Raw genomic sequence first — 51,144 nt, forward strand, 5'->3', positions numbered from 1 at the left:
ACGCAACTCGTTGCTGCATGTTTTTAAAGTCGTATCTATAAAGTTGGTTGGAAAATTTTTTTAATTAAAAAAAATGAAATTTAAATCAAATTATTAATTTGTTTAAACGAACGACTTATTGCATTTTCTCAAAGTATTCTTTACTAATTAAACATAAACGTTCATTGTGTAAACTGTTACGTAGACGTCCGAGTTCCTCTTTAATGTATATAATTGTAAATATAAATTCATTAACGTAAGTAAATAAATTATACAAAAAACGAATCGAACCAGCCAGGATTCGAATCTGGAATCTTCTGATCCGTAGTCAGACGCGTTATCCGTTGCGCCACTGGCCCGCTTTCTCCCCTTAATTATGACTGTTATACAATTACTCTCGATATATAAATTCTGTTAATGTATAGAACTAAAAGCATACAGTAGACCCCCCTATAACGCTTAGATACGTTCCACGCTAACCGAAAATTACGTTGTAGGAATGATTAAATACATGACCCAATCGCAGCCCGATAGGTGTGAACTTTACGGACTAAGGCTGTTCGAAAGGTTTTCTTCTATAAAATTAACCGATTCTAGACTAATTCCACTCAACATTTCCAAAATACGTATAATTTTTTGGGAATAATCTGTATAAACTATGCTATAAACAAAAAATTGTAGGATTACTTACACCGTTCGACTACGCCGTTGCTTAAAGCTGGTTTTCATCGCGGAACAGCACGCGAAACGACGGCCGCAATTTCTGATAACGAATTTTTGGCGGAAAAATAACTTGACCTTTGGAGACATCATTAATATAAATAATTTTTATGGACGTTGAATAAGAAGTGTTTCTTTCACAAGAAATGTATAAAATTAGTGCTGTATTAGACTTACGGTACCTAATTTACATACTGTGCAGACGATAATAAACTCAACTTACTAGCCTAAAATCTCCGTAGCGTGTTGCCAGGCGGCAGAAAGCATATATATAATTATAATAAAGTTACAATAAATTAAGTTAATATATAATTATATATACAGTACCTAATTTATATATAATTAATATATAATTATATGTACAGTACCTAATTTATATATAATTTATATATAATACTAAACAGACGATAGCAAACTCAATTTAGCCGCTCCGTAGCGTGGCGCAGGGTCGGAGGAAAGTAGTTCGGCTGCTCATCCACTATTGGTCCAGACTCTATCAATCTTGTCGCGAAACGACGTTATAGGAGGTACGTTATACGAAAGTTGCTACAATTTTTTCGCTACGTTATAGGAATTGTCGTTATAGGAACGTACGTTATAGGGGGGTCGACTGTATTCTTCGGTGACAGAGGACATAAGTCAGTAAGATTCGTCCTTAACGCGCCAGAAAATGTATTCGGAAGTGCCCACATTTGCACATTTAAAGCAATTTCCGTATCGATATCGCTTTAAACTCCCGGTAGCGAGTATTACGATCAATAGATGCATTACGTTAGAAAATTTCCTTTTTAGTAGCTACGCGATCACGGTTCTTACTTCAATATGGATAATATATTAATTTATATAGAAAGGAGAGTTACAAATCCGTCATTTTATCGTTTTCGATGCGAAAATACGACTAAAATTAATTTTGATTTATACGAAAACACGTGGAAAAGTAATACTTGTAATCGCAGCCATTACGGAACGAGAAAAACGTTAACTATATTCCAACGAATTGGTCGCCTTAAAATAACTATAAACATTTTTGTAATTATTAAATGAATTTCCTCTTACGACGCCATTTAATATTAATCTAAAATAAATTTGCTTTTTATATTAAATTACTTTATGTTTATCAATTAGATATAACGTGTCTCGCGTTACGTCACGCGACAGGAACGAAAACAATTATCAAAATCCATCCGCAAATAAAAAATTGGACATTTATTTTATATTTTGCATAATTTCATTAACATTTTTAGTTTTCGGTTAATGGCGCTTCCTCGATCTTGTCAAAAGCGACTGGAATTTTTTCCCCATCTTTAAATTTATTATAGCTAATTTATAGATGTCAAATACGAGAAGACGACGATCAAGCTATAATTTATTAAAGATTAGTTTCTTTCTAGTTTGCGAATTAATCATTTTCCTAATTTTTTCCCATCAGACGAGTTTAAGTAAGAACGGGATTTATGGCTGATCGTAATCTCTTGGATTATGCACGACACCTGCAGTACATGCAAGTAGATAGAAGAAAAGAGGATCCTCCATTAATAATTTTCAAAATCGCATTCGTTCATTTTCGGCAAATTTTCAAAATTCTCAAGGAATTAAATAAGATTCTAATGCAAAACATTGTTCGCTTGTTTGTCTACTTTCGTTTTTGAGAATTTTGCAAAAATGATTTTCCCATAGAAAAAAAAAACATTACATCTCTTACCGCAATCTGCCGAAGATCGCGTGCGTAACCAAAGAGGTTACGCACGCGATCTTCGGCAGATGGCGGTAAAAACGCCTTAAACGTTACAGTTTATGTTTTTATCATTAATTTCTTGTTTTAAAAAGGATTTAAAAAATCAAAAACTGGATTAATTAATCGCATTCGACCCGCGTAAATCCGTGCTGAAAGTTTAAACACGCGTCCACTTCGGTGCTTCGCATTCGTTTATGATATGTTAAATGCGAACAGGATCTATTGATACTGTTTATAATATAAACGGTAAAAATGTTCAGCTTTTTTCCTTCCTTTAACCTAAGTTTGTATAATATTAACTTTCTTTTCCTAAATCTACTTTCGCTCCATAAACCCGTATTGTTTGCCAACCGTGTTCATAAAGTTTAGCTGAAAATTATGCCTTATTATCGAACGAAATACGATAAAAACCGGATCGGAACGAAATACCGGATCGGAACGAAATACGATAAAAACCGAATCGGTTTTTATCGTATTTCGTTCCGATTGGCCACCGAAGTGGCCAATCGGTACCGTTCCCCGAACCCTGGTGGCGGAGTTTTTTGTTTTTTGTCCGCTTCCGTAACGCCCGACTTCGGGGAGAATCACCCTTAAAAAGACCTCCCGGATAGCATTATTCCGCATAGACAAATCGCTCGAGTGTTGCTTTGCCGTAAGTTAATAAACAAACGATAAAAACCGATAACTGTATAATCTACTCGCTAATTGTTTAAATTTCGTGTATAGTTTACAGAAATTTGATTTGTTTTGCCGTGAAATTTTAAAAGGTTTATTTAAAACTTCATTAATTGTGTGTGTGATGAAATAATTTATTCAACAAAAATAGAATTTTTATTTTACCGGCCGTTATAGGCCTATACAACGGAGGGAAAGTATGCCGATCGGTCAAAACTCACCCACCAAGAATTTTACATTATTGGATTCGGTGGAACTGGAAACATCGAGAAATGTAAAAATAGTTTAATATTATTTTCAAAAATTTTGCAAAAGTTACGTGCAGCTGTTACTGTGTGGAGGGCTCGATTTTGATCACTCGCTTCAAAGCTTAAGTCCTGCGTTTTGTCGAAAATGTCTGAAATTTTGCACAGAGGTTTGTGTATTACGGGTATTGATGAAAAATCGACAAGTCACTTGTATCTCCAATCGGTCGGACTTAATGAAGATTTTACTCATATTAGCATTTACAGTTTCTTTTCTTTTCTTCTTTTTTTTTTTTTATAAAAGTCCATCTCTACCTTCAAAATTAAGCTTTTTTCCATTTTATAATAATTAATAATGTATAGTTTAACCGGAAAAGCAACGCAAATCGTTGCTGGATGTTTTAATATTGTAAATTTAAAGAAAACAGAAGGAATTCTTTCTTCAGTTTTCTGAAGTAATTTCCTGTAATTCTTTAGATTACTTGAAGCCAACATTGGATTTCCGTCCTGTAGGCACTAAAATGCCTTCTTCTCAGTCCCATAAGTTTGTCCAGAGACACAATGGAGTAACCGACATATCCGTAACGAACCAAACTGAAAAATTCCTGAAATTTGTATCGGATTTCCCAAAGCGGTGGAGTAACCGCCTGTCATTCGGCTGACAAAGCAATATGTTTCGACAGATATAAAGTTAGTATTGCGAGACATCCATATTTGACAGCTGAAAGTCGGATGTATTTTATTTTATTTTAATCTTAACTAAAAGTAAACTAACTTATATTAAAAATAATTATATAAAAATGAATCATAACTCCTTATTAAATGAATATGACATATATTTTGCTTTTGTACACTTTTTATTTTCTCATGTAATATACAGTTTTCTATAATTTTATAACACGTTTATATTGCCAACAATTTAATTTTTAAGGTTTATCTATGTTATAATTATGTTCTATTTCTCTACAAGATAAGTTGATGATTCTTCTGAGGAAAAGAAGAAAAAAGCGAGTTTTTATAAGTACTTGTATTTTAATTAAAGAAAGTAAATAGTAAAAATTGAACAAATTCTGTTCTATAATCTCTAACAAGTGCACATAAAGTTAAATATTAATACATTATCTCGAAAGAACACTAAAGATATACTGTATGTCCAGAAAAAACACTAAAGATTTTTGCAGTACACACTAATGCTGTTTTTTCGGCACTTAAAATTCGGTCAAAATGACTTTAAAGATGGCCAAATTCTCTCCTAAATTTATTGGAACCGTATTTTCGCAGAGTATCCGGCTTTCTTTTCCCACTCTTACCTTTTCCGCTCTCTTCGCGTTGATTTCCTTTCATCTTTCTCAATAAATCTTTGCTGTTAAAATCGATCTCGCTATCAAAATAAACGTTATTAACGAATTGTAATAATTGATCCACTTTGCTCGGAAAAGCTTTCAGCGTATCTTGAGTCGAAACTGTCTTCTTTGTTGGTACAATAGGAGGAAGCGGTTGTACTTTAGATCTTCCAACACCCACCATCATTTTAACACGTTCGATGGCAAAACGAAGAAGCTCGGAATCTTTGTTTTCTTTAGCAATGTCCTGTTTGACATCTTCGAAACTTTGTATGATTATCGTTAAAAGAATATTGATAAGAACCATGGCCGCAGAGATGGAGAAAATGAAAAAGACAATAGGAACAAAGAAAGGAGAAGCGGCTGCCATTTCTGGATACTTAAACTTTTTAAGTAACATGCTTATACAGGACTCAAAAGACAATACGAAAGTAGAAAACTCCCACATGAATCTTCCTAAGAGAAGCCAGAACAAGAAGACGAATGCCCCGAAAACTACCATAAGACAAATGCCAAAGCTACGAAGCTCTTCTGCCACCTTTCTCAAGGTTAATGCTAAGATTCCCATTCTTTTGTTAAATCTCAACAGTTTCAAAAATTGTAAAGTTGCTAAAAACATAAGGAATGCAAGCATGTAGCTCAATAAACAATTATAAAGTACTGCTTCTTGTAATTTTACGTATCCAGTTCCTTCGGTTTCTCTAAAAATTTTGAGTATTTGTTGAGTTAGAATGAAACGATAAACGAATATTGCGATCCCTGCGTATGAAAATAACAATATGGCAAAATGACACATGTTCCAATATTCGTCAAAGTATTTCATCCGTTGCCTGTAAAAAGTCTTCAATTCTCTAATTGTAATATATAAAATGAAAACTAGGAATAGTATCTGTACGACTAAAAAGAACATTCCACTATTATTATGGTAAAAGAGTAACCTAATGGGATCAATATGATAATAAGGAGTGATTCCACCCCCAGGAAGAAACTCTGCTACAATAGTTACTGCTGCAAACAGATTTACTTGCGCATTATATACCGATATCTCGACAAAAATGGCACGGGTGTGTCTCCCTACCCAATTCTCTTTTTGTAACCGTTTAATGATGTTACGAACGTCGTCCTGCTTTTCGAATAGAGGAACCACATATCCTCCTCCACTGTAATAATCCATCATGCCCCAGAAGGGATACCCTTTCAATTGAGAAGCAGTTAAGTACTTGTATTCGGGTGGAGTTCCGGATTCGGCAGTAAAATTAGAATCCCAACCTGAACCATACAGGCCACCATCTTCAAAAACTATAGAACCGTAACCGGCACATTCTGGAGTAAATTCTTTCATTTGTTTCGCTACAGCGCAGCTATCTGTTTTAGAAAATAATATAAAGTTATTTATTCTCCAGTCCTGCGTCTGTAATTTATAAAATATAAAACAAGAAATTACTTGGTTTAATTCTTATTTGTCTCATTATTGCATAACTTATCTTCAAATTGTTTCTATCATCTAAAAATCCTCTTAGACCCAAAGGAGGCAAGCCATTATACCAATCTCCCGCAATAAGTTCTGGTATCAATGCTTCATTGGTCCAGTTCCAAAATCTCACTTCTGTATTCACCTAAGAATTTATTTTTAAAATCAAACACCCATACTTCTGGCAACTTAAAAAGATTCTGAAAAGATATTTACGTTATTGAAATCGTTCCATAAATCTCCCGGTTTAATGAAATCATTTATAAGATTCAACCGCATGTAATATCCGTTAGGATCTCTTTCTGCCATACACATGACTATGACTAACCACAGAAAAGCTCCATATCCACATATTTCCTTCATTAAACTGTGTAGCCTTAATTCTTTTTCTCTTTCCTGTCTTGCAGCCTCTATGGCTTTAGGGTCCAGCGGTCTGTACATATGACGCTCCGGACGAATTGGTACTGTGATGCATGTTTACTTAAGTATACAACTATAAGCCATTAATTGATCCTGTTTATAACAAGTTTATAATACCTGGCTTGTGTAACCATTCTTCATCCTTCTCAAGTTGGGGATCTTCTTCGTCTTCGTCCGCATCATCCTCATCGTAATCCAACTTTCGGCACACCATTGACAGGAACATTGCAATTAAAAATATCTGAAAGAATACTATTGATAAGAATTATGATAAATTAAATTCTAATACAAATAAAAGTTAATTTTTACTTTTATAGGCTGAGTAAGGAGAACTGAAGAAAAGAAGGAAATGACTAAGGCAGTTAACCATTTAGAAGTTTTCACGTTTCCAAATTGAATACCATAAGCCCAAAGAAAGAAAATTGACACGCCAATAGAAGCAAATACGAAAAACCAACCAAAAACCACACACCACCAGGGCAAGGTAAATTTTCGCTTTCTTTTAATCCTCTCTTTAATAGCAGATTCATCAAGCGGTTTACTGTTTCCTCTTCCCGCATTAGCTGACATTTCTCCACACTCTGTCTCCCACGCCTCTCCTGAAATTTAAATTTTACATAAAATATTGTAATGAGCGAGTATAGAAATAATTTTTCACTTACTTTGCTTCTTCAGGGCCTCTTCAATTCTGGAAGGTCTTAACCTTCTCGGACGTGACTTACGGAAAAAGAAAATCATCAAAAAGCTAGGAGGAAAAACAACGAAGTTGGATATAACTCCGACCATCACCTATAAATAATTACAGTACTTAATTAATAATATTGATAATTGTGTCGAGTTGAAATCCATAAATGATGACATAAATTACTTACTTGTTCCATTGTGAGTGAGAATGGTCCTAGTTTCAAGGCACCCGGACTGGGCTGATTGGACGTTCTCTGATACCACATGGCATTTGCTAACATAGATAAATATAGGACTGCCATGCAGCAAGAAACTCTTTGAACTCGCGTAAAGCGACTACGAGGCGGACGAAGAAAAATTGAAAACCATAGATGACTATCAGAGAGTTTCTGGCGCGATGTTGTAGCAAAAAGATGGGAAAATTCTGCTTTCTGTTCCTTTCCAGCAACAGGCAGCAGACGATCGATCTGAAAAAATGATATGCAAAAAACAAAAGAAAGTTCACAAAGTTTTTCCTTTCAATCCACAAATACAGATCCCGAAACGTACCAGGCCATCTCCCTCTTCCACTGCAAACCATTTATTGGCGATGAACTCGTACTTCTGACCTGTCTGAACATCTCTGAACACGATATATTGCAAGAACCACGAGGCCCATTTTCCTTTTCCGGAGTTATCGTGCCAAATTCTGAGATAAAATAGATCACCTAGAGATCTAGAATGAAATCAAACGTATATGTCGCAATTATTAGTATTATCTCGCTTATTTATTTATGCTACTTGTAGTGCATACCTTGACGTAGACATGACGAAAACGTTTACACTTCCTGATCGTAAAATCGGTCTCTTACCATCAGCTAAGGTTCGAACTTCTGTTTCGTCATCTTCGCCGGACACCATAAAATAGACCTGGATTAAACATATGGCGTTATAATTATTATATGTTCTGTAAGAATAATTCAAAGATTTAATTTTTGTTACAAGATTACATTGACAATACTTAAGCCATATAATATCTATAATAAAGAAACTAGTCGAAGTATTTGATGTTTTTATGAATATTGGGTAAACACAGTTTATGTAATTACTTTGTTGGATGCTGTACACGTTAATTTGCTTAATTTGTTAAAAAATACGAGAGTTTTTTGATGTTTTAGTTGTTATTCTACTTAGTTAAGTTTAACAAATAGACGTCCATCTGGATATACACTAATCTCTTACAGATTGAAAACTGTCAAAGAATAAAGATAGAAGAACTTCACGAAACTAAACTGAACTGCAATGTCTCCAAACAGTTCCTCTACGTGTAGATGAACTTTATATGGAATTTGTTAATTGTTAATGGGAAACTGATTAGGGGACGTGGTAAAGGGTCAAAATTTACATGCGAAAGAAGCTTATTAAAGAAAAATGTTCGATAATTACTTTAGATTTTGTTCCAGCGTTCACGTGATGTCCGGTAAACACTAGAATTTCATAGATATATTTGTCTTTGGGATCGTTATCGGGAAGTGGTGTGGCACCTAACTGGAAGTAAACAAAATTCGATTATAAGAATTATAAAATACTCAAAAATTGAACAATAAGGGAGGTACAAATTTTCTCAACTTTTCAGTTAGAATCGCGACTTTATGATGTAAAATGCATCGTAAGATCATCGTGTGACCGTACAATGCTCCATAAACTGAGAAGAGCGAACGTAAAAGAGCGGCCATTTTCGTTAGCCTCAAACCATCGAGGCTTTTCTGGTGTAGAGTAAGGAACTCGTCGGTCATGAGATAAACGCAAATTTTTACATTTAATGCCTATTTTTCAACCAACGTGGACACACACATAAATGTACAAGCCTTTCTTAGTTTAATTGTAACTTAGTAGTTTAAAAGAGCGTAAAAATTGATATATTCGAAGAGAAGATATTATCGAGTGATATAACACGGATGAATGTTCCTTATCATTATGTGCAATGCCGTAACTAGCTTTTCATGTCCCTTGTGCAAGATTTTACTTTTGACCCGTCTTTTCATTTGAAAAAATAGAAAAACGAAATTTTGATGCCGTGGAAGCCAAAATTTAAAATTTAAAAATAAAAATATAATATATATAATAAACAGCTTAACGCCCGATGATTATAAATAGATACAAACAACGATCTCCCGAATAATCGGAATGGAATTTGCCTAATTAAATGACTACTATATATAATACTAATACTGGTCAATTCTAACAGCCCATTTTAGGACCTACTGAGTCATTATTGAAAAACTTTGTACCGCCCTAAATGTTCAATGATAAAAATAGACAAGTTCGGTGCCCTAATTAAGGAACTCGCTGACAATGTAACGTGACGTTTTAAGCAATCATACCTTTCGCACATCTTTTTTGTCTTTCCATCTGGCCCAAATCATGAGGCACACGTAAATGATAAAAGTGACAATTAAAGTCATATATATAATATAATTATTGCTGAAATCTGCGTGAGCAAAGACGTAATCGAAGTCCACCATATTGGGAGCTACTAAAAAACTTCCAGCGAACGATGTCAGATGATCGCAACTGCAGTTAGTTTCCATTTCGCTGACAGCCTCGACCTAAAAATACATAAACAAACGAAAATGATGAAAAATAGATTAGAAAACATTGGAAAAGTTTCGAACTTACCTCGCAGCCATCGGTTCTCCATAATTCTGAATTTTCGTCAAAGTAGTAGCAAGCGGTGGAAAATAGACAATACGAATAATTGCAAGAGAATTTGTTGGTCATATTTTCTGCTGTTAAGTTATATGAATCTATATTATCGAAGAAGAAATCTGCGTCAGTGTTATTAGCGAGATGGCCTACTGCGATGTACAGCGTCGAGTTATCTTTGATGTCTTCATCAGTGGTTAGAGTCATCGAGAATATCCCTAAAAGCACGGTTTATAAAATAAAAAAATGATAAGCGGCACAATAACAGTGATCAAAAACATACCAGTTTCATCGACTTCTGGACGAAATATACTTTCGAAATCTTTAACTGTCGGTTTGTGGTCATATTTAGTGAAGACGACAAAAGGAGCATCGCAACTGGGCCTAAACTGAAAAATGATAGAAACTCCTACATCTGTAACGTTTATAAAATGGTAGGCCAAGAAATTGTGACTTTTGAAGTCAACTTTGACATTATTCCAACACGGTGTTGGATCGTCTCGCGGAATAGAAAATTTAAATTTTTTTTCGTAATTTTCTTGAGGTATTGCGGTTTTATTTTCGGCATCAACAATGTCGAGTTGAATTGTAGCTGATCCTTTATACAGTTTATCGGTGTTGTTACTGTAACAATTGAATGGTCGGTTCCATTTCACCATCTGTGATGAAAAATGGCAACTGTTAATGTAATACCCTTTCAAATAAGTACAAAAGTTCGAACAAACCTACCTGTACTGCTATTGTAGTATCCGAAGAGCAATCGTCGTCAGGCTTTCCACTCAGTTCGCAGACATCGGTTGAGTTAAACATAGCCTGGCGTTTCTTGATGACCATGTCATTCGTATTTTTGGAGATTCTGCAAAGGTGGGATTATCTAAAGCATTTTTAAAAAAATTATGAAAGCGACAATAAAAAGCGACGTACTTATAAATTGTGAGTTTAAAACCACTTTCCGTGCAGAGATTGAACGGTTTGTTCACGAATATAAGTTCTACAACTATCCTTTTGATTTTGACGATGACGTATTGAATTTTAATGATGATTTCTTTTGCCTGTAAGCAGAATTTTTAAAGTCTGTGCGACGGTTGGCTGGAGACCACGTTAGAGATGAAGTGGATTCTGTTCGTAAACGAATCTACGTGTGCCATTGGTAGTGCTTCCGCGCTATTATGGCACGCGTGGAGTCGTTTGAGAACAGAATAATTACATAAACTGGATCGGCGCAGTTGTCCGTAGCTCTCTGTTTCTTATTCTTCATTGCTTCCTTCTTGGTTTGTGGTTTGACTAAAAAAAACAATTGACCTGTAGTTAAGCGTTCATAACTTCCATAATTAAAAATTTTCTAAACTTACCAAAAGAAAGAAATGGGTTTTTCGTGTCTGGATTGTTTTCAAATTCCTCTTCCGCTTTTTCTCGATCTCCCTTGAAACAAAATCCCATCTGTTGTGTAGCTACTGACTGTAACATACAAAGCAACCATTTAACTTATATTACAGTTCAAAACTTGGATATTGCTATACTAATGAGTGCTTACCGCAAACAATATTTGAAAGACAAACCGTTGTGTATAAACTCAGGCCCACTTCAAATCTTCATTTTCTTTTGTTTTTTGCGTGCATGATTTATATTTCAGATTTACTCCTTTAAATTTGTAAATATGAAGTATATAACATGAAGATATCCCAAAATTTATAATGATAATGATGTTCAGAACACCCTTCTGATCCATATTATGGTGAATTTCAAGCCTTAATCTAGATTCGATTAACTCATTAACTAATAAATTTTTAATGTAATGGTGTGCAGTGATATTGGGAAGTAGACATACAGTAAAAAATGTGTGGTTTCTATGGTAACAAAAGGAAAAAATAAAGGAAAGATTGTGGCATATACGCAATATCTAGCCTAAGCTTATACATAAAGTCTCAAACTCACCTATTTGTGTCGTGAGACATTTTCGCTGGTGGACTATCCCACATAAGCACGAACGCCACCAAAATAAAAATAAAAAGCGTTGACGGACTCACACCTCACCCCTCTCTGTATAATGTCCACGCTGTGTCTCAAACCACGCGGAATACAGCGCGAGATTAATCCCGTAAGCAGCGTTATCGTTTCTGTAAAGATCGTAGGTCTGATTTGCGCTAACTTAAGGAAATTCTTAAGGCTATTTCTCCATCGCCATCGTTAAGGAAACACGGTGTACACTATCACCCTTTCTGTCAACAACTGTACGAGAATTATAATAATCTTGTGCTAAACGATAACAACCTATTGTTAAAAGAGGAGAAAGTCAACCGTGGAACAAGTAAACAGAATGAATCTCGCAAGTGTCGAACCAAATATGGTAATAGCAGCTCTATTTAACGACATCTTAACGTCATCAACGGTTCACCTATGACCCAACACCTGCAAAATCAACCTTCGTCTCCTGACGAATGGGTTTTCCCAGATCGGATAAAAAGGAATCTGGCACTCGAGTCAAGGCGGACATTCCCAGAGACATACAGAGTGGACATCTCCAGCCTCGCCACATTTCAGAGCGAACATCCCCATAGAAGAAGTCTCCTGTCCCACCAATTTCCGACATAGACCAAGGCTGAGCTTAGAACATCATATACTCCTCCAGAAGAAATCGAGAACATCTCTTTCTCAGAGATGTTTTGTTAGCCCTTATGTAAACTCTTTCTCTCCACGTGGATAGAACGGGAACCTCGCGAGTAGCTTAGTTGTATTTTGTAAAATCCTGTATATTCTAGCTTATAGTTATATTAAACTTTTGTTATTTACTAAACGGTCTACTCGTCTCTCTCGCGGACCCTATCGAGTTATTCATTGCGACCGTGAAAAGATTCTCCTATTTAGCCATCCGACGACAAAGTGAGCGGGTTTAACCGACTAAGCGGTCTAAAAAGAACCCCTACATTTCGATACAACTGTAGTAAGTACGTTTTTCTGAAATATCATTTTATACATTTTAAATAGTGTTAAAGTTGTTTTAAAAACTTGTTATTTAAATTACTTCATTTTCAGTAAGTTTACTGTCAATCTTTAGTGCAAGCTTCTTGCAGCTACCGGCTAAAACAGAAATGAACTCTACCTTTAACACTGTGGGGATATATGTATGAGTCTCAATATTTTTGAATTGTATTAAACAGCGCAGTAAATTTTTCACATACCAACAAACTGTGAGTTTAATAATTAATTCCAGTGTAATTTTTAAAATATCATTTATTTTCATATCCTAAATGCGAATTTATTAAAGCCAAATTGGGAACCGCGCTATCAAATTCATCACTTAGCCTATATAAGATTTAAATTGAGAGCACATTCATTTGAAATGAATTATTCTTACCGTAACTATTCTGTCCATAATGTTGCATATTTTCTCTAACAGGTTTCGGATATCCTCAGCACTGTTAATGGAAATTTCTTCCAATCTTTCTGCTGAATTCCTTAACACTACAAGAGCAGTTTCCTGGAAATAAACCAAATTTCCTTTATTACTTTCGATACAGAACAGGCAATTATTTAATAATTAGATTTTTAAATCAGTTATTTATGAATACATGCTCAGAAATTATTGCTTTAACTTACCGCACGTAAAGCTTACAACGACTGAAAAGTAATGAACTACAACGCCTTTATCTTGTTGTCCACTGATTTCGATAGACACAGTAGACAACATGAGAAAGGTGCTGCAGACCATTTTCGTGAAGTTTATATAGCATTTTAAGAAAAAAATCTATCAATTTCATATGTAATGAACACTAACCATTCCTTCTTTGTCCATCATGCCATTCATTGTGATACAGCTGATAGCTCCGGAAATCATTTCTAGATCTTCTACTGTTTCCATTGGTCTTAAATTCCTCAATCTGGCCATCATTTGATTGTTGTTCTAGTCAAAGAAGAAATTTAAATTTATAACGAGTTCTCTTACAAGATATCGTTTCCGAGGTAATATTCACCTTTGCTGTATTATCCATATCACTTTCCTTTTGTTCAATTATCATTTCTCTAACTTCTTCTTTAGCCTGAGGTGAAAAAAAACTAACATCCGCACCTTCCATGTCCAAAAATTCGTTCCATTTCGTATTAATGGCATCGTCACTCACATCTAAAAACGAAGGCAAGTTTTACTAAATTCTAATTTTATAAGTCCACATATAAAGAATATTCATAACGCCGAATACTTACTTCCCAAATTATCAACATTGTCTAACGAAGAGTTTGAACATTTTTTGATTTCCATTATTTCTGCAACTGCTATCTGTGATCCCAAACCTGCGTCACCTTCTCCCATCGCCTTATCAAACCATCTAAGTAGCTTCCATTCTTCATACTCTTCACAAGCGGGAAGTTCGACCTACATTGTTATAGAAGTATATATCTGCGATATCCCTCGACAGGCGCCATTTTCATCTACCTACCTTAGCGACAGCGACCAGGACCGTAACTTCTGCATCCCAATTATCCGTAACTATAACAAAAACCTCTAATTCTCCAGCAGGTAGAACTAAATCGAAAGATGTCTTTATCCCGTTACGCAGAGTTGTCGTATACATTCCTATTATATTTACTGTAAAGAAAATAAATTGTAACATAAAGGAATATAAATTACGGAGTAGATCAATACAGATTTACTAATTACCCATAGTCGTGTATGTAAAAACTTTGGTTTTCCCTTCAGGATCAGTCCATCCGGAGCATTTCATGAAGAAGTATTGTAGCAACGACGTTCCTTCAGTCGGAGTGAGGCTGCATGTTCCTCCTTCGGGAGGTTGGTTGATAATCAGATACATCTCTGTTTTTCCTACTCCTTCAGTCGATTTTGCTATAATACGGAATCGGAATTGTTTGCATTGTTGATGAGCTTGAAATAAAGTATGATTTATTCCTAATCGACCTCTATCACCTGAAAATTATGATTAAATTCGTAATTAAATAATTGTAGCAACAATAACTAGGATGAATTTCAGACTTACACACCTAAGCAATACTTTTTCAAATCGGCAATATGAGTTTCGTTTTCATCTTCTATATCTGTTGATTTTAAGCAGCTCGCCTCCCATTCAATAGACATGTCATCCATGCATCCCTCTATGCATTTATACCTCAACGTTAGCCATTTATCCTTGTTTATATAGACTTTGTCCAAGTATCGAATGCACATATGGTCCTTTTCACAACTGTAATGCGAAAATTAAAATTAGCTTTCTTAGTGTATTAACATGTAAGAAATTTTATCATTTTTACAATTTTGGGGGATTTTATTGAGATTTTTTCAAGGACTCTCAAGTTGCGCGCAAATTCAGAAACGTTCTTGATGGGGCTACCACCGGATTTCACACTTACATGTGGACGACTTTGAAGAACGATGTTTATACTTTCTTTCTTTCCGTTTAATTTCTTTTCATTACCCTTTAAACTTGAGATGAATAATACAATAAGGAAGACTGCGCGAAGGAAAGACGAATTTCATTTTGAGGCCGAGCAAATCACAAAGTATAACTCACAATCGCGTGGTTCCCCGAGTGGCGTGTATTCCTACCGCCGGAATAAACACATGATTGCGAGTCGTACTTCAATAAGATATAATAATTGATTTTCATAATTGATGTATTTTGATGATTTTCTAAACTTTACTTACAAAATGACCATAGTTGGTGGTGTGCCATCAACAACTTCGACAATAAGAAAGGTTGTACTTCTTCTATTTCCTAGCTGAGCCTGTAGTACAAATATATATGTTTCATTGGATTTACAAAACCAACTCGTAACGAAAACTACATCACCATCCATGTTAACAAAACCTAAGTTTAAGAAAATATAAGAGAAATGAAATAAAATTTTCGTCAAATCAAATTTCCTAGAAACAATTTTTACCTGGACCTTGACAAAAGCAGCCTCCTTTATCTTCTCCTCCTCTTTGACTTTCGTCTTTGAGGGGGCTAGAGGGATTAGCCTTTATTAAATTACCTTTCGGACCTCTTTGGAGAGTTTCACCTTTCCTTTTGCAAAACCAGCTGACTGTCAATCCCTACGAAAGATACAATGTTACGAGACGTTTACGAAAGACTAGCCGATGACGGTGATGTAACTTACTTCTTTGTTTTGTGGATCATCAGGATTGAAAGATAAAGATGCACCGCGTAATTGAATCGTCTGACCAAAACCTTTCCTTATAAATGATTCTTCAGTATCTAAAATTTTAGCTCTTAAGTTGCACTTTGTGATTTTAACGAACGTGAAGTCCTGCTCGGAGGCCAATTCTTTGTTGGTATCGTTCTCGTCTGAGAAAAATCACATTTATTCTGGCATAGTGTTGAGAAATTTAAAGATAACTATTACAAAACTTACCGAGTACAATACACTGGAAGATGAATTTATAGTATCCGTATTGTAATGATAATGGAGGAAGGTAAAGAGAAGATTTATTTGATTCAAATTTTGACATATCTATGGGATTAGTTTCAATTCCGTTCGGATCCGTGCTATTAATATACCATTTCTTCAGGGTTAAGTACGACATGTTAGACGTTAAGATTATGGTTGTTTCCAAACGAAATGCCTCGCATCTCTTATGCTAAAATATAAAAATCTTGGTAAATTTCGACGAATATTGACTGAGACTTTGGGCAAATTTTAAATTTTATTTACTATATACGGATTGGCGATGGTTGTATGATTATTCTCTATCCATACAATGGGACCATCACCCTGCTTTTTTATAATGACTAACGTTTCGTGAAAAACTGTCGATCTCGGATTGAATGCAACAGCCTTCACTGTCACAACTCGTACGTCTCGGTAAGTAAAATTAACCCTATCAGAAATTAAAATGGGTTACTACAAACATTAGAATTACTAGAAAATCTAGATTATTTCATACAAGATACAGTACATACTCTATGGGCATTTGTTTAATGGGTGGACATGTCGACGAGATAGCACCGTCATCGTATTCTTCTAGACAGCTGTTACGGTTGCCGAAACATTGAGGTAGGCTAATCCCGTCATTAGAATAAAAGATTAAGCAGGTTTTTTCATCAAACTTGTCTAAAGTAATGTTGAATTCTTTTGATGACCCATGCCCAGGTATGGAGCCATCGTGGGTAATTAGTACCCTGGTCAAGTTTTCGTAAGTGAAAATGGATATTGGATGGGAGTAATCTGTAGACATTTCGTACAAAAATACAGTGAAGTATGCGACATATTCCCCTAACTAAAAAGAAAAAAAATAGTTGTATATGTCCATGACACTAATTGCAAAGAAAATACGGATAAACAAATTAAAATTGCTTTTAACCATTTTAAAATTACGACGGATTGAAGGCTCAGTTATGTTTTCTACAGTTACATTATCATCAGGAGAAACAAATGTTATCTGATAAACTTCTCCCAAATCTGAAAGGATCAGTTTGAGAAATAAAATCAAATACGTATCAATTTACGTTATATCGAAAATATAATTCACCTGACATGTTTCCAAACGTTATGTTAAAGAGAAGCTCTTCGCCTAAAAGTGCATCCACGTAATCTGGATCTGTAAATTGCTGTTCCGTAGTGTTGACAGTAACGATGAATGTTTGGTCACCCGGATATAAAACTACCTAAATTTTGACATGGAATTATTATATTAATAAATTTTGAGAATATTGATACTAAGGATACTACTCGTAACTAACCTGTGTATTGAAAGACTTTTCTTCTATAGGATTAGTTATGTTAATAGTTGCAATGCGTTCTCTGACAAAGATTTCATAAGTATGACTAATTGTTGAGATGCAGTCCGTGATTTCCTCGGAAAGCATGACTTTCTCTTGAAGACCATCACCAAAATCTATTATGGCTTCCGCATTACTGGGCAATGGACCTTCATGAGTGAACTTCAAGCAAAATTCGACATTTCCTGAATAGGAAAACAATTAATATACAGTTTTGATATATCACAGCTAAAACAACTTATAATTTACCGGGAGGAAACGGTTGAGGAGAATTGTTTTCTAGTTGCCAAAAGTCAGTAATCGGATTAAAGCATCGAAGCTCCACGCCATCCACTTCACTCCCGTGTACGTTAGAGGCATTAACTGTTATGTTATAAATTCCTGAATCGTGGCATACTATTTCTTTGATATACTTTGTATCATCTAGAGAATTAATATGCTTTATGATGTAAATCAAGGAAAAATGTTCAATATTTATGTTACTTGCAAAATATCTTGTAAGATATCCCAACGATAAACATTTTTACAAAAATTTACATACCTTCAGGTTCAGATTCTTCAGTGGTTCCGTTTCCATAGTCATAAACAATGACGATGCCACTCCCTTTATGGAAGCGAATTGTCAAAGTCCACGATTCCAATACACTGATGGTGTGCTTTTCCACTTCTATGGTCATTTTTTCGATGGGCTGTTGGCATTCTACATTTCGAGTGTCGGAGCTTTCTGTCTTGGATTCTTGAGATATGGAGACGACGTTGACAGAAAATTTCCCTGTCTATAAAAATTGTAAGCATAGCAATAGGTGGATAAGTATATACATAATAGAAATCAAAAGAAAGCTAACCTGTTCGCACTGAAGAGCTATATCGAAGACAAATGGGCGTGCTACACAGACTTTTAAGAAAAGTCGTCCAACTTTATTGCTATCGCCATCAGTATCTTCCAGAAACAATTCCTTCTCCAAGTCTGTTGCATCTCTCTTCCCTATAAAAGCTGTACCACAAATGACTTTCACTCCACTACCGTGTGCTATTACCATCTGTTCTTCTTCTGTCAAGGTACGAAGATTGTAACCTTTCTTCGTTTCAAACGTGTATTTATGCACTTCTTCGCCTTCCGTATTACGTACAGAAGCGCAAGAGCCTTGATCTGTTGAACATCTGGCAGAACAACTACAAAATGGAGTAGAACATTGGAGGCACGAACCGCCACAAGTTGGTGTTGGGCAGTTTTCTCCATCTTGGCACGAAGGTTGGGTAATCTAAAAGTAGTAACAATTAACATTTAATTAAAGCAACAAATATTTAAGTAAAGATTTAATGGAATAAACAGACATTTTATAACTTTGGGTTTACGGTGATTTTTGAAGAACCGCGCTTTTCAACACGAGAATCAGATTTAAAAGCTTTAAAAGCCTTCAAATTTATTTATTATTCTGTATGCCAATTTATAATAATAACAACACGTTTCTCTCTGTGGCATCAAGTAATTGATTGAGTTTCGGTTGGGCAGTAGCTACACGGCTACCGGTATGTCGCCCCTACAGTCTAACTGATGGCACAGTGGCGCTCCCTAGTATTGTTAGTAATTTGTATATACGATGAGAAAGACTTATAATGCACTTAATTTTTTGTTTTTGAATATACATGAAACAATCACTAATTTTGTTGTTGCTGTTGCGTTTGATGTCCGGATTTGCCCAAAGGAGATTCCTGGTCGTTTGAAAAATGACGCATTCATCCAATTTATGGAGGGTGTTATCAGTTTTGAAAGGAAAATAGTGACATTTGTCTTGTCTGGCTAGGTTCTGTTTATGCAAGAAGTGGTTGGTAAGAAGAGATGTGGTGCGAGCTCTGTTGATAAGAATGATGGTATGTCTGTAAATGGACTCGGAGCTTTTTTCCCGTCATGGATAGGCTTCCCTTTACGGTAGGAGATCCATATTTGGTTCATTTTTTCTTTCGTGTCCTGTTTACTGATGGCGAGAAATCTTCTGGAAAAATGAAATTTGTTTTGTTGGTGATACAAGGTTTTCTCTTAGCAAGCTTGTCAGCTTTTTCGCTGATAGCGATGCCTACGTGCCCAGGAGTCCACCTGAAGATGAAAAATCTTCTAATCCTCGTGAATGGTCTCGCTTTCCAACGATACAACTTAGTCTCAGAGGTTATTCAAGTTAATTTCAACAAATGGATTCATCATCAGAAATATGAAGTACTAATTGCAACAGATGGTTCCAAAAATAATGAGTCTGTCACCGCGGCTTAACGAGTAACACCTCAACACATTTCAGCCTCCACCCCCAAAACGAGCATCTTCACGGCCGAGGAATACGCCACCCTTCAAGCAATTTCCTTTGCGGTAAAAGTTAACAAACAGATCATCATTTGTACGGACTCAAAGCCCAACTTGGAAAGCATGAATTTACCGAATAAATCCTCCCATTCCAACATTACCAATATTCTTGCAGCTATCCCCTCAAATCAAAATCTTTCCTCCAGCATCATATTCGTATGGCATCGAGTGTTCACACTTTGAACTCGGGCATCATCTAATGAGAACGATACAAATTAAGCGATATCTCATGGTTATTTTAAATCTTTTGTTATAATTTATTAGTATATTTTCAAGCCTTCGAAGAGATTAACCATTTTACACGAAGTTAGATTTATCACAGATTTTCAGTTTTTATTGTTTTTCTTGCAGCTTAAAATAATTTATTATATTTTATTTGAAATCTATATACTTTTTTTAGTGCTCTTCTCTGTAATAATAGCATTGATTATTTAAAGAGTATAGTTTCAAAAACGGTAACTCTGGATCTGAAACATAATGGTTGTGAATGTGTGTGATTTTGAAACTAATCTCTAATTTTCATACCCCTTTTCGGTTTTTGGCTAGTGTAGAAATTTCAAACAATCATCATTGAAAAAAGCAGAAAAATATATAAGATCAAGTTTTATCATACTTAGCTAAAGACTTTTTAAAAGATGGATTTAATCCGTTTTTGAAACTATACGCCTCATTTGATATTCTCTATACCAAATTTGTTTATGGAACATTTTATACCTAAAGATAATAGTTTTTAAAAAGAATATCATGAAAACAACGCAATAATTTATTATTTGTACGGTATTCTTATTAAATAATAAATTATTTATAACCTCTCTCATTAACTGTGTATTGTGATCTCTCTGTAAAAAACAATGCATAAAGAGATCTTATAAGAACGCGTTTGTTTCCACAAAAGTAAGTAATTTCTATGAAGTCAATATAGTTCCTAAAATTTTCTATGTGAAAACTAGTCGGATTTTCGTAAAGCCTACCATAGGTGATACATTCCAGAAGTAAAAAATTTAGATTTAACTCTTTTTCTCTCAGCAAGATCAAAGCGTTATCGCCCATTCTTTAGTCTGTTTTAATAACAGACCCAGGGAGGCCAGGGTGGCTCAGCACTCCCATCCATTGTTTCAAATGACAATCCCAAATAACGAAATTCTGATTTATTATGTATAGTTTTTAAATAAAAACACGTTGTATACAATTTTAAAGCTAAAATTTTAAGTATTTATTACTGTTTGTAGGTACATTATTTAATAACATTCTCTTTCTATATATATTATTTTATATGTCAAATAATTTCTGGAGATGGCTCTATGGACCTTCTTTCCCCGAGGTACGCCTTACCCCGGACCATGATATAACCGTCTCACAGTTTGCTATAGCCACCCCTGTTTTAGTTCGTCTAGCTAGCCCTCGTTTAATATACAACCCAAAAGTTGATTACGTTGTCGAGTAAATACATGAAGAATAAGCCTCAATTTAAGAGTTCTATAATTAAAATATGTTTGCCCAATTTTAACAGTCTTCTGGTGAGTACGGAAAAGTCGGCGAGCGTAATTCACAAAAGAGTTAACATATATTCTGCTTTGAATATTCCCATATTTTGATATTGTAAATTATCGATTGGCCACGGATTCCGTAATTTGTACGCTATTTTACATTTCGATTATAGTTTTATTTATTCATTGAGTAGCTTCTATAGTCTCCAAGCTTTTCTCGACTCAAACAAAGAACTAATTAACGAGATGTTTGGTAACTTGGCAGTAACCGAGTGGATATAACAACAGAACACTAGTAGTTGGTCGCGGATTTGTAATACTAATGCCTTAAATATAAGTTCAACATGACTTCTTTTCTCAAGTTTACTTAAATGTGAGACTTGATTACAGTATTCTTGAAAACTTTAATGCCATTTTCAATTACGTACTTATAAAAGTTTCTCAGATTTAATTTATATCGGAAGAAAGTTTGGAAAAACATTTAACTCAGAATTAATATAATTTAAGGACAAAATTCCAAAAAATCCTTTCTATATAGGCTAAATTCATAAATTATACTCACGATAACATCGAATGAACCTTCTTCGACACCGTAATATTCGAATGAATATATTTTTCCGTAAGGTAACTGCAAGGACGTAAGTATTTCTTTGTCGGGTCCTTCTCCAAGAATATCTGCATCCTCTATAACAGGAACTGCAATCCCCGAACAAACTATATCTGGAGCTGAAAAAAAAATCACAAATTGCAATACGTGGTGCTGCTCATTCTTTATTCGAATTTCAAAATTTCTTTTATGTTATTTTATTTGACAATATAATTTTCTGTGTATACGACTGGATAACGAGAAACATCTTAATTTATTACTAAGAACTTTAGATAACTTTTCTTGGAAGGCAATTTCCAAAGTTAAATGTTACTTTTCCGACCACACCCATTAATATGAATATGTTTAAATGATAAAAATAATAAACTCTGTTCATTGGTTACAACGCAAAGTATACAAATCCTTCAGGAAATTGATACATGATTACCTAGAAACATTGTTTTTAGCAATGGCGAGAATCTGCCATTTTAAACTTATGCAAATTAAAACTTCTCCAATCGATCAGGTTTCATTGAATCAATTATAATGGAATGATATACGAATTTACGGAAAAATAAATCTTTAGTAAAATAAAATGCAATTTCACAACTCTGCCGATTCTTAATTTCAAATTCTTCTTGAACCCACTCGTGATAAATTTCCAAAATCTTGCATTTATCCTAAAGATTCGCCAAAGATAATTTTTGAAATGCTCGAGAATTGATTAAAGATCGTTCAAGCTCAGACTTTCGAAGTTAGAAATCCATAAAACAGACTTAGAAGTCAAGAATAGACTTTGAATTCTTGACCTCGATGGTCAGCGATTTGGCAAAGACGGTCTTCGAGCCTGTATATCTTGAAATTTCATTTGGAATTTTGAAAATATTATGGATTGTTTAATCATCATTTCATACGAGTTATTATAATCTAAGCTCAACGTAGTAGTTTTTACACAAGTTAAGAAGAAAATCAATCATTTAATCGCGGGTGTGGCACAAGGATTACGTCAGAATGTTGAATTCCGTGGCATTCAAATTGTATCCTCTCTAAAAAATAGAAATTAGATCACCTGGTATTTTATATTCTTCAGCTTCTGCTTCACCAATTTCCACTCGAAGAATATTCAAGCTTCCTTTCCAAGTTGTAACCTGGCACGAACTTTCTAACTCGGGTACTGTTTTCTCGGGACACTCTAATTGTATATTGCTCTCTTTTTCTTCAACTTGTACACGAACAATCTCAGAAACTAGCTGTTTAGAAACTAAGATTTAGTTTAGTGCTGCTGTGATACCTTAAAGAGCAACTGGAATTTAGGATACCACAGGAAAGCAAGAATTTAAAAGTCAAGCAAGTAAAAAGGTCTTTGTTCATTCGTTCTAAAACGTAAAAATTTTGGATTTCCTGTCCGATCTTAGAATTGATCGCGAGTCACATGTTAATTAATATAATTGGCAGCGATTTGGCAAAGGTGATCTTTCTTATATAAATTACGGAGTGCCAAAAACGATCGATATGACAGAAATCAAAATAATTATCTTTCGCAATCATCTATAATTGTATCCGTCACCGCTTTCATTGGGTGAATCGATACGCAAAATCGATAAAACGTCACGACCCAACCGAGAAATCGCCAAAGTTACCAAAGAAAATCGCTCGAGATTGGCATTTATCGCGAAATCAGCCGTCACGGCAAATGCTTTTAGTCACGTTCACGGTAATTAAAAGAACGTAAGAACGGAAATCGGGCATAATTAAAATGAATTATTTTTGTGCCATTGAATAGTTATAGTTGCAGCACGATTTATATCGTCCGCGCCGTTTGAGAGTTTTAACGTTACTTCGCACAGTTTACATTCGATTTTCACGAAATTTTCTTTAAATAAATCGTAACTTACTGACTTATGTATGACATTGTCTGTAACAGCAGCTACAATGTCGTAAATTCCAGGTGTGAGATAAGTTTTGTCGACTGAGAACTCGTTAAAGGCTGAAGTTTTAGTGGTCGTCCCGTCACCAAAGTTAATGAATAATGGAAGTTCTTGTGACGATTCTATTTCTATTTTTACTTTAACTGGTTCATCTATGAAAGAAAACAAACCGAATTAAATAATTAAACATAAATTATCAGTTTTATTAAGAAATGTTTAGCTTTTATTTATTTTAATTCATAAAGTGACCTTGTTGCATTTTTTTATCTTATCGTGGAAAAGTACCGGTTTCAAGAACTATATGGGATCGATTCTCTCATTTTCCTCGATTTCAGAGTGATAAAATTTGAGAAATAAAATTGAAAACTGTAAAAAATGTGTTTAAAACTTTTTAAATCTAATTTTAACGAAAGGATTTTTGGATTTTAAAGTTTTATTTGATGAATTGAAAAAAAAAAAACTGAGGGATGGAACTTACGACTGTACATTTATTGTATAGACAGGAAAAATTAACTACTATTGCTTGAAAATAAGCTCAACAATATCTGTTGATGCCACAATTTTTCAAAATGAAAGAAAATTTAATCTACTAAAGTATTTAATCATAATACTCTTCTAGAAAAGACGGGAATTTAGAGTAAGAAAACGGAATTTTCGCACGTAAAGGAAGATATTAGGAAGAAAACCAAATACTATGAATATTTGCGCAAAAGAAAGTGAAAAACTGTTTTTGTCAATAAAGTTTACGTTATTTTCTCCTTGGAAATAGCCATAAAATGGAAGAGAAATCAAGCTCCATGTATAAAAATACATGAAAAACTCAGTACTTGTAAGCACAGTTGCAAGATTAACAACTACATACAAAATATTTAGAGGGAGAATTTATGCAATGCGAATTGGCAAAAAGTTTTAAAATACTTTAAATTAAAATTAATAACAAGAAAGTTTTCCTACGAGGAAAGATATTTTAGAAATGAGTATGAATCTTGTAAGTGTTTGCTTAAGGAAAATTAAAGAAAGATTTCTCAATACAATATCAACTTATGGGCATTTCGAAAGGAAAAGCAGATAAGGGGTGCCTAAATTAAGTTTTTTTATACAAAAAATATCGCGGTGTTTTATAATCAGAAGATAGGAAGAGTAAACTATACCTGTCAGTATTGTTCCTAGGGATGTTTATTTAAGAACGAGAGGGTGCCAAGCGCGACACTTCGACAAAGACACCGTACGAGGTGGAGGTCGGGGTAACAATTCCGACGGTGGCGAGGGGCGCGGTCTAAAACTACACCGAAACCCGTTACCTCGGCAACAGACGCAAAACATTACAAGAGTAACTATAGCGTGATTACTTGTATAGCTTTTATTCGATGATATTTTTAATGCAATTCTTTCCAACGTTCTCTTAATTGTGATGTCGTAGACCGTATACACGTTGGGGTCTTCGGAACCACAGATCTTATCCCCGTCTCCCGAACAGGGGAGGGAACACGAGTCAACTTCTACTCTCTCTATAAAAATATCGATCGGTTAGATCGGGATGTTAATGCATTGATTAAGAAGTTAAAGATCTACTTACTCTCTATCGAATTACCACACAAGCAGCGATTACCGTTTTGCAGGGCTGCGTATTTAAACTTTGAATCAATACACAAGTCCCTGCATTTGCTTACTGTTAATGTTTGAGGGTCGTAACACCCTGGTGACCATTGGAACGCTATCGATTCTGGCTCCACTTTCAGACATTTCGGCGCTCCTGTTAGTCAAAGTATTGTTTAAGTTACGCTGCTTGGTTGTATGTAACAAGTAACAATAACAAAAAGTATAGACAAACCTTCCTCTTCTTGAGCTTTGATCTGTAAAAAAATAAATTTTAATAAATTAAAATTACTTTTACTCTTTTTTTTAAGAAAGTGTTGAAATTTTTGGNATCATGAATACGATGCCTGACTGCAATTTTCAATTATATTTTTAATTTATTTAATTTAAAATATATGCTCTCCACCTCAAATTAGTAGTGACTTGTCCCTGTATACAATCAAGATAAGTACTGTATTTGGGGTCTTTAGTAAACCATGTGTTCAAGCAAATACCGGATTCGCGGAATAGTAGCATGCCGGATTATCAGGGTACCGAATTAACGATTTCTGTAATTTCTAACGCTAAAACCTACTAATTTTAAATGGACCAGTAGTAAAATATTTTTTATTCTTTATTTCTTTATCTTAGAAAAAACTTGGATCATTTTAAGACTAGAGATTTTATAAAATTCTTTCTTAAACACTAATAGGGCCTTTTTAAATTAACAAGCCCATTTCGTGTTCAGACAGTGCAGCGTTATCGCGTAGGCAAAAAAAGAGAAATTGCCTGGATCCCATCAATAGGGGGGAGCCCAAAATAATTTTTATAAGAAAATAATTCCCTCAAAAGTTATGAAGTCAATACTACGTGGGGTTCCCTAATTCAAATTCTTCTGTGCACCATGTGCCACTAGTTCAGACAGATCCAATATGGGGCTGCTGAGAGGACCAGACATATCCGGGACAGACTACTCCCGAAAAATTACTGGTTTTTATCCCAGATCCCTCAAAGTAATGATGCCTCAACCATCCTTGTCATCCAGACCCCTACACAAGGGACTAAATTCTCTAGTACCTAGTACATAAAGTTGTTAGATAATAATTTTATTTTTAAAAAATCAAAGCAATTAATGTTTTGGCACAATGTTTCAAATCTTTTGAGTAGATAAAACCACCGAACACGGGCTCACAAGATGGCCACGTGGATTTTCCGTGATTCCTTCACGCGTGTAACGTCTAAATAGGAAGGAGTTAATTGAAATATGATGAATTTTAATACGATTTCATTTTCCTTTTAATAAAAAAAATAATGTTTTTCACTTACCTACTCGTATACATTTAGGATATTCTCCTATCCAGTGGTGCCTCCGACAATACAGCTTAGAAGTATTGTTACTCTCCATGGTATAACCTTTATTACAATCATACAGAGCTACAAGGTACTTATTGTATGGATAAGTATCATTTGTCACTCTAATATATTCTTTAACGTGGGCATTTGGTACTTTTGGTGCCCAAATAAAATTTGCTGCTGTATTTAAACAACTTATATCATAGGCAACACCATTATTAATGTTTACATTCCGTGAATTAGGTGTAATTTTAGGAGTTAAGGCTGAAGAGAATTAAAAGGAAAGAAAAGAAAACACATGAGGAAAATTTTAATAAATTAAAATTACTTTTACTCTTTTTTTTAAGAAAGTGTTGAAATTTTTGGACCTTTGAAGTCCATTTAACGCTAAAACAATTCCAGATATCAGATCTAACTTATCACAAATTGTCTACATTTTCCCAAATTTCATCATAATATGCTGCAACTTGTTCGTTTGACTTGCAAATTTACACAGTGCAACATACACATTTACACATTACAATCCGTCATCGATTATCTAAAAACGTTTAAGTCCCCCTCTGTAGTTATTATCCGGTAGTAAGTATAATCATCGTTTATAAAATTACACCCACTTACTAAAAATGCTGGGTGCAGGTGCCAATCGATATAAGCTTCCAACTGCTCTACACTTTACTTTAGAGGTTAAATTTACAAGCACAACTTTTCTACAATGAACTAATTATGTTCCTTTTACTCATTATACTAATCTAATCGTTTCTTTGTATCTTTACCCTTATTTCACAAGTGTTATCGAGTGATAATAGCTTACACAGTCGATTCTGTAACATCGATACACATTTAAAGTCACGAAACAAACATTTATTATTATTACATTTAATTTATAGGCTATAAATTTTGGTGTGGTGTTACCACCTTTATTAGCCACTAAATCCCTTTGTTCTGTTAAGTTCACTTCTTCTAGCTACTAAATAACACTCTAAATCTTCCAGAATCTTATTTCTTTTGAAACCTTTTAGTTTCTTACACTTGAGTTTATATCGATGTTGATGTTTTGATGTTTTTCTTTTCAATCAAAGTATTGTACCTAAAAATGCCAAAATCTCTTCGAAAGGTTCAAATGACTGCATCTTAAAGCGTATTTTTAAGTTGGAACCACAACAAAATACGTCTTTGATCGAGAAAGGGTCCTAAAAAACGGGAAGTTAATTTCAAACCGGTGTCAGATTTCGTTCAATGACTGTTCCTATGATTTATGATGATCGAATGTGGTGCCTCGCCCTTTTCTGCAACACCCGCATTGCATGCAGTTGATACAATGAGTCAGCCTATAAGCTAACGTTTCCCGTAATTACAGCCACAAAAAGAAGAGAATTTTACAGGAAACAAGAAAAATAATATTCAACAAAAGCTAATGCTCTTAACTAATACATCTATTCTATAATCTAAATATTCTAAAAACAGCGGTTAATAACGTTTAAAATGTGAAAAAAATAGCTTAGGTGCCTGCTCGTTAAGTGATTAAAATGAATATATTAATACTCACAACGCCTCGAGGGAGTAAATAAGTGACACGTAACGAAATCCCTCGAGAGTTGGCTCCAAAATCCCCAAGATACAATTGATTTCAAGGGCACAAGCTTTGTAAATAGTTTCAAACCATTCCTTGGGGAATTTCGATTTTGTAAACGCCAACTTTTCTATTGAATTATGGACACTTTAGGGAATTATGTTTTTTATACTTTTTTTTTGAATATTTCAAGACGAATTTCCCTTTGTTAGTTTTAAAATTATCACAGCCTTTTGAAAGTATATAATTAATTTACAAAGAAATAACTGTAAAGTGATTATTCCATATTTTTATTTATTTTCATTAACATTATAAGAGAACTTACCAAGATGATGTTGATTAAGGTGATGACGAGATGATGTCGAAGCATGTTTCAATTAAAAGTGGAAAAGACATCTAAAAAGAATATATTCCAATAAATAGTTATTGGGGCATGGTTGCTAGGAGCTTTGTCGGGTGTTCATGGAGTAAACAAACTGAGTTATATCCAAAACAGAGCCAGACCCGAGGAGGGGTGGATCATCAGCATGCAATGCGTGGCTAATTTTGCCAACAACTAGCGTGCTACGCATATCAATTGCCTTATAGATCTAGTTGCTTATCTGAATTTCAAAGAAGCGTATACTTACTACGAAAAATGATAAACATCTTTATGTAGGAGGGGTACAACAGGGATGGTCTCCCTACTCATATGTTAATTCTATATTTAATGTGTTAATTGTGTAATGATTTCTAGTTAGAATTAAGAATTACGACTTAATTGTGAACCTGACGTTGTGTAGTGGGGTGATTGAACAACTCTATGCCCACTATAGCATAGCTTAAATTAATATTAGTACATGCTATAACAAAATTTACATTAATATTTACAGTAACTGGATTCAGTATCAGCAACTGAACGCCTACAACACGAGAACGTAGCTTGTTCGTTAGTATTACAAAGTATTCCTCAGCTCACCCCGACATTCAGAAGTATTCTGATTAAACATGAAATTAGAAACAGAAAGGCATAGCTAAGTTTTAATTACATATGTTAAGCAGGGAAGGTTTTATCTCAATTTAATTAATTAATATGTAGTGTTGATTTACGCTCCATTATAGCATTTATGTAGAAAGGATACGACAGATCAGTGTATAGAAGGAGAGTTCTCTTCTAAATTAGCTTAAAATACAAAGAATGGTAAATATAATCCCTCATATTTTAAGTTTAGACTAATATTGGTTCAACTTCTAGAGGTGCAATTTCAGTATTTAACGTTGAGAAAGAGATGGCTTGAAGGGAAGTGAAGGGGTGATTCAGCTTAAGTACAGTACAAAGAATAGGATGTAATGAACAATTTTAAAACTCTCAATATTTAAACTGTAAGATCTATTTATAGCTCATTTGAATATAATATTAAATCATTGAGACCATTACGCCGAAATTACTCTTAAAATCTCAACAATGCGGTAATTATTCAATCTTCTGTCTGAAAATTTATGATCAGGATATTAATAGCTATACTGTATTTGTGTCGTTGACAAACATTATCTAAATATACAGAATTACAGATAAAATTGTTTTCTTTTTACCCTTATCAACTTCGATTTATAAAAAGTAAAAGCAACATATTTAATGCCAAGTGGCGTGACTCCATTACAAGAGCGATATCGCCATCCGTCGCCATGATAAACGCCATTTAAATCGCGTGCCTCGGAAACACCCTTAATTATAATTAAGCAGCCTACTTCTGGTGATAAATATATAATCTACTTTCGAGTTTCGACTGAATTTATATAAATATTATCATAATTTCATGCATTTTAATGCTTTATTATGCCTTTAAAACTCCCGTTTATAGTGCAGGGCGTTCTGTTTCTGTTGTGAGTATCAGCAGACAGTTTTCTGTACTTGATAGCTGTTAAAAGAGTTTCTTTTCAGATTAGTATCAATATTATCCAAATTTAATGTTGATTGCTACCGATATCCACTTTATAGTTCCATATTATTGATACTAGAAGTCATAAGTTTACAAGTCTGTTCGAAGCTCAAAAATGTTTAATAACAATTATTTATAATCTTAAGTATCAATAACTTTAATAAACTGTTCGAAATTCTTTCAGTAACGTTCAATAACACGCTCAACGACTCCAGCTATCAATAATGCTTTCAATAGCTCTTGTAGGTGATCAATAATACATTCAATGAATGCACTAAGTTATCAATATTTTCTGTATTATCAATTTGTTCGTAACTTCAGTAAAGTATCAATAACTCTATTCTTAACATATATAAAATATCAATAGCCCTGTACATAACATAAATAAAACGTGAAAAATCTTGTTGGTAACTTAAACGTATCAGCAATATTCTATAACTACTTGTTCTTGATATCAGTGAGGCTGTCCATGAATTATGTAAGGCAGCTATGGGTGGGTGTTAAAAGAGTACCGTTACGTAATGCTTGGGTCTCAACTCTTGGGTAGCAGAACAATTCACTTTTGTTTCTGAAAGGTTGCATAGAGAACCTTAATGTTTATGTTACTGTTTTTGTACATGTATGTAATGAAATAATATAATTTTTGGACCCCGTGTGATGTATATTATTTCTTAGTACAATTAACGAGGTTCGTATATGTGTTACGTAATTTATGGACCATCCCACGAATCAAGTATCAAAAACTTTGTTCACAATATAAAGTTTCAGAAAATTTGTTCGTAACTTAAATACTGGTAAAGTATCAATAACCCTTGCTGGTAACATAAGTTTATCAATAACTCATCCCGGGTTAGGTTTACATCTTATTCTGATATTGACGTTATTAACTAAGTATCAGAAACTTTGTTCACATACTCAGTAAAAACTATAACACAATAACAAATCAATAACACGTCATAACTTGACAATGAAGCTAAACTTCAACAACGCAACGATCAATAACCTCACGTTGATCAATAACTTGGAACATGGATAGATTTTAGACAGTATCAAACAGATTTTTATATAGGAAAAAATTACGTTTTAAAACGATTGATATTTGTATTAATTATCATTATCGATCCGGTTTGAAAGGGTACATAGATACCAGCAATAACAAACGTTACCAAGAAACCAAAGTAGGGCGTGTGATGTAGTGGAATGTGATACACGTGTACCCTATAACAACATCCCCCGATCGATTCCCTATCGAGCATTAACAATCAAATATAAATTTAAATGAAAATTTGCTATTTTTGGAAAGTCGAGTGATTTGAACTCCTTCTAAAACACGTGCATTATCAAAACAGGGGACAGAATATTGACGGGAACGTTGGCTGCTAAATTAAATTTGAACCGAATTTTCATTTGTTTTTCTAAAAAATTTTACTTTTAGAAAAAGAAGTGTCTTTTTTTTATTTGAATAATTCATAACCCGTTAATCGAATTTTTCAAATTTATACATTTAAAATTTGATAATTGTATTTTTCGGATTTAAATAAAGGAGATAGATTAAATGGTAATTTTTTTTACATCAAAAATTCAGATTTTTAGAAGATAACGTGAAATTTTTACGAATAAGTAAAGGATTTAAAACATGGCAGCATAATTTGCATTGTTAAATTATGTTTTAACGGTTTGTATAATTAGTTTAAAGAGCTTAACAAGTGAATTTAACCGTAACTTTGAATGAAATAGTGCTGTATATTACACACCACAACGTAACAAAACATTTTGTATGACGAACTACACAATTATATCGTCACAAACAATTAATACTTCGTCAGATAGAATAGTTTTTTTCAGTGTTGCCGATCGATAACGTATACAAATTTTCTTGTAAATTCTGTATTCAAACCGATAAAAACTACAAAAGTAATTGGGTGAACGTTTGAAATTTAATAAACTTTTTCAAGCTGTTTGATTGGATAAAATACTATGAAAGCAAAGTGTTTATTGTTCATATCGATTGAGCCTTGTTGTATTTCGTCACGGGCCGCTGACTGTTTCGTCATAAAATATAGTTTTCTACCAAAAATTATCGTATCTATAAAAATACACAAAAATGCGCTAAAATTATTTTTAAAAATATCAAAATATTAACATTTTTTTGGAAATCGGCTTAAAACGTAAAAAATTATCGAAATCGATGCAGAAATTATCGAAAAGTTTTCAAAAGCTAAAAATGTTTATACAAAAAATTCACTTAAAACGTCTCTGAAAAGTATCTAACAACTTAAAAGCCATCAACAATTTACAAAATAAGATTTTAATAATTATGAAAATAATTTTCCCTGATAATATTTCAGTAAAGCTTAAAAAGCCCCCTTAACATTTAACACCCCCGAAAATCCTTGAAAACACATAACATGTAAAAATCTGTGAAATCCTGAAAAACCCTGATAACATCTAAAAAGCCCCAAGATACCCCGAAAGAACCGTAAAATGGTTTATTAGACGTTATTAGGAAAAATTATTTTTAATCATCAAAATTAGTTAAATCCCAGAACATCTTTCGACAAAATTATGAAGAACTTTTCTGAATCTAAATGCCGATGTTTTAATAGAATTTACTCGAGAAATTATTTCTAAAAAAGAAAAAAATTGAAAGCTTCCATGTTCCTTTATCTACAAAGAAGTTTCTTTTTAGAGTTTTTTGTTTCTCGAGAGTTTTCTATTAAAGAAAACGAGAGATTTACAGATAAATCAGACAGTTTTTAAGATTAAATTCAAATTTAGATTTATGGCGGAGCCGCGTAGTCCAATTTTTATAGCAGTTTGGCATTTAAATACGTTGTCGTCTGACACTTCGTGAGGGTTTGTGAGGCTCGCGTGACCTTACAATTCGTCTCGACTTCCTTCGCGTGGCACCGACTCACTTTCGCGTGACTGTCGAGCGTGATTGGCACTTTCCACTTGTTTAATTCGTCGAACTGAATAAAAAAAAAAAAAGTTGCTACTGGGCGCTGTCGATGAAAACGAATATCTTCGTTGAAATTTTAACCAATCAAAACTTTTCTTTCATGTAGTTTGCACAAGTATCACGTATCACAAGTAATTTTTTAAATCTTGAAGCTTACAGAGGGCGTTCAAAACTTTCCAAATCTGCAAGGCCATCACGAATAACCTAAATCTATAATTTTAAAAGCAACAGTTTGGTTCTTTCAAGTGCGCGATGCCAGGTTATGGGCCTACAGCAAATGATCGCCTAGACCACAATTTAAACCTTCACAATAGTTATCTACTGCTACTCCAAATAATCTAAATCCTGTAATACTATGACAACGAATAATGTTCTAAATCTTAAAAATTATGATTTAGTCCTTCTAAACCGTGTTTTCTGTTGTATAGATATATCGCAAATTATCAAATCTTGTAGTTTAGAAGTCCATTATTTAAGTCCACAAGCCACAATGTCAGTCTAATTTGAAGCGTAGAAGGCCTACTTTTGGAGGTAAAGCCGAATAATGTATACACATTTCTTCCAATTTTTAAACTTTCAAATAATTTCATCCGTCTATTCGGTACATTCATTACGTCGGCCGTTTTCTTACGAAGTCGACTTGTAGAGTAAGAGAGAGGAATAATATATATATACAGTATTATTAAGTGCCAACGAAAGAAAATGATATTGTGCACGAAAGCCATATGCATCAGAATTTTCTCGTTTTAACTCCAAAATGTCACGTCATTGAGTTAAAATCGTTTTTGCGCATTAAGCCAACACGAACACATTGCTAAAGGTGACGACAACGGATCGACTAGAAATCTAATTAACTAAATAAAAAAGTAACGAGTTTAAAAACATTTTAAATTTTTTCCTATAATTAAACAATTAATTAACAAACAATTGTGATGTAGTACGTACAGTACACGTAGTTTCATTATAATCTTTTGTGTTAATTAAATGTAGCATTCCATTACACTTGAAAACGGAAAACAACATTTGTGATGCATTCCAACTGTCGTATAGAATTATCACACGTCTCACGTTAAAAAAATAATTTGAAAAATATTAAATCAAAGGGAAGAAATGTAAATGTGGCACTTTGTTTAGCCAAACTGAATTTAATTTTATATTTGAATTTCGTCTAAAAGAAATCTAGCAGAATGGGACCAAAGAGAGCCCGAGATTTCGAGAAATGACAGATTGAAGAAGACACTGACTGAAAGTGCTGCAAGACAGAAATATCATAAACAAATATAAATCTAATAAAAAATAAAAATTTATTAAAATTCTGTGTCAATATTATGAAAATGCGAGTATTTATTTAGGCTACTACATAATAGGAAAAATCAATTCCAGCTCATATACTTGGCTAGGAACTGTTTCTTAAACTCTTCTACAGATTTTATAAGGAGAAATTTCGAAATTTGATAAACTATTTTTTTATAAATTTGCCATACTTTCAAATATTAACACAGTTGTTTTAGTAATTTAGGAATTGTCATGTATAAAAATTTAAAAAACACTTTCAATCGTTTTTAGTTAAAACATCGCACTGTACTTGTCTTCCCTAAGCGCTTAAATTGAAACTAACTACTACTTAAGCAAAGCATTAAAAAATTCAATATCTATAGCAAAAATCATTCTTTCGCAAAGATACCGGCGAAATAAAAGTTGAAAATACAGCGAGACAATTGTTGAAAGCGTTGCATTCTGGTTTATGCTCTGAATTAGAAAATAATTAGAGTCGTAAAAGAAAGCCAGAAGTTTAGATTATGTAATAACTTAAAAATGAAAAACTGCAGATAAATATAATGAGTACTGATTTCAAGAATACTGTATGGGCTAGTTGAGGCGGCGCCAAGAAGAGATTTTGTTTCTCCAAAAAATGTAAAATGTGTTGAAATTCTAGTTTATAATATTACAATTTACACTAGTCATTCGCAAATATTTAATTATTTTATAAAAGTATACTAATATTTCGGTAAAAGAAGAATTGTTTAGTATCACGTAGCATCTTCGTGTAAATTATTAAATAAAAAAAAATCCATAATTTCGTAAAGCTATACATATAAATAAAAATATTAGTCCACTCTATTATGGTAAATAGTTTTTAGTATTTTAAATTGAATATTTTTAATAATCGGAAAAATTCAGATCAATTAAACAATACGAACCAGGCAAAAATGACGGCCTATTTAAAAATAGTCCAAGTTTTAGGCTATAATTTGGCTATTAAGTTAAGCTGCGATACTGGACAAGTGGGCAGACTTTTCGAATATTTAGCGGGACTTGGTTTATTTGTAAATAGAATACGGGCTTAAAATTGAAAAAAATGGACAAGAGAAATGGAAAGAATTACTTAAAAAGGAATGGAAAAACACAATTAAAGATAGAAACGAGCTTGGAAGAAAAGCAAGATGGAGAGAAATCCAGTTTTTTGTTTAATTTGATCTCTTTTAGGGAAGAAAATGTCATTGATAGGTTTGTAAAGGTTATTTTATTTACGGGATTTTAATTTGGCTCGGTATGTGCACGTGTGTAATTGTTTGGGTTTATACAATGAGTTGTATGTGACTAAAACGTAACCAAATAACATACGTTGCCAACGATTTTGTGCTTGCGTATATTGACTTTATTAAAACCATGTTCGCATTCATCGACGTTAAGAATAATACGAGAAAAAGGACATTTACGAATGGTGTTAATGCATAGAGATTAAGTACAACTAATGTCAGGAAGAACTGATAAAGGCTGGTATCATATCTAGAAAAACGTCATCGTGACAATACGGTTAAAATTCCCTACACAATGTAAACAGTAAAAGAAATACTCGATAAAAAAAATACAGTATAATGTATTTATTACATATTATAAAACTCTAATAACAAGGAGCTAACAAAATTGCGAGTTTTATCTAAGATAGAAAATTATATTATTAAATCAGTTCATGAGTTATGTATTGAAAATAAGTAATTCTTTTAGAAACAAGCAGGAGTCACTTATGTAAGAAATCAGGAAAAAGGTTTAGTATATACAGAGTTAATAAGTTTCAAAGATGTGTAGCTTCTTATTAGAAGCTACACATCTATGAAAATTAGGTGGCTAGCTCCTTATAAAGGACTTTTAAGGAGTTATATAAGAAACAGAAATAGCGACTGAACTCTTATTGCATTAAATATAACCAAATCGATCGAGACGAACGAGAACTTTAGCCACACTTTTTGAAATATTATGTTTTGTTTGAAATGTAACAAGTTTCTCCTATTATGTTTCAATTGATTTGATTTCAGTTTTGGTATAAAGGCCAGTTTTAATTATTATTATTTTATTATTTTTAAATTTAATTATTAGTTTTAGTTTAATTAACTGGCTACGTAGTATTAACAAATATAAATATTATATTAACAAATTTTTGTTATTTAATTTTACTTAAGCTTAATTAAACATGAATTCTTGAATGCTATTTATATAATGTGAATGTCAGTTAACACGGTTTTTATTAATTTGATTTAAATTTGACTGTGATGTGTATCGAAAAACAGAAATAGTATCATTTCTATATGCACATTGAATTGTAATTTAAATAGCAACGTCGTCGTTGATTTGTATTGTGACGTGAGGCAATCTGGGCGGCGCTAACTACTGAATTGGTAGTTTTGTCGTTATTTGGTTGGGCCGTCAACTTTCTTTAACACGGGAAGTATAGGAAGTTGACCATTGGTGTCCGGCTCTACTGAGAAGCTTGTTTGGCAACCGGGGCCAAAATGAGTTCACAATTTAGTTCGTAAACCGAATTGTTTGAAAGGTGAGGTGTTTGAAACCAGAGTTTTGTACAGTACTATATTTGATTTTTCAGTCATAGAGTACAGACATTTGTAATTTATATCTGACAACCAAGAGTCTCTGCCACTTTTATAAGATAGTATTTGTAGATTAATGACATAGTCTTGCATTTTACAACAGTAGGCTAGATATGGTACTGATTGATTGATTGATGGATTGATGGACAGCTGATTAACATTACAGATAATTAAAACAGTTAATTGAAAGTAATATGATTGTAATCAGAAAACAAGTTAGTATCATTAATAGTTGTATAATTAGATAACTTAATGTATTTTTCTGCAATAATTGTAGTTTTGTTGCTGTTTGATTTTTGTATTTGTTTAATTAAATGTAAAATGTAATTTTGTTAATTAAATCTTATTAACATATTAACACAGTAATTATTTATTAGCGCAGAATAATTAAACTTATATCAATGAAAATATTTTAGTGATGTAAATATCAAATTGGCAGTTTTTAATTAAATACTCTATTTCAATATGTAAAAATGTCAAGATTCTAGCATTCTTATCATTTCATAATCTTACCATAAATTTACCTCTTGGAATGGATAGCTTTCTTTCATTAATTAATTATCTATTAGAATAATTGCAATGAATACTGTTGTTATATTTATAGTATTAAAATATACAGTTTATGAATTTGTTTCCATAGCAACTGTTATGTTAAAAGTAATTTTTTGTGGTAGGAAGCAAATTTAAATTTAAATTAATATACATATCACAGATTACAGTGAAATTAAACACTTGTTTCAGACATTATTGTTCCAGCATCTAGATTTTCTATTGTATAGATCAGCGATTTTCGATGTGTGTGCCACAGCGCCTAGGGAACCGCAGCACCTGCGAGGAAGCCACAAAATATTATAAAATTTTGATAATTTTACTTTCCCTTTCAATTCGATGTGATAAGATGCGACATCTAGCAGACCTGATGCAAATCATTAACTCAGTAATAAAGATGCACATAGAATCGCAAAATGTGAAAAGCATCATACTATCTCAGAAAACCTCATTCTACTGGCTGCTTCAGATATGGTGAACATTATGATTGATGGGTCTGCTGGATAGCAGCTTTCAAAAGTGCCTTTGTCCAATAACACTAACAGTTGAAGAATACAGCACATAGTGAAGGATCTCCAATGTTTAGTTTGGATTGCAGCTGGTGAGGACACAGATAATAATAATGATGCTCACTTGGTTTGCTATGTACAGTTTATAGATAATAATAACATTGTAGAAGACTTTCTCTTCTGTAAAAGTATTATTGCTGGTGCTAAGGCTCATGACTTGTTCTAGATCCTTCATATTTTTATTTCAGAAAATAATTTGAAGTGGACCAAATGCATTGGTATCTTTACTGATAGTGCTCATTCTATGTCTGGATGTTATGGAGGATTGCAAGGAATTTTTCGAAACAAAGATCCTGATGCACTATGGACCCTATTGTGTTATTCACAGGACAACACTCACATTAAAATATCTCAGTCCTGCATTGAACCAGAATATGTAGTACATGTAGTAAACTTTATAAAAATGGCTATTGAGGCAAGATTTTTCAAAAAACTCTGTGAGGGTGTGGGATCCAAGCACACATCTTTGTTGTACTACAGCGCTTCGTGAAAGTACAAAACATTACCACGAGAGAGCAATGGCTCTCGAGGTAATACTTTGTCTTGTATATTTGAACTGCAACAGGAAATTTATATTTTTCTTAAAGAGGAAGACCATAAGTATTCCAAAAATTTTGTGATTAAAGATTTTTTGGCAAAACTAGCATACTTATGTGATATTTTTGAAAAGCTGAATGCTCTGAATCTCTTTTTGTAGGGAAGCAGCGTGCACCTTTCAAAGTTGATTGAGAAAATTTCAGCTTTTATAAAAAAATTAAAACTATGGAAAAGAAAAATAAACGATGACAAAGGAAAACAATGTTTCCTCTTGTTGCAACAGTTTTTGATCTCCAATGGTGTTGATTTCTCTCGAGGTGTGAAATCTAGTTTTGAAGAACATTTATCACAGCATATCACCTGATTTCAGATATATTTTCAAAATGATAATATTGATAAATTTTGATAAATTTGCATAAATTCAATGCCAGTTCTCCATCTGAATTTACTGCTGCAGAATAAGAGAATCTTATTGAGTTGTCTTGTAACAGTACATTGAAAACAAAATTTATCAGCATGGAATTAACTGAATTTTGGATATCAGTAAAAGATGAATATCCCTTCTGAGTGGTAAAACTCAGAGAATTTTAATTCCATTTGCGACTTCTTATTTGTGCACAGCGGGTCTGGTCTGTTGCTGTGATAAAAACTAAGCATTGCACGAAAATCAATGTGGAGAAGGAAATGAGGGTGGCTGTGCCCAGTTTTATTCTAAGGTTTGAGAAAATGTGCTGTGATCAACAGACTCATCAATCCCACTAATTATAATTAATTGAATTTGTTCAATTACATTTTTTAGTTACCTTAAATACGTGTTTTATTTATTTTTTACTTAACATCTTAACTCTTAAAACATATTGGCTATTTCTTTATTTTGCAAATTGTATGTGTTAGAATTTGACATAGGGCACTTGGGAAAATTTGAATTTAGCAAGGGTGCTGAGAATCAAAAAAGTTTGAGAACCACTGGTATAGATAAAATTTATACTTCTTATTAATAGCAGGTCATTTCAAGATTTAAGCTTGACAAGTTTTTCTACCATTCTTATTAGAATTGTTTTAACTTTAAATTATGCTGGAATGATGCATCCAGAATATTCTTCATTAAATGAGTGTGTTTTGTTGAATTAATCACAGCACCTTTAACAGTCTCTAAAGTTAAAAGAATGCTAGAGATGACATTAAAAGAGCAAGATCTGCTACAGTTTTATCTTTATTAGCTAACTTTCCTATACTGAGGTAGATTGGCAGGTGACCAAAATCATCAAACTTTCTCTCAACCCTTTTACAAAAGTATGAAATTTCTTTTACAAAACTTTCTCTCAACCCTTCTACACCTATCTTTTACAAAAGTATGAAATTTCTTACATTATTGTCAACAAGTGTTTAAACAGCAGTGAGAAGGATTCCCTTTTTCCTGCCTGGTATTCTCTTAGTTTTTCAGATCAACTGCTGTTGACACAGTCCACTTCCTGCTTGTGTGCGCTATATATTCTTTCCTAATCAACACTGGCATTATGTTTTCATCTATTATACTAACACTATAACGGATTTCCGTTTTTAGTGCTAGTATAATTGAACACAAGACTAGACAAGAAGTGTATTGTAGAAATGTTTTCATCTGTCCACATCTGAGAATGATACATTGAAAATGTCAAAGTTAGCATTCCTTTAACAGTTTGACTTTACCCACTATTAAAGCTGCATTGATTAATTCATTGGATTAACTACAGTTGCATGTTCATCTTTCATATTGTGATTTTTCTAGACTTGACAATATTATTTTTGTTTTCCTATTTTCTTAATTTCAATTTCAAATTTTTTTTTAGATAAATGTCAAAATAGATATATTTAACTTTAAAAACTTTGTATACTGAAGCTATGGAATTCAAACTGTTTATTTGTTGATTTACACTCATTAAGTAATGTTGTAATGCATGAGATTACTACTCTCAACAAAACAATGACTCAAAAAAACAGTAAAATACGAAATTAGTTTTTAAGAATGAAGTAAATTTATTTAAATAAAATAAATTTTAAAAAAGTTGATAAGTCAAACTGAATATAAGACCACAATATTAATAAAAAACAGCAAAATTAGTGTAAATTGAAATTAGATTGCATAATTTTGATGTCATTGGGCTGCAATTTGAAAAAAATTGAGACTAAATTCCATCCATCTGTCTGTCTTTCCTTATTCTTGAGAATGGAGTTAGATAGATGAAATCTGATACCAGATATCTGAATCTTAGTGGCTATAGGTCCTAGTTAATTACTGTATATATGAACTTTCGAATCAAACTGGAAGTCATGTTATTTCAATTCAAAACTTTTTCTTTGAAAGTAGTTAATAGTTGATTGGCACGACTCTATTGTTAAAGGAAAAGTATGATGTACAGAGGCAAGATACTATTAATAATTTGCAGTGGAGAGCAAATATTTTAAATGAAATAAATTAAAAATTGCAATCCAGCATTGTGACAATGTCACACTAAATAATTGCTCATTTTTATATCATTTCTTTTAACAGAACGATTCATATTGAAGAAATATAATGATAGAATTCCACAATTATTGATTATTTGTGTGAACATTATCCACTGAAAAATATAGGAAATCATGTTATATTCAGGAATGCACAGCCTTCCATGCGGAGCCACATACGACTCCCTTTCAATGTTTATATGGCCAGCGGAAGGTACAGGCCAAATCCCTTCTTTCAAGTGTGTCTATGGATTACTTGTTCTATTGCAATATGGGTCCTGTTACCTTAATGCAGTGAAACAAACCCTTCTTATGCTAAGTCTATGGAGAACCTTTTCCACTTCATTGGACGATAAAATTATTACTTACACTTAGGGAATTCGATCCCGGTTCTTATTTCTAATCCCGGGATTTCAGGATTATACTTAGTCAATCCTGGGCTCCCAGGATTATTTTGGTATTGAGGTTTAATAAAAATAAGAAAAATCTTACAGAAATCAACAAATCAAAATTTAAACAAAAATCAACGTATTTGTGACCGTAGGGTCGGTGTCTCTTCGACACCACGTCAGGAGACCTGAATTTGACACCACCGAGTCTCGCAGGACTCGGAAATCGCGACGTTCCGTCATGTGAGCGGTAGCGTGTGAGTGATTGGATTCGGAGTAGAAGTGAGGAGAGAGACGAGGAAGTGACTCACTCGGACTCCATGTTTTCTAACAAATAACAATTTTAATAATAAACAAAGAAAATACAGAGATATCGGGCATATTATCGGACTTAATTATACTATTCCATTCGAGAGAGAGTTTACAACCGAATCGCGAGTTGATAAATACCTTTCTTTTTCCTAGGTCGCAGATCTGTAGTATGATGATGACCCTATTGACTCCTCTGAAATGGTCTTTCCCTAGGTTTTGTCCGTTAACGGGAACTCGGAGGTGTGGAAGCACGGAAGTGGGGTGAGATTTTTAAAAGAGACACGGTGTTACTTCTGTCACGGTGTTAATTCGGGATTTTGGTGCACGGGTTTTATCCTGGGTCACGGTTTTAATCCTGGAGGATGACTTTTGTAGAGGGACTTCAGATGACGACTTTTGTAGAGGGACTTCGGATGACGACTGACTTCGGGGTCGTTTTTCTTTTTCCCTTTTTCATTCCTCTTGGGTTTTTTCCATGAGGTCAGGTGATGGCCTTTAACGGTCGCCCGTCCAATATGTCTTTTCCATTCAAAGTTCCTGGTGACACATCCCTGACTAACTTGATCCGACTCAACAAGGAACAAACTCCGTGGGAAATAATTTTTATGGCTTTTAGCCTAACTCGATAAAACGTTCGAATTTAACCGATTAAAGTTTCCAATAATTAAAATTTAAAATAACACTTTATTGTGGGTCTGTTCGTCCCTCACATCACCCCGGCCTTTCCAAAATCGGGCTTGTTCTGAGTGAGCAAGATCGATTTTAAGGAGCTGAAGTTTCAATGGAAGGTAGAGGATGTAGGGTGTTTCCTGGAGGTTCTTGTGATTTTCGATGAAATTTGATTTGACAATGATAAAGACCCGTTTTGTGAACACATAATATTTAAAAGTCTCTCTCTCTCTCTGAGTGCATAATACTAACATGAATTATTTCCGACATTGATATGATTATCATTGATATGATTAATTATTTCCGACAATATATTTTTTTTTCGCGTTATACAGAGGTTTAATGGATTTATAATCTACTCTCTCTCTCTCTTGTAAATTTTGTCTGTTGTCCTAATTAACTCTGTCTTGTTACTTTTGATTGACCGCTATTTCCTTCCTTTGGCGGGCTAGCCTTTCGTTTGGGAATTCGACTTCGTCTAGGGGTCGGGAGAATCCAGGGACGTTCTTCCACTGGTCCCCGGCTGCGTAATGCATAAGAATGAGAGGAAGTAGGTTCTCTTGGTTCTTCTCTAGGAGTAGATTCTATTATTCTTTCTTCACTTTCGGAATCGTGTTCCTCTGATTCTAATTCCGTTTCTGATTGTGGTTGAATTTCGGTGAGAATAAATTCGTCCCATGGGTCTGCACTTAGGGAAGGTTGGCGGGATAATACCTTAGGTTGTGTAGATGTTGGTGTAGGAGATCGGTCTAAACTTTCTGACCTTTCGAATTCTTGTCTAGCGGTGCAATGTTTCAATCTATTAGCATGAACTTGGAGTTGTTTCTTCGTTTGAATATTTTCAATAAGGAACGTGACAGGACTTAATTTGGATATGATACGAAATGGGCCGGACCATCGGGGTGCTAATTTCCTTTTTAACCCTTGAGGTAGGACAACTTCATTAAGGAAGACTCGATCGCCTACCTGATATGTAGGAATTTTATGAGTTCGGCGATGTATTTTTTGACGTTCTCTGGCTGCTGCTTCAGCATATTCTTGTGCTAATTGATGGGCACTGGCCATTCGAAGGTGGAGTTCCGATGCGAAGTTATCTTCTACATCGTATTTAGTTCTGGTCGGACGGGTGATAAGGTCAAAGGGGTAAATTGGATCTCGTCCATACAACAGAAAGAATGGACTGTCATTCGTAGAAGCGTGGACGGTAGTGTTATATGCAAATAAGGCGTAGGGAATCCATTCATCCCAGTCCTTTTGGTCTTTGGCTACATAGTGTGAGATAATATCAACAAGGGTCTTATTGAATCTTTCAACTATCCCATTGCATGCAGGGTGATAAGCGGTTGTAAGAAGTCGCTTAATATGAAGCAATTCGCATACTTCCTTGAACATCTTGGAGATTAAATTTGGGGCTCGATCTGTAAGAAGTTGTACAGGAGTTGAATGGCGTAAAACAATGTTGGTAACGAAGGCCTTGGCGATAGTTTTGCTATGAATATCGGGTAAAGGTATTGCTTCTGCATATCGGCTGAAATGGTCCACAAAAACTAGGATGTATTTGTTTCCGTTGGTTGTAATAGGCAAAGGACCGATAATGTCCATAGCCGTCCGTTCAAATAAATGTGTGAGGGGAGAGAATAACTGTAGTTCAGCTTCTGTTCGTTTGTCCTTTCGCTTGTGTATAGCACATCGTTGACATTCTTGGCAATGAGTTTTTATGTCTTTGTTCATGGTCTGCCAATAAAATAAAGTCTGGAGTTTTTGTTGCATTCTTCGTGCTCCCAAATGTCCTCCGACAGGAGTATCATGATAAGTATGTAGTATATATGGAATCAATACGGATGGAATGACTAATTGTTCTAGGAAGTCTCCTTGATTGCTAGGTTGTAAATGATAAAGAGCTCCTTCCTCATCTAAGAAGAATTGGTTCTTAAGATTTGGATCTTGTGTGGTTTCATCTTCTAGTTGCTGAATTATAGGATTCCATTTTGGATCTCGTCTCTGTAAATCTCGGATTTGGGCTTTGGAGTATATTGGGTCAAGGTCGTCTTCAGTCTCTACGATTTGTCTGATAGGAATGCGACTTAAAGCATCGGCGTTTCTATGACATTCTCCCGCTTTATGCCTTACTTCGAACTCAAATTCTTGCAAAAATATAATCCAACGAGCTATTCGAGAGTTTGTGCTAGAGTCTTTATTGCTCATGAGCCATTTCAATGGTCTGTGGTCAGTGAGAATAATGAATTTCCTTCCATATAAATAAGGTTTGAAATATTTGGTAGCCCAAACAACCGCTAGGCACTCCTTCTCAGTAGTACTATAATTTTTCTCAGCTTTCCTCAATATGCGACTAGCATAAGCGATTGGCATTTCTCCTCGTTCATCTTCTTGTGATAATACTGCTCCTATAGCCTTGTTAGAAGCATCTGTAGCCAGTATAAAAGGTTTGGTAAAATCAGGAGATTTTAACAGTGGGGCTGAAGTAATGATTTCTTTTAATCTCTCGAAACTCCACTCTTGCCCTTCTCCCCATTGGAATTGAGCATCATTCTTTAAGAGATCGGTCAGTGGCTTTGCGATATCTGCATACGATTTTATGAGGCGCCGGTAATATCCGGTTAAACCTAGAAACGACTTGATATCATGTTTGTTAGTAGGTTTGGGAAAAGTCAATACACAATTGATTTTGTCAGGATCCGGTCTTATCCCTTCATCAGAAACGTTGTGGCCCAGGAATTTAATTTGTCGTTGCAAGAAATGACATTTCTTTGGTTTTAGTTTTAAGCCAGTGGCAGCAAGGCGTTGGAAAATTTGTTCTAATCGTGAGAGATGGGTTTGGAAGTCGGAACTAAAAGTCAAGATGTCGTCCATATAGACGAGGCAAGTTTTCCCTTTTAATCCATGAAGGATGAAGTCTGCCACCCTGTGCCAGGATGCAGGGCTCCCGCAAAGACCCATTGGCATCCGATTCCACTGATAATGACCGTCTGGGCTAGAAAAAGCGGACTTTTCTTTATTTCTCAGGGCTAATTGCCAGAACCCCGAAAGGGTGTCCATGGTCGAAAAATATTTTGCCTTTCCCATCAAACTGAGGGCTTCCTGAACTAAAGGTAATGGATATGGGTTTGTCTCGGTGACTTTATTGAGCTTGCGATAATCTATGACAAGGCGCCATAGCCCCGGCTCTTTTTTCTTGACTAATAATGCAGGTGCTGACCAGGGGGATTTTGAGTGCGATATTATTCCATGAACTAATAACTCATCAACGATTTCATTCATTTTTTCTCTTTGAGAGTAGGATATTCGATATGGAGGCTGGTATATGGGTGAAGCATCTCCGGTATTGATTTCATGTTCCACGACTTGACAATATCCCAAATCATAATCGTGAGTGGCAAAGACATGTCGATATTTGTACAAGAGGTCTAATAAAGGCTGTTTTTTCCCTTTTCCGATATGGGACAAATTGAATAATTGACTGAATTTTTCTCTGGTAAGATCAGGAATAGAGGATTTATTGATAGAGCAGGGCTTTATGGGAGATTTGTCTTCTACTGCTCTTAAAAAGGTTCCTACACATTCGCCTTTCGCTATTTTCCTAGGTTGGGTGGAAAGGTTAGTTATACGGACTGGTACTTGTCCTCCCTTCATAGTTTTTGCTAGGATATCTGTTCCTACGACCCCCTCCTGGCCAATAATACTGGATTCTATAACTCCGATTTTGCCTTTTTGTCTTAATCCCGATATATTGGCCATCATAATTATTTCAGATCTCGGGGGAAGATTACAATTTGCCGATAAGAGGACATCTCGAGTTTGTTCAGGATTAGAATTTTTTCTTTGGGTATGGGTGACTTTGGTTGTTGATCGATTAAGAATCGAATAACCTTTAGACTGGCTCTGTACGCCTTCAACTGGACTGAGAGAAGAAGCTTATAATCTACAAAAGGGGGTTATCTTTGTGCATCAAGGAAATTTTTTCATGACAACCAATTATTGGATTCTTATTACTGATATCTCATTCGAACCATATGAGGAACAACTACATCTTTTGAAACGACACTTACAACTTTTAATCACTCTAGTGCAACGACAAGTGCAAAACCCAGAACAAGAGAATATCGCAGCCCCACGATGGACATTATCAGTCAATGGACCTCTATCACCGCCATAGCGCTACCCAAGGTGTTACGTATTTTTGCCAAGATACCTCTCATTACTCTTACCGGATACTTTGACGTATACGAAATCATTCGACTTCCCATATACTACCCAATGATCAACTCTTTTGTCTACTACAACAACTCATATCCAATCATTGCCTTATCCAGGGATCGACAATCCTATATGTTATTATCATATTATGACTTAACAAGATGTCAAACAACACTTATTGCCATCTGTACCCCAAATGTTCCAATCTAGCAATCAGTGCGACAAAGCTGTGAATATTCATTATTCCTGGGAAATGAAAAAACTATTAATCTTCTATGTCCTAGACGACTGATAAGATCTTAATCACCCATTTTTCATCGAATTGACAATCAAGGAACCTGGGCCTATTCTATATCCACATCAATGATCCTCACAGTTAGATGTCCCTTCGACCTCACAAGACCAGACAAGAAAAGAGAACCTCGGTCATGATCACCAAGATAAATGCCACTGGTATTATAATGCTTCCCGAAATTTGTGTGGGATACCTTCCGGGAATAATTTTAACATCTCATTTCCAAAGACAGACCGTCCTTAAGGTCAAGAATCTACGACATTTTATTATTCCCTCTATCAATAATATCATCAATGAAACCGAGCTGAAATTAATTCAATCTCGCCTCACCCAAAACAAACTTCCCATCTCTACTTCCCACGTGCATCCAGATGCTGATATCATGCAAGCTGACCAATCCTTACACAAAATGGAATTCGACTTAGAACAACTCCTCACCGCCCAACATAATCCCACTTCTGACACCACTGTGACCGTAGGGTCGGTGTCTCTTCGACACCACGTCAGGAGACCTGAATCTGACACCACCGAGTCTCGCAGGACTCGGAAATTGTGACGTTCCGTCACGTGAGCGGTAGCGTGTGAGTGATTGGATTCGGAGTAGAGGTGAGGAGAGAGACGAGGAAGTGACTCACTCGGACTCCATGTTTTCTAACAAATAACAATTTTAATAATAAACAAAGAAAATACAGAGATATCGGGCATATTATCGGACTTAATTATACTATTCCGTTCGAGAGAGAGTTTACAACCGAATCGCGAGTTGATAAATACCTTTCTTTTTCCTAGGTCGCAGATCTGTAGTATGATGATGACCCTATTGACTCCTCTGAAATGGTCTTTCCCTAGGTTTTGTCCGTTAACGGGAACTCGGAGGTGTGGAAGCACGGAAGTGGGGTGAGATTTTTAAAAGAGACACGGTGTTACTTCTGTCACGGTGTTAATTCGGGATTTTGGTGCACGGGTTTTATCCTGGGTCACGGTTTTAATCCTGGAGGATGACTTTTGTAGAGGGACTTCGGATGACGACTTTTGTAGAGGGACTTCGGATGACGACTTTTGTAGAGGGACTTCGGATTATGACTTTTGTAGAGGGACTTCAGATGACGACTTTTGTAGAGGGACTTCGGATGACGACTGACTTCGGGGTCTTTTTCCCTTTCTCTCGTTATTCCTCTTGGGTTTTTTCCATGAGGTCAGGTGGTTGCCGTTAAGGGTCTCGCGTCCAATATGGATTCTCCATCAAAAGTTCCTGGTGACACATCCCTGACTAACTGGATCCTTCTCAACAAGGAACTAACTCCGTGAGAAAGAAATTTTTTATGGCTTTTAGCCTAACGCTCGATTTTAATTGATTAAAGTTCCAATAAATAAAATTTGAAATAACACTTTATTGTGGGTCTGTCTGTCCCTCACATATTATACGGTATATACCTAGCTAATGTAATCACTCTAACTAATCAGATTTAGAGTCAGACTAACCAGACTTAAAATCACTGTCTTCATGTTAAATTTATTCTTTTTTAAGCATCATTGAGATCTCTTTAAACTCACATAAATTGAAAAAACCTTTATGTAACAAACTATGCAAATAAACGTAAAAAATTGACAAAAATCTCTCTTAACATCGACTAAATAGACGACATTCATGTAACAACCTAGTAAGTATTAGTTGGTAGTATAGTAAGTTTCTTAGCAAAAAGTATTTTAAAATAATATTAATCAGTGACATTTTTTAAATATAAAGAAAACTAATCTAATAGGAACATTCTAATTTGAATTGCCAAAATATGATCTGAGAAATAACAACGCATCCGGTGTCTCATCACCAAGTCTGCTTCTCAATTTGTTGCACATATACGCAGCTGCTGAGAAAACGCATTTAGGTTTAATGGAAGTTGGAGGAATCTTTAGTAAATAATTATAAGCCTGCTCTAGTTATAGCTCCGAGGACACGGGGAGGTTGGAAGAAAACAGTCCGGTCGACACAGATTGGGATTGAAGGAGTAAAGGCTACAATTCCGATTGTTTCGATCATTGTAAGCATGTCTTTCTAAAAATAAACGCGTTAATTTTGTAAATTTGGTCTCTGTGTGAGTCTCTCAGCATCCAGCAAACCACTAACCTTATACGTAAAAAGACTTTCTCGCATCATCCTGACAGATTGCGGGCAAGGCGAGGGTCGTAACCATTTCGCCTAAGGTCAACCACCCCTAAGCGAGAGGCGTCGGGTCTATATTAACCACACTGGCAAAACAAGATGGCTGACACATTGACAGGTAAAACGCACTGAGTAGTGCTCTCNGTCTCGCGTCCAATATGGATTCTCCATCAAAAGTTCCTGGTGACACATCCCTGACTAACTGGATCCTTCTCAACAAGGAACTAACTCCGTGGGAAAGAAATGTTTTATGGCTTTTAGCCTAACGCTCGATTTTAATTGATTAAAGTTCCAATAAATAAAATTTAAAATAACACTTTATTGTGGGTCTGTCCGTCCCTCACATCACCCCAGTCTTTCCAAAATCGGGCTTGTTCTGAGTGAGCAAGATCTATTTTAATGAGTTAAGTTCTGATGGAAGGTAGAGGATGTAGGGTATTTCCTCGAGGTTCTTGCGATTTTCGATGAAATTTGATTTGACGTCTTGTGAACACATTATATTTAAGAGTCTCTCTCTCTGATTGAACAATATTAACACGAGTTATTTCCGACATGGATATGAGTATTTTTATAATATGGTTATCATTTCACTTAATTATTTCCGACAATATATTTTTTCCGCGATACATAGAGGTTTAATGGATTTATAATCTACTCTCTCTCTCTCTCTCTCTCTCTCTCTCTCTCTCTCTCTTGTAAATTTTGGCTGTTGTCTTAATTAACTCTGTTTTGTTAATTTTGGTTGACCGCTATTTCCTTCCTTTGGCAGGCTAGCCTTTCGTTTGGGAATTCGACTTCGTCTAGGTGTCGGGAGAATCAAGGGATGTTCTTCCACTGGTCCCCGGCTGCATAATGCATACGAATGAGAGGAAGTAGGTTCTCTTGGTTCTTCTCTAGGAATAGATTCTATTATTCTTTCTTCACTTTCGGAATCCTCTGATTCTAGATCTGTTTCTGGTTGTGGTTGAATTTCGGTGAGGATAAATTCGTCCCATGGGTCCGCACTTAGGGAAGGTTGGCGGGATAATACCTTAGGTTGTGTGGATGTTGGTGTAGGAGATCGGTCTAAACTTTCTGACCTTTCGAATTCTTGTCTAGCGGTGCAATGTTTCAATCTATTAGCATGAACTTGGAGTTGTTTCTTCGTTTGAATATTTTCAATAAGGAACGTGACAGGACTTAATTTGGATATGATACGAAATGGGCCGGACCATCGGGGTGCTAATTTCCTTTTTAACCCTTGAGGTAGGACAACCTCATTAAGGAAGACTCGATCGCCTACCTGATATGTAGGAATTTTATGAGTTCGGCGATGTATTTTTTGACGTTCTCTGGCTGCTGCTTCAGCATATTCTTGTGCTAATTGATGGGCACTGGCCATTCGAAGGTGGAGTTCCGATGCGAAGTTATCTTCTACATCGTATTTAGTTCTGGTCGGACGGGTGATAAGGTCAAAGGGGTAAATTGGATCTCGTCCATACAACAGAAAGAATGGACTGTCATTCGTAGAAGCGTGGACGGTAGTGTTATATGCAAATAAGGCGTAGGGAATCCATTCATCCCAGTCCTTTTGGTCTTTGGCTACATAGTGTGAGATAATATCAACAAGGGTCTTATTGAATCTTTCAACTATCCCATTGCATGCAGGGTGATAAGC

At 34.6% G+C, this 51,144-nt stretch overlaps 2 protein-coding genes and 1 non-coding gene across 4 annotated transcripts in view; 1 reads left to right on the forward strand and 2 right to left on the reverse strand.

The window, feature by feature from the left end:
* Positions 1-265: 265 nt before the first annotated feature.
* On the reverse strand, positions 266-338 carry Trnar-acg. The gene has a single exon. It is a non-coding gene; the product is annotated as a tRNA-Arg (tRNA).
* A 3,879-nt stretch (positions 339-4,217) lies between these two features.
* On the reverse strand, positions 4,218-28,942 carry LOC111635594. Its single transcript, XM_023380599.1, has 43 exons — positions 28,865-28,942; positions 25,873-25,894; positions 25,618-25,794; positions 25,391-25,549; positions 24,009-24,193; positions 23,183-23,363; positions 22,090-22,253; positions 18,533-18,949; positions 18,229-18,463; positions 17,937-18,110; positions 17,649-17,872; positions 17,438-17,573; positions 17,270-17,367; positions 16,869-17,185; positions 16,621-16,786; positions 16,321-16,546; positions 16,066-16,253; positions 15,847-16,000; positions 15,611-15,773; positions 14,950-15,149; positions 14,612-14,875; positions 14,391-14,539; positions 14,158-14,326; positions 13,929-14,077; positions 13,733-13,858; positions 13,313-13,435; positions 11,310-11,415; positions 11,165-11,241; positions 10,882-11,009; positions 10,687-10,813; positions 10,241-10,616; positions 9,931-10,175; positions 9,636-9,860; positions 8,698-8,799; positions 8,066-8,181; positions 7,822-7,987; positions 7,461-7,739; positions 7,251-7,377; positions 6,898-7,187; positions 6,706-6,829; positions 6,385-6,632; positions 6,142-6,313; positions 4,218-6,062 (listed from the first exon to the last, which is right to left on the reverse strand). The coding sequence occupies exons 1-43, from the start codon at positions 28,907-28,909 to the stop codon at positions 4,585-4,587; spliced, it is 8,997 nt and encodes a 2,998-aa protein (XP_023236367.1). The 5' UTR covers positions 28,910-28,942; the 3' UTR covers positions 4,218-4,584.
* Positions 28,943-35,703: 6,761 nt separating this feature from the next.
* LOC111635589 (uncharacterized protein PF11_0213-like) overlaps positions 35,704-51,144 on the forward strand; it is a 90,847-nt gene continuing 75,406 nt past the window's right edge. For both annotated transcript variants that reach the window (XM_023380591.1, XM_023380592.1), the window contains exon 1: positions 35,704-35,928. In XM_023380591.1, coding sequence (XP_023236359.1) covers positions 35,780-35,928 — 149 coding nt within the window. In that variant the 5' untranslated portion in view covers positions 35,704-35,779. The remainder of the gene's footprint in view (positions 35,929-51,144) is intronic.

This window comes from Centruroides sculpturatus, unplaced genomic scaffold, assembly GCF_000671375.1.
Source record: "Centruroides sculpturatus isolate CEXI.00-Female unplaced genomic scaffold, Cexi_2.0 scaffold970, whole genome shotgun sequence".
NCBI classification, from domain to species: Eukaryota; Metazoa; Arthropoda; class Arachnida; order Scorpiones; family Buthidae; genus Centruroides; species Centruroides sculpturatus.

Bases quoted from the DNA above. Each gene is read 5' to 3' on its own strand.
- LOC111635594 (XM_023380599.1), bottom strand. From the start codon at position 28,909: ATGCTTCGACATCATCTCGTCATCACCTTAATCAACATCATCTTG. The intron at 8,800-9,635 runs GTATGATTGCTT...GTTTACTTCCAG, and splicing joins ACAAAAAAGATGTGCGAAAG to TTAGGTGCCACACCACTTCC. The intron at 6,830-6,897 runs GTAAAAATTAAC...GTATTCTTTCAG, and splicing joins TCCTTACTCAGCCTATAAAA to ATATTTTTAATTGCAATGTT.